We start from the raw sequence: 72,089 nt of genomic DNA on the forward strand, positions 1-72,089 counted from the left end.
CAATTATTTTTATGGTTTTAATATGTTTTATTAAGATAGGTATAACTTATATTTAACTGTTGAAATTGAATAGCTTTTAGGGCACGTTTTCAAAAACAGTAATTGATTTCAAAATAACACGACAATAAGTAAAGCTTCCGCAATGAAACTATTTTCCAAAATTAATCACTTTTCCTAAAAAGGACTTAATCAAATTGGATTCCTGGAAATATGCATGACGTTAAGGTGTGGCAATGGTGGTGTGCATGTCTAGGATTAGATCCGAAGGAAGCTTGGTACTTAAGCAGTCTGATGGACTCACCTCCTCTTTTTCGGTTTCCTACCTGGTGATCAGCTTCCATTCACTTTAACCTGCATTGAAATTATCTTTTAAAACACTAAGTAAGTTTTTCTAGAACAACAACCTGAAATGTTTCGAACGCTTCGATGTGGCATGTCGGATCCGGCTATAACGTCTTTACCTGGTTTGGGGTGTTACAGGTTCTGTCGTTTAGAGATTCTTGTTTTGTCCGAATATCCCACTGATGTAGTGGAGCATTCTTGTTGACTCTTCAATTTCTTTGTGGGAAAGGAGTGCGTTCTTCCGTTAGATCTCTTACTCGAAGCTCTAGCTTCCCTCTTTGCTCGCTTTCTTTCATTATTCAGTTCCTCAGCCTTCTTGCTCGATTGACTAACATAGCGAACTCCCTTATTTCAAGAATCCCGATTAACAATTTGACTTCTTCATTCAGACCTTCTTCGAAGCAATTGCACATTTCTGCCTCCAATTGGATCCACTCACTTGCATACTGACTTAGTCTCACAAACTCTCTTTCGTATTCTGACACGATTCTGTTTCCTTGTTTGAGTTCCAAGAACTCCTTCCGCTTCTGGTCCAAGAACCTTTGGCTGATATACTTCCTCCTAAATTCAGAATTCCTATGTGATACTCTCTCTCGGTGCTACCGAGGATACGGTCTTCCACCTAAATTCAGAATTCCTAAATTCAAATAATCCCTAAACCATTCATCCATTATCTCAAAGAAGGCGGCTCTATTTAGGGACACACGACCAAGACACATGCCCGTGTGCTAGGCTGTGTCCTCCACATGACTGAGACACATGGCCGTGTCTCTACCCGTGTGTTTACTACCATGCATTTTAACCTAAAGATTTTAGGTGCAGGGGACACACGGCCATACCACACGCCCATGGGGCTGGCCGTGAATCATACACGGCCTAGACACACGCCCGTATGTGTGTCCGTATGGACCTTTTTGGAGGCTACAAATCTAAGCCAATGTTCACCCTCTATAACCACTCATATTCTCGAACCTCAATGATGTTTAAGATGGCCTAAATATGTCCGAATACTACCATATATGGTCTATAGCATGTTAACCTCATCTCATCGGTTATGTACATGCTAATTTATCCTCTTTGTACTTAAGATTTCCATCTCATTCAAAAACACATTTAGACTTGGGTCATTGTTACAACTCATTGCCAATTATTACCTAACCATCCCAAGTGATTTGGCCACATTTCATATGTCTATTTATAATATACCAAATTTAATCATCATAAGAACATTTAACCACAAACAAGCACAATTAATAGGTCATAACCTACATCACAATGAGCCATGTCTTATGGCCATATACAAAAAGAATAAGTTTAATATTTAAGCCTTTACATAGGCCAACCAATGACACATATCACAAAATAACCAGGACCTATACATGCCACTGAAACAAAATAAAGTACCTATACACCAAAGCAAAACATGTTGTTAGTGTTGGCAATGCTTCAATCGTCTTCCAATCTTCATGAGTCTACGAGATCTGTAAAATAGGGAAATGAGAGGGTGTAAGCACTAACATGCTTAGTAAGTCTGAATAACGGGAAAGTAAACTTACTCGTTATTTAGCATGCAATCATATAAGACATTCAGGCCACACATTCATAGTAAAATTTCCTGTCACATATTGATAAACCAACACGATGCGTGATATTCGTGACAGGTTTTAAATATTTATAATGAATCATTTTTGAAACTAACTATTATCATGATGAAGGCAAGTGTACCTATCGAGCAGTAGTATAGCTTTAGCAAGATCGGATTGTCAAACCTAAAGAAACTAAAAGTACTAGTAATAACTGTCTTTTCATTATCTAGCTTAAGAATAATGGGGTTTGTTTTAACTAACTAATTAACTAAACTAAGAATTCACAGAAAATAGAATTGGGGAATTACTTTTGGAAAAACTCGATTGATTAAGACAATACCTAAGGAAAAATCCACCTAGACTTCACTTGTTATTTGACTCTGAATCGAATGATTTATTCATTTGACTTGATCTGTAGAAATCCCTAAGTTATATTATTATCCCTCTCGAGACTAACAACGTCTAACCCTAGCTTGAATAATTGAAATCTCTTTCTAATTAACTCCCTAGGGTTGCATTAACTCGATCTATCAATCCCCTTATTAGGTTTCACCCTAATCCGATAAAATCTTGTCACCCTATCTCTAGACGCGCAATCAACTCCAATTAATTATGACAAATGTACTCTTATACAGGGTCTATTCCTCCTCTGAATAAGAGCTTAACTTGAATCAATATCCTGAAATATTAAAACAAGAATTAAGAACATATAATTTAGAAGAAGTCAAATATTTATCATACAATTTAGATAATAATAATAAGATCTGTCTTAGGTTTCATTCCCCTCAGGTATTTAGGGGTTTTAGTTCATAACTAAAAAGGTAAACATCTCAGAAGAATAATGAATACAAAACATAAAGAAAAACCCAAAACTCTTGAAGGGAAATTGAAGGAAGATCTTCAGTCTTAATGATCAATCGACTTTCTTTGAGTAATTCCCTACTTCTTTTTCTACATCCCCCATTTTTCTCCTCCTCTAGGGTGTATTTATAGGCTTTCGAATGCCTAAGAACCCTCAAAATTAGCCTTTTTCGAATTGGACTAAACTTGGGCTCGGCAGGGACACGCTTGTGTGCGATTACTTCAGGCCGTGGTCAAGCCTGTTAAATAGGCACAGACTTGTCTCCACCTGTGTGAGTTGTGCTTCGACTCTGCCAAATTAACACGGTCGTGTGGTCTACCTGTGTGAGGAGGTCCAGGCCATGTTGATTTCGTACGTTGTCCCATTTCTCTGTTTTTGGCCCGTTTCTCGTTTCTTTCACTCTCCTATGCTCATCTAAGTATAAAATATGAAATTAAGGCATTAGGATCATCGAATTCACCAATTTTAAGGAAAAATCATCCATAAAATGTGCTAAGCATGGGATACAAATATGTATAAATTACGGTTTAACAAATACCCCCACACTTAAGCATTTGCTTGTCCTCAAGCAAAATCTTCAACTCATAATCAAAATAAATTCTTCTCAACTTATAATTTCTATCGATAATATCTCAAAATAATCCACAAGTAATCATACATTGAAAATTAAACTGAAAGAACATCAAAGTTTCAAACATTTCAAGTTGAGCATTTTACCATGAAAACTTGGGTGTCTCCCCTCATCCAAGTAATTACCTTTGATTCAAAATATCATAGAGTTTCACATCCTCACTAAAGATTCACTCAAATCACTCGAGGTGTTTAAGGACAATAAATGAACCACTCAATAGTCAATAATGAAAAGTCATTACCATAGGCTTGCATGAAAATCAAATCTCCACCACTATAAATTGAGATGAAACATCAATCAAAAGGAATTTAGAGGGTTGTAACGTGGCTTTGGTTAGAGGGTGTGGTCACAAGCTGAAAGAAAGGGTTAGAATCGAGATTGAATTGAAAAATTGCCTAACTAAAAAAATGACTAGTCATCAATTGCGTACAACAGAGCTTTTTCTTAGAATATGGAATTTAACTTCTTTAGTTCAGAAGATCACTACTACTAATATGTATACATGTTTTTTTTAAGAACAAGTCAAATTACAAAATAGAATAAAACATAGCTAAACAACTATTCCAGCTCAAATCTCGACAAAAATAGGGATCAAATCAAATTAATTTAGGGGATTTCAACAATAATGAGTTATGGGTTAATATTGAGGGTAAATTAATGAATGGGTTGTTAGGCTCAAGGGAGTTCACTAAGGGTTAATTGTGAAGGTGGGCTTTTATGGAGTGAGTGGGTTAAACCTAAGTGCCTTTATCATTTTGACATATCAAATCAAATGGTGTGGTCTTGACATGCATAATCAAGCAAGTTCTAGAATAACAATTCAATACTGATGCACTCATAATGAAAGTGAGCATGAAAGAAATAATAAATGCTCTAAAGGCTCAAAATCTCACAACAATTATGGCTTTTTGATGTTTAAACTTGTGAATTCCAACTTAAGGTAATACCTAAACTTGGAGAAACAACCTAAAAGTTTTTAATTATTCAAAAATCAATTTATCATGCTAGATTCCCCAATGTCTTGAAGTTTAAACAATCAATGCATAAATGCCTATGTTTTAAATCAAGATATATCAATAAACATTATAGACTAATTGAAATTAATTCTAATAATGATATGAGAAGATCGCATGAAAATAAAACAAAATTCAGGGATTTTTCTGATATAAAAGACCCCCCACACTTAAGATGTACATTACCTTCAATGTACAAAGATAGATATAATGAAAAAGATAGATTCATAATCATTAGATAGGAAGAGAAGTGAAACTTCCTGAATGATGAATGGATTTCCTTGAATTGGAGTTTTAGAGAATAATCAGCGTGAGGGTGGAAGAGGATACTCCGGTGGTGGTAGAGGTTCATTAGTCCATAAGTCCTGCGCCAAAAGAATATTATATCTGGTGGTAGCTATGGTCGTGGTCGAGCAGGGCATGGCAGTCGTGGAGAACCTTTCCTGATGGAGTTTTTTAGTTCCTATGCGAGGATGAGCTTTGGAGCTCTTTCTGACTGTGATCAAATCAGGAACTCTTTAAGAGGTATACTGAAGCATAATTACTCATAATGAAATAGCCGAAGAATAAAAATTGTAAAAACTCAGGATGAAATAGTATTAAAAGGAAATAAAAATAAAATAAAAAATATAATTTCAAAATATAGAGATAAAAATAAAATAAAATAAATAATAGGTGTTTCTAGAGAAATTGGGCACACGGCCGTGGGGCACCCCCGTGTGCTCTAAGCTTAGCCCGTGCGTTTTGTACTTTTTGAAATTAGGTGCATTAGAGTACACGGCCATGTTGCATGGCTGTGTCGATCTCCGTTCGCTTCTCCCACGCCCATGTATGAAGGTCCACGCCCGTCTTGTTTTGGAAGGTTTGCCCACAATTGCTTTGCACGGGCGTGTCGTATGCCCGTGTTAAATTGACAGGTTCAGCCATGGTTTCGAGGCTTAGGCGTGTCACACGCCAAACCTTTGCCCTGTTTCCACACGGTCCTAAGCACGCCCGTGTGCTTGGCCATGTTTGTGTGGTAAACATGTATTCAAGAGCTCTATTAGTAAGTTTGGTACTAAAATTTAAAGAAGTTAATACAGTTAGTGCTCGGGTTGCCTCTCGAGAAGTGCTTATTTATAGTCTAAGCTCTACTTACCTTTCCATTGAATGGTCATGGTGGTTCAAGGAGTTTATACTCCTCATTCCTGCTGTGAATCTCATCAAAATAAGGTTTTAGGCGGGTATTGTTTACCTTAAAAGTGCCAAACTTGGGATGAATTACCTCGACTGTGCCGAATGGGAAAATGCTAAGTACCGTAAGAGGGATTTCTTCATTCGGTTTTTCAGTGACAATGTGAGGATTTGCGGCATCTAATAAAACTTTATCTCCAACCTTAAGTTGATTTGGAAAGGTATTGAGCTTGTTCTGGCGTAGTTTTGGTTTATCGTGTCTTCTCGGTTGATGTATCTGCCATTCATCTACCTCCTCGATTTGTAGCCTTTGTTCTTCATGAATCGGTCATCTACCATTGCTTGAAAATGGCTCATGTACTTCCTTCAAACTCATTTCCTGCAAAGTAGATTGCACCATATTGTCAGTTTTAGTAGAATGGTTTAGACAATCACCTTCAATTTTTGATGTGTTGCTGGAATTGCGAGCTTGAAGGGTGATTGTTTCTTCTCCCACACGAAGTGTGAGCTCACCTGTGCCAACATCAATAATCGTTCTAGCAGTTGCTAAAAAGGGTCTTCCTAAAATCAAAGGAGTGTTGCTATCCTCCTCTATGTCTAGAACAACGAAGTCAATGGGAAATATAAATTTATTGATTTTAACTAGCACATCTTCAATAATACCCCTAGGAAATCTTATAGTTTTATTTGCTAATTGAATGCTCATCCTAGTCTGTTTGGGTTTCCCAAGACCTAGTTGTTTAAACACTTTGTAACGCATGACGTTAATACTAGCCCCTAAATCAGCTAATGCATTATTAACATCTAAACTACCAATTAAGCAAGGAATTGTAAAACTTCCTGGATCTTTCAATTTTTTAGGTAGTTTATTCTATAGAATAGCTAAGCAAACTGCGTTTAGCTTCACATGCAAAGCTTCATCCAACTTTCGCTTATTTGCTAAAAGCTCCTTTAAAAATTTCACTGCGTTTGGCATCTACGGTAGAGCTTCAATAAACGGTAAGTTAATATGTAATTTTTTAAGAGTTTAAGGAATTTACCAAATTATTCGTCTGACCGGTCTTTCCTTGTCGCATTGGGGTACGGCACACGAGGTTTGTATTATGTACTTACCGGCTTTGGGTCATTTTGGCCGACCTTATCTTTACCTTTGCTTATCTCAGTTTCTTGCCTTGGTTCTGGTTTAGGTGTGAGTTTCTTGCCTTGGTTCTGGTTCAGGTGTGACTAACCCTTTCTCATCTTAGCTAGTAATCGCGTTGAGCTACTCCCTTGGGTTAGATTCTGTGTTGCTTGGCAAGCTACCTTGTGGTCATTCAGAAATCAACTTGGCAAGCTGTCCAATCTGAGTTTCGAGCCCTTGGATCGATGCTTGTTGATTCTTAAGTGCTGTCTCAGTATTCTTAAAATGTGTCTCTGACACCAAGATGAATTTGGTTAGCATCTCCTCAAGGTTCGGCTTTTTCTCCTGCTAGTATGGTGGTTTCTGATTTCCTAGGCTTCCCCATGAAAAATTTGGGTGATTCCTCCAACCTGCATTGTAAGTATTGCTGTAAGGATTGTTTTGAGATCGAGGATTATTACCCATGTAATTTAATTGCTCGTTCTCCATGTTGTGGCCATAAGGTGGGTATTCTGAATTGCTTGATGCACCTCAATTTACTTCGCACCGCATTACTGGGTGAACTTGTGAAGAATTAAGAAAACCATCAATTTTCTTATTCAAGATTTCTACCTGATTAGAGAGCATGGTGACCTAATCGACATTATAAACACCGGCTATTTTTGTTGGCTTTGTCCCCATGACTTGCCACTGATAGTTATTCAGTGACATCTCCTCAATAAATTCGTAAGCTGCCTCAGGTGTCTTATTATTGATAGTTCCTCTAGCAGCTGCATCAATCATCTGTCGAGTCGAAAGATTTAGGCAATTATGGAACGTTTGAACCTGTAGCCAAAGTGGTAACCCATGGTGAGGGCACCTTATTAAAAGGTCCTTGTATCTCTCCAATGCATCGTAGAGTGTTTCTAAATCCATCTACACAAAAGAAGAGATATCATTACGTAATTTGGCTGTTTTACCCGGTGGGAAATATTTTAATAAAATTTTTTCGGTCATTTGTTCCCAAATAGTAATTGACCCTTGTGGTAACGAGTTCAACCACTGTTTAGCTTTGTTCCTCAATGAAAAGGAAAACAACCGAAGGTGAATCACATCATCAGAAACGCCATTAATTTTAAAAGTATCGTAAAATTCTAGGAAATTTACCAAGTGAGCATTGGGATCCTCGTCCTGCAAACCATCAAACTGAACAAACTATTGTATCATTCGAATTGTGTTAGGTTTCAGTTCAAAACTTTTTGCAGCAATAGCAGGTCTAACTATACTTGACTCAGTTCCTATTAAATTAGGTTTAGCATAATCATACATAGTGCACGGAGCAGGATTTTTATTAACAACAATTGCAAGAGGTAGCGGACTTTCTTGTTTTCAGCCATCTCTTCGGTTGTGGTTTGAATATTGTCCTCTTTCCCATTCTCTGTGTATCTTAGGCTTCACCTTATTTCTCTTTTGTTTCTGCGAATTGTACGATCGATCTCACTGTCAAAAAGTAATGGTCCTGATGGGTTTCTTCTAGTCATAAACTATAAGAACCTACCAGAAAAAGGGAAAAAGAAGAATTAGTAATAAAAATTAGAATAAAATTTAAATTGCAGTAAAAGTAAATGGCTAAACTAAGAATTCACAGAAAATAGAATTAGGGAATTACTTTTGGAAAAACTCGATTGATTAAGACAATACCTAAGGAAAAATCCACCTAGACTTCACTTGTTATTTGACTCTGAATCAGACGATTTATTCATTTGAGCTGATCCGTAGAAATCCCTAAGTTATATTATTATCCCTCTTGAGACTAAAAACGTCTAACCCTAGGTTGAATAATTGAAATCTCTTTCTAATTAACTCCCTAAGGTTGCATTAAATCGATCTATGAATCCCCTTATTAGGTTTCACCCTAATCTGGCAAAATATTGTCACCCTATCATTAGGCGCACAATCAACTCCGCTTAATTATGAAAAATGTACTCTTAGACAGGGACTATTCCTCTTCTGAATAAGAGCTTAACTTGAATCAATATCCTGGAATATCCAGACAAGAATTAAGAACACATAATTAAGAACAAGTCAAATATTTATCATACAATTAAGATAATAATAACAAGATCTATCTTAGGTTTCATTCCCCTTAGGTATTTAGGTGTTTTAGTTCATAACTAAAAAGGTAAACATCTCAGAAGAATAATGAATACAAAACATAAAGAAAAACCCAAAACTCCTGAAGGGAAATTGAAGGGAGATCTTAAGTCTTGATGATGAATTCAGCTTCTGAGATGGATCAATCGGCTTTCTTTGAGCAGTTCCCTACTTCCTTCTCTACGTCCCCCTTTTCCTCCTCCTCTAGGGTATATTTATAGGCTTTAGAATACCTAAGAACCCTCAAAATTGGCCTTTTCTGAATTGGACTAAAATTGGGCTCGACAAGGACACGCCCGTGTGCGATTACTTCATGTAACACCCCAAACCCGGCCCAGACATTATGGCCAGATCCGACGTGTCATATTGAAGTTTTTAAGAAAACCCATGCCTCTTTCAACGTCATTCTTAGTGTTTTAAGAGATAGTCTTTGCTAAGTTAATAAAGTGAATGGAAGCTGTGCACCAAGTAGGTATCCGAAACAGAGGAGGTAAGCCTAGAAGGCTGCTTAAGTACCAATCTCTTGATTGGATCCAATCTTAGACATGCCCACAACCATTGCCACTTTGGTGCTAGGTTAGGTTTTGAGAAAAACGAGTTGGAATTCATTTAAGTAGTTATTTTTGATAAACCGATTAATTGTATCGTTGCGTTATTTTGAAAATAATTATCATTTTGGAAACGCGCCTTAGGTCTAACTCATATTGTTATCAAAAAAATATAGGGTATAAGATAAAATAATCCCAAAAAAAAATTAAAATGGCCTTATTACAACCCAAAACCAAATAATAATATTAATAAGATAAAACTTATAAAGAAATAAATCAGCTACTTATTGCAATTAAAAGAAACAGAAACAGTAGTGTGGCCATCTCTGAGTCCCTCGCAGCTCTAAACCATCTAAGCTTAGGGATTACCTGCACAGTTAGAAACGGGGTGAGTTTATGAAAACTTAGTGTGTAATCCCAATAACAAACAAACAGTAAATAACACGGTATCAGTACAATCTGGGCCAAAGCCCTATTTTGTCTTGACATATACTAGGCCGAAGCCTTTCCATAAATCATATCACTGGGCCGAAGCCTTTTCATAAATCATATCACTGGGCCGAAGCCTTTACTGTAAACGGTATGGCTCTTAGGCCCATTTCAATATCACATGTAATTTCAATGGATGTATGCAAGCCCATCTCAATATCACATGTGATGTCAATGAATGTATGCAAGCCCATTTGGGGAGACTACTCGACCCACCATCTGTTACTCTCCACCCGTACCAACCAAGTTCTCCATGTGGGGAATAACTCAACCCACCCAACCAAACTCTCCACTGGCAGCATAGCTGCTTTATCATATAACTGGAGGCCTAGCCTCTTTTAATAACTGGGGCAAAGCCCTTTCTGATAAATTAGGGCAAAGCCCTTTTCGGTAAACTGGGGCAGAGCCTTTTTAGCACTTCCTCCATCAATACAACCCATATCCCATGCAATATGTCATGTATGCAGAATGTCATGCCCATATTTGAATCAAACAATCACAGTCAAGTCATTCATATCACCAACATATATTCACAATCAAATCCGTCAACCACACAGTCCAAGTCAGTCACTTGCCCACAAGGGCAAAACAGTCATTTTTCATATTATAAGGGTATTTTCATAAATTTACCAAAAATTAGGGTTTTTCATGTTCATTACAATTGTCAATATTTCCGAGTGTTTAAACAATGATCTTTAACCCACTTTATCAAATTCGGGCTTTTGGGCCCAAAACCCCTAATGGGCCCTACGAATGCTGATTTAGCCCACTAAGCCTGCTTAATCCAAATTTTACAACAGTACTAACAGTGTTAACATGCAACTTTTCCAGATTCCATTTTCTATCAGTTTTACCTAAATGGGCCCGAAAGCCTATTGGGCCCGATTCCAACCCATTGAGGCCCAACTTACCATCGTGCACAAAATTGCGCTCTTACCTGCTCCATCGATCCAAACACTGATCATATCATATCTATCGCATCTTTAAGGAAAGGCAAAATCACAAGTTCCCGAAATGCCAAAATTTTAGCATTTCGGCTTTTTGGCGAATATTAATCTAAGCTACTGCGAGGGTTATTACACACCTGTTATGGGTTGAAGTTGAAACGTTTCCAGAATCAATCACCTACGATAAACACCACCTATCACTCAAACTTAACTAATCCAATATCAATATATGTAAATCCTAATCATATCAGTCATACGGAACATAAGGGCATATTCGTCATTTTACCATACAGGGGTATTACAGTCACTTTACCCTACAGGGGCTTTACAATCTTTCTACCTATTAGGGGTATTTTAGTCATTTCATCCTACAAGGGTGTTTTGGTAAATCTACAAACCAAGGGTATTTTAGTAATTTTGTAAACCAATGGTATTTCTATAATTTTTAGAAAGTCAAGGGTATTTCTATAATTGTGTAAATTAGGGGTATTTTGGTAATTTTACAAATTGAGGGTATTTTGGTAATTTCATAAACCGGTAGTATTTTGGTAATTTTACAAACTAGGGGTATTTTGGTAATTCTACCCTATAGGGGTATTTCAGTAATTTCACAATCGAGGGTAAAATGGTAATTTTGTAAATCGAGGGTAAAACAGTAATTTTGTAAATCAAGGGTAAAACAGTGATTCTATAAATCGAGGGTACTTTGGTAATTTTACAAGTCGAGGGCATTTCTGTAATTGGTAAACTAAAGTATTCTAAACAGGGATAACAATACGAAGGGCCCTAAGCCCATTCTTGGCCCAAATGGGCCCACACGCTCGTGTGGCCCTTTTAGTCCAAATCTAGCCACAAATATGAGATTCACCTAGCCTAGTCCAATATTTACTACACAATCAAACAACTTATCCAATTGGGCTCGTAGGCCCATTAGGCCCACATGGCCCCTTTCGGCCCATCGCGGCCCGAAGTAGCCATCCTACAGCTAGAGTAGCAAGAAAATACACACCTGATAGGAGACTGGAGTTAATCCACGCTCTGAGCACTCTTAGCCAACGCCCAACCCAAACTAGCATGCCATACAGCAAAAGGGATTAGCCAAGAAAGGTACCTTTACTCTCCTCATGGTTCCCTCTATTTACAGCCAGCTTCGCAACCACTCTTATGTTAGCTTCTCGATGTGGGATCCCTCCAACATCAGAGTTTAAATTCAACACCAACTTTTGCCGCCCCCTGTTAGCAAAATAAATGCTCCTTACTTGCCATGGGATTCGAACCCATGCCTCCCCTCAGATGCTCCACACGCTACTTGACACTAAGCCACAAGGCTTTTTGTGTCATATTTTATCCCCAATTAATTATAAGGTCTAAAGGCCAAAGTCCAGGTTCCCTTAAAAAAAACCAAAATAAATTGCAAGAGCCAAGGCTTGAACCCAGGCTCCCATACAACCTTAATGACGCCACAACCACTAGACTACAAGCTTCATTGTGTCATTTATTTAACACAATAATTCAAAAACCCTCACCCAAGCATCCAGGTTTTTTTTTCACTTAATACCAAATTTTTTGATAAAGCCCAAGTTTGAACCAAGATTTCTCTAACACTTCTCAGGGCCATTAACCACCAAAGCAGACATTTAATTGTGTCATTTCATTGCACAATTAAATACCTATACACAACCTCCTTACGGACTCGCACTCAAGGCCTAATACTTCTAGGCCCAAATTCGGGGTGTTACACTTCAAGCCGTGGTCAAGCCTGTCAAATAGGCACGGACGGGTGGTCCACCCGTGTGAGCCATGCTTCTATTCTACCAAATTGACACGGCCGTGTGGTTTGCCCGTGTAACACCCCTCGCCTATGCCCGACGCTAGGACAGGGTTCGAGGTGTTACCTGACTTAAACTCAATCAATCACACAAAAACAGTGCCATAAAATTTCAATCAACTTAAAACTTTCCTTTTCACATGCTATTTGTCCCATATATGGCCTTACGAGGCCCAAAACATACATCCGGGGTGGTTTGGGACCCAACCGAGAACTCATGAAAAACTTAGAAAATCTCTTGCATCAAGGCTTCACACACCCGTGAAGGTATAGAGCACTCACCCGTGTGCTAGGGACACACCCGTGCCCCAAACTCGTGTCTAAAAACCTGGACATTCTGCCAAAACCACATGTCTGTGTCCTATGATTGTGTCCTTCACACAGCTAAGACACATGGCCGTGTCTATTACCCGTGTACTACTACCATGCATACTGACTTGAAAAACTTAGGTGCAGGGGACACACGGTTGGACAACACGCCCATAGGGGCTGTGACAGCCCTAATTTGACCACAGTTGGAAAGTGGTTTCGAGACCACAAAACCGAGTCATAAAAATAATTAGATGTTATATTCTGTGCTTATTATATGTGAAAGTGCATGTGTGAAAATTTCATGCTTTAATATTGTCATTTGTGAGTGAAATTATTAAATAGGACTTGTGTGAAAATTTTTGAAAATATGATAGGTTATTTTTGTAATGGCCAAATAATTTATGGTGTAAATAAGTGGATTTGCATGTCAAATTTCCCACTTTAGTTGAAGTGGCCAGCCATGATGATGATGATAAGCAAAATATGTATTATATATTAATATTATAATGGTAATGGTTTAATTTATGAAATAAAAAATTAGTTAAAATAAGAAATGATAATAGAAAAACAAAAGAAAAACAAAATGTATAGTTCATCTTCTTCCTTAGCTTACCCGAACCCTAAAGAAGAATAGGGGAGATAGCATTCGGTCACTTTGAGCTTGGATTAAGGTATGAAATTCATGTTAGTTTTTGAAATTATAGCATATATTAAGCTAGTTACTAAGTCCCTTACTTAGCCCATGTCAAAATTTTGAATTGTGTAGTGATTTGAGTATTCGGCTATGGAAGATTTCTGAAGGGGATGATTGTTTTCTTTATGTTTTAATGAATAATTGCAAATGGGTGATGTTTGAGATAGTTTAATGTTCATATAGGTAGTTTGGATGTTATGAAAAAATCGGCTTGTGTATTGGTGAGTTGCCGAATGTGAACTTAGGTGATATTTGAGTATTGTTTGTGTTTTAAAATGATGGAATGGAGTGGATGCTTTGATTGTGATATGCAAAAAAAATTATAAGTTGGATTTAAGGTTGTTAAATTGCCATTGTCATTGCCGAAAATGTGTTTAGTTAAAGAAAAGTTTGGTGTTGGATGTTTTAAATGGTTTAGATGGTTATAAATTAAGTTTGAGATAGGTAATATATGTTTTGGGAAAGGTTAATGTTTTTAGGTTGAGTTTGTGTGGCTGGTTCGGTTATAATATGCATGGATAAAAATATAAGTGTATTTGGTTGTTGAATTTAGTCAATCTGTTGTAAGAGATTTGATATCTAAAGTTATTTTGTTGTATCCGAATTCGATAAATAAAAAAATGTTTTAATATGTTTATATCATGGTAAGAGTTATGTTTTGATTTTATTATAATCTGTAATTCGGCACTTGTTCCATGATATAATATTTGGAGTTGTATGTATATTAATTAATGAAATTCGGATATGCAAGGTAATGAGTTAGTGAAATGTTCCATGCTAGTTTTAGTCTATTATTTAGGAAGAAATGCAATTGTTGATTGTAGCCTTGAAATCTATGTTAAGAACGCAATATGTATTTAATTTATAATACTATGTTCCAACATGTCATATATGTATATTAGGTTGTATGTGTGATTGTTTATCAAATTATATTATCGCCATATGAGTTTTGTGCTTGTGCATGAGAGTTATTATACAATGAATATTCAGCTATAAGATTTAAGGGTTAAATCGTAGGAACTTTGATGATATACATATTCAAATTATTCGGTCATTAGGGTTATAGGTACTTTAGTTATGTGGGTTATATGTTAAGGTAAATTGATTAATGTGATTAAAAATGTGTATGACCATTTTATATTTGAGCAAAGTAACTATATGGCCTATTAAGTTTCTTGTCATATTCGGCCATAAGCTAGCATGATGGGACTTTAATAAGTTAAATTTTGTTTGAATTAGCTCAAGAGCATAGAGAACCAAGGTTGGACAAGGGAAAAGAGAAAGTAGTTGAATAGTCGATCCGAGACTGTTCGAATATATTCGAGGTAAGTTTTAAGTAGTTAAATATATATATTTTGATAATGACATGACATATTATAAGAATTAAGTATTACTTGTCATATATGTATATGGCTGAATGGCAATTGTAATGGAAGTAAAATGTGATATACTTTTATGATTAAAAGATGTATGTTCGAATGATGCTTGTATCCAACTTGGTGTGATATGTTATATGAAACTTATTGATTTGAATATTGCATTGTACTATTCGGGCCTTTGAGCCTAGCAGGCTATATGCCGGTGAGATATTATTCAAGCTTCGAACTTAGCAGGCGAAATGTCGGTGAATGAATTCGGCTTTTTAAACCTAGCAGGCTAAATGCCGGTGATTTGATAAAGGTCTAAAACTAAGATACCTGGTGTTAGAACGAGAAAATGAATACATTCAACATGTTAAGTTGGCCAGGTACTTATTTTGTATTTATATGTGAGTATGATTTGAATTGAATCATAAGTGTATAATGTGATACATATGTGAATAAATGTTATAGCTATATCTATGATCATGATACATTCGGCCAAGGTGTGAAAATATGTGAAAATATTCGATTTATTTATTTATGCTATATGAATTCAGATTAAGTGAAATGAGAATGTAATTGTGCATCATGTGCTTGTGTATATTCGACCAAATGGTAATATATTTAGAAAATGATCTCTTGAGAAATTGGATAATTGATCTATAATTGAGTTTATTTGTTGCATTACTTAAAACTTACTAAGCTTATGAAAGCTTACTCTGTTTGTTATGTTTCCCTGTTTTATAGATTGTTGACTACAATCACCTGCTCGAGGAGGGGATCGTCAGGAATTCGTCACACTATCTATCATTTTGGTACTACTATATTTTGAGCTAGTATGGCATGTATAGAATAGACTTAAGTGAATGATATTTTGAGATGTCCTTGTATATAAACCATGTAAATATGGCAACTTTTGAATGTCGATATAAGTTTGAATTTCTATCTTTGATTGTGTTTGGCTATAAATATAATTGCTAATGAAATTATGTAAATGTGTATGTACTAATGTTGAGGTTTGGATTAGTAACTCTTCATAACCCACTCCGGCGACGGATACGGGTTATAGGGGTATTACATTTTATTGGTATCAGAGCTACGGTTTAGTCGATTCTAGGACTAACATAGCGTATGTAAGTCTAGCTATACATGCCATAAAGTGTTAATATGATAGTGTGATGATTTCTGACAATTGAAACATGTTTTTCGTATAGTAATGAATTCCGATCCTGATCGAGCAGTAGCTGATGATGTAGAGAGCGTAGCGCCTGCTCCCGCGCTAGGGACAGCGCAGTTGGACTCTCAACCGAATGCTAGTAATCAGAATGATGAGGCTAAACAAGCCTTCTATGCTATGATGAACGATTGGTTTACTCAGTATATTCGGACTAATCCGGCTATTTCACATCCTCCACGCCCGACTAATACAACCCCTGCGCTTGTGGTACCTCCAGTAGTTGACCCGTTGAGGTTGAGCAAGGCCCGGTTGATAGGATTTGAAAACTCGGGGCTGCCAAGTTCAAGGCTACTGACAGTGATGATGCCGAGCAAGCTGAGTTTTGGCTCGATAATACCACTTGTGTGTTTGATGAATTATCGTGCAGACCCGATGAATGCTTAAAATGTGCTATATCCCTATTTCGTGATTCTGCCTACTATTGGTGGAATACTTTGATTTTAGTGGTGCCGAGAGAACGGGTTACTTGGGAATTGTTTCAAACTGAGTTTCGCAAGAAATATATCAGTCAAAGATTCATTGATTAGAAACAGAAGGAATTTCTCGAGCTCAAACAGGGTTCTATGATAGTTACCGATTATGAGTGAAAGTTTGTCAGACTTAGTAGATATGCTTGGGAATGTGTTTCGTCTAAGGCTATAATGTGTAAATGCTTCGAGGACGGGTTGAATGAAGACATCAAATTGCTAGTGGGTATTCTAGAAATCAAAGAGTTTGTAGTGCTTGTCGAGCGAACTTGTAAAGCCGAAGAGCTGAGTTCCATAAAAGATCTTCGGGAAAATCCTTTCCTCAGTCATCAAAGAAATTTAGAGATGACTTAGGCAGATCTAAGAATACTTCGGGTTTTTCCGGATAAGATCGTGATCGACCCCCAGTGAGTACGCGGGGCACCTCTGTTGCCAATGTCGGCAATGATCGTCAAGATAGATTTGAGTGCAAGCATTGTGGTAAATGGCATTCAGGAAGCTGTAGATTTCATGATCGCTATTGTTTCAAGTGTAAATCAGCTGATCACCTTATCAGAGACTGTCCGAAATCAGCTGAACAGAATACTGATCCGAGTGGGAGACCTAGTAATACTGCAACACGAGGTAGACCACCTAGACATGCGGGAAATGCTAGTGGAAATCAAAGAGGAACCAAAGATACTGCTGTACGTTCTGAGGCTCGTGCACCTTCTAGAGCCTATGCTATACGCGCACGCGAGGATGCTTCTTTTCCAGATGTTATTACTAGTACTTTCACTCTTTTTGATACTGATGTTATTGGTTTGATTGATCCCAGTTCTACTTATTCGTATGTGTGTGAAACTTTGGCATCTAGTAAGACTCTACCTGTTGAGTCTACTGAGTTTGTGATACGAGTGTCTAATCCTTTGGGTCGTTACGTGCTAGTTGACAAAGTGAGTAAGAAATGGCCCCTAGTGATCCGAGCTTCTTGCTTCCCGACTAATTTAATGTTATTACTGTTTAACGAGTTTGATGTCATTCTCGGTATGGATTGGTTAACTGTTCATGATGCAGTAGTGAATTGCAAGAAAAAGACAATTGATTTGATGCGTTCAAATAATGAGATAATTCGAGTTGAGTCTACCGATTTGAATGGATCACCGGCAGTGATATCCCCGATGTTTGCTCAGAAATATGTGAAGAAGGGGTGGGAAGCATATCTTGCGTACGTACTGGATAGTAAAGAATTAGAAAAGAAACTTGAGACTGTGCCCGTGGTTTGTGAATAGCCGGATGTGTTCCCCGAAGAATTACCTGGATTACCACCTGTTCGGGAAGTAGAGTTTGGTATTGAATTAGTACCAGGAACTACACCTATTTCGATTGCTCCGTATCGTATGACACCAACTGAATTAAAAGAATTGAAATCTCAGTTGCAAGAGTTGACAGATAGAGGTTTTGCTCGATCGAGTTTTTCTCCTTGGGGTGTGCTAGTGCTGTTCGTGAAAAAGAAAGACGGAACCATGAGATTGTGCATTGACTATCGACAGTTTAATTGAGTAACGATAAAGACTAAATATCTGTTACCACGAATAGATGATTTATTTGATCAGCTGAAAGGAGCCTCAGTATTTTCAAAGATAGACTTGATATCGGGTTATTATCAATTGCGAGTTAGAGACTCTAACATGCCTAAAACTACTTTCAGAACGAGGCATGGACATTTTGAGTTCCTAGTGATGCCGTTTGGGCTTACTAATGCCCCTGCTGTTTTCATGGATTTAATGAATCGGATTTTCAGACAGTATTTGGATTAGTTTGTAGTTGTGTTTATAGATGACATTTTGATCTATTCACCCGATAAAAATGAACATGCTAAGCACTTGAAATTAGTATTGCAGATTTTACGAAACAAGAAATTATATGCGAAGTTTAGTAAATGTGAGTTCTGGTTGAGTGAAGTCAGCTTTTTAAGGCATATTGTATCCGCATCGGGCATCCGTGTTGATCCGAGTAAAATTTCAGCTATACTTGATTGGAAGCCTCCGAGAAATGTTTCAGAAGTTCGAAGCTTTTTGGGACTTGTCGGTTACTACAGATGGTTTGTGAAATGTTTCTTGATGATAGCAACACCGATGACAAAGCTGCTTCAGAAAGATATCAAATTTGAGTTGTCAGAAAAGTGTCAGAAAAGTTTTGATCAATTGAAAACTCTTTTGACTTAAGCTCTAGTGTTAGTTCAGCCAGAATCCGGTAACGAATTTGTGATCTACAGTGATGCGTCTCTGAATGGTTTAGGCTGTGTGTTGATGCAAGAGGGTAGAGTTGTAGCGTACGCTTCGAGACAATTGAAGCCACATGAGAAAAACTATCCGACTCATGATCTCGAGTTAGCTGCTATTATTTTTGCTCTGAAAATTTGGCGCCACTATTTGTTCGAGGAAAAATGCCATGTGTATTCCGATCACAAAAGTCTCAAGTACTTGATGACTCAAAGAGATTTGAATTTGAGACAAAGACGTTGGCTAGAATTATTAAAAGATTACGAGCTTGTCATTGATTACCATCCGGGAAACGCTAACGTGGTTACTGATGCTTTAAGCCGTAAATCATTGTTTGTGTTGCGAGCAATGAATGTGCACCTGTCTATGTCCGCTAATGATATGTTAATAGCGGAGTTAAAAGTAAAACCGTTATTGATGCAACAAATCCGTGAAGCTCAAAAAGTTGATGATAAATTAGTTCCAAAGCGAGCATTATGTGTTTCGAAAGAGGATTCATAGTTTTTAATTGATAGCAATGATTGTTTGAGGTTCAGAAATTGATTATGTGTTCCGAGAAATTCAGAGCTTATTCCAACGATTTGGAACAAGGCTCATAACAGCCGAATGTCAGTTCACCCAGGTAGTACGAAAATGTACAACGATCTGAAATGTCAGTATTGGTGGCATGGTATGAAGCGAGACATTTTTGACTTTGTTTCGAAGTGTTTGATATGTCAACAAGTGAAAGCGGAACATCAAGTACCTTCGGGATTACTTTAGCCGATCATGATACCCGAGTGGAAGTGCGATCGAATCACAATGGATTTTGTATCTGGGTTGCCATTGTCTCCGAGCAAGAAAGATGCGATCTGGGTAGTGGTTGATAGATTGACAAATTCGGCTCATTTTATTCCCGTACGTACGGATTATTCACTTTAAGCTAGCCGAAGTGTATGTTTCTCAGATTGTAAGGTTACACGGAGCACCTACTTCTATTGTGTCGGATAGAGATCTGAGATTCACATCGCAGTTTTGGAAGAAATTGCAAGAAGCATTGGGTACTAAGTTGCATTTTAGCACCACTTTTCATCCCTAGACCGATGGTCAATCCGAGCGAATTATTCAGATACTCGAGGATATGTTGAGATGTTGCATCCTTGAGTTTAGTAATTTGTGGGATCGATACTTGCCTTTGGTTGAATTCGCATATAATAATAGTTTTCAATCGAGCATCAAAATGGCACCTTACGAGGCTTTGTACGGTCGTAAATGTCGTACACCTTTGTTTTGGACTGAACTCAGTGAGAATAAGATTTACGGAGTTGACTTGATTAAAGAGGCCAAACAGAAAGTGAAAGTGATCTGAGAAAGTCTGAAAGCAGCATCAGATCGTCATAAATCGTATGCACACTTGAAGCGGAAAGATATGGAGTATCAAGTCGGAGATAAAGTTTTTCTTAAAGTTTCACCGTGGAAAAAGGTACTTAGATTTGGCCGTAAAGGCAAATTGATCCCGAGATTTTTCAGACCATACAAGATTTTAGAACGGATTGGGTCGGTGCTTATAGACTACTTTTGCCACCTGAACTTCAAAAGATCCACGATGTTTTTCATGTTTCGATGCTCTATCGGTACAGATCCGATCTTTCTCATGTAATTAATCCATCATAAATTGAAATTCAGTCTAATTTGAGTTATGAAGAAGAACCAGTTCGTATTTTGGCTCGTGAAGTAAAACAACTACGAAATAAGAAAATCTCATTAGTAAAAGTACTGTGGCTCAAACATGGGGTTGAAGAAGTGACTTGGGAGCCAGAGGACTCAATGAAAGAACGTTATCCTAACCTTTTAGCTGGTAAGATTTTCGGGGACGAAAATTCCTTAGGGGGAGTTGTGACAGCCCTAATTTGACGCCAGTCGAAAAGTGGTTTTGGGACCACAAAACTGAGTCATAAAAATAATTAGATGTTATATTCTGTGCTTATTATATGTGAAAGTGCATGTGTGAAAATTTCATGCTTTAATATTGTCATTTGTGAGTGAAATTATTAAATAGGACTTGTGTGAAAATTTTTGAAAATATGATAGGTTATTTTTGTAATGGCCAAATAATTTATGGTGTAAATAAGTGGATTTGCATGTCAAATTTCCCACTTTAGTTGAAGTGGCCAGCCATGATGATGATGATAAGCAAAATATGTATTATATATTAATATTATAATGGTAATGGTTTAATTTATGAAATAAAAAAATTAGTTAAAATAAGAAATGATAATAGAAAAACAAAAGAAAAACAAAATGTATATTTCATCTTCTTCCTTAGCTTACCCGAACCCTAAAGAAGAATAGGGGAGATAGCATTCGGTCACTTTGAGCTTGGATTAAGGTATGAAATTCATATTAGTGTTTGAAATTATAGCATATATTAAGCTAGTTACTAAGTCCCTTACTTAGCCCATGTCAAAATTTTGAATTGTGTAGTGATTTGAGTATTCGGCTATGGAAGATTTTTGAAAGGGATGATTGTTGTCATTATGTTTTAATGAATAATTGCAAATGGGTGATGTTTGAGATAGTTTAATGTTCATATAGGTAGTTTGGATGTTATGAAAAAATCGGCTTGTGTATTGGTGAGTTGCCGAATGTGAACTTAGGTGATATTTGAGTATTGTTTGTGTTTTAAAATGATGGAATGGAGTGGATGCTTTGATTGTGATATGCAAAAAAAAAATATAAGTTGCATTTAAGGTTGTTAAATTTCCATTGTCATTGCCGAAAATGTGTTTAGTTAAAGAAAAGTTTGGTGTTGGATGTTTTAAATGGTTTAGATGGTTATAAATTAAGTTTGAGATAGGTAATATATGTTTTGGGAAAGGTTAATGTTTTTAGGTTGAGTTTGTGTGGCTGGTTCGGTTATAATATGCATGGATAAAAATATAAGTGTATTTGGTTGTTGAATTTAGTCAATCTGTTGTAAGAGATTTGATATCTAAAGTTATTTTGTTGTATCCGAATTCGATAAATAAAAAAATGTTTTAATATGTTTATATCATGGTAAGAGTTATGTTTTGATTTTATTATAATCTGTAATTCGGCACTTGTTCCATGATATAATATTTGGAGTTGTATGTATATTAATTAATGAAATTCGGATATGCAAGGTAATGAGTTAGTGAAATGTTCCATGCTAGTTTTAGTCTATTATTTAGGAAGAAATGCAATTGTTGATTGTAGCCTTGAAATCTATGTTAAGAACGCAATATGTATTTAATTTATAATACTATGTTCCAACATGTCATATATGTATATTAGGTTGTATGTGTGATTGTTTATCAAATTATATTATCGCCATATGAGTTTTGTGCTTGTGCATGAGAGTTATTATACAATGAATATTCAGCTATAAGATTTAAGGGTTAAATCGTAGGAACTTTGATGATATACATATTCAAATTATTCGGTCATTAGGGTTATAGGTACTTTAGTTATGTGGGTTATATGTTAAGGTAAATTGATTAATGTGATTAAAAATGTGTATGACCATTTTATATTTGAGCAAAGTAGCTATATGGCCTATTAAGTTTCTTGTCATATTCGGCCATAAGCTAGCATGATGGGACTTTAATAAGTTAAATTTTGTTTGAATTAGCTCAAGAGCATAGAGAACCAAAGTTGGACAGGGGAAAAGAGAAAGTAGTTGAATAGTCGATCCGAGACTGTTCGAATATATTCGAGGTAAGTTTTAAGTAGTTAAATATATATATTTTGATAATGACATGACATATTATAAGAATTAAGTATTACTTGTCATATATGTATATGGCTGAATGGCAATTGTAATGGAAGTAAAATGTGATATACTTTTATGATTAAAAGATGTATGTTCGAATGATGCTTGTATCCAATTTGGTGTGATATGTTATATGAAACTTATTGATTTGAATATTGCATTGTACTATTCGGGCCTTTGAGCCTAGTAGGCTATAATGTCGGTGAGATATTATTCAAGCTTCGAGCTTAGCAGGCGAAATGTCGGTGAATGAATTCGGCTTTTTAAACCTAGCAGGCTAAATGCCGGTGATTTGATAAAGGTCTAAAACTAAGATACCTGGTGTTAGAACGAGAAAATGAATACATTCAACATGTTAAGTTGGCCAGGTACTTATTTTGTATTTATATGTGAGTATGATTTGAATTGAATCATAAGTGTATAATGTGATACATATGTGAATAAATGTTATACCTATATCTATGATCATGATACATTCGGCCAAGGTGTGAAAATATGTGAAAATATTCGATTTATTTATTTATGCTATATGAATTTAGATTAAGTGAAATGAGAATGTAATTGTGCATCATGTGCTTGTGTATATTCGACCAAATGGTAATATATTTAGAAAATGATCTCTTGAGAAATTGGATAATTGATCTATAATTGAGTTTATTTGTTCCATTACTTAAAACTTACTAAGCTTATGAAAGTTTACTCCGTTTGTTATGTTTCCCTGTTTTATAGATTGTTGATTACAGTCACCTGCTCGAGGAGGGGATCGTCAGGAATTCGTCACACTATCTATCATTTTGGTACTACTATATTTTGAGCTAGTATGGCATGTATAGAATAGACTTAAGTGACTGATATTTTGAGATGTCCTTGTATATAAACCATGTAAATATGGCAACTTTTGAATGTCGATATAAGTTTGAATTTCTATCTTTGATTGTGTTTGGCTATAAATATAATTGCTAATGAAATTATGTAAATGTGTATGTACTAATGTTGAGGTTTGGATTAGTAACTCTTCATAACCCACTCCGGCGACGGATACGGGTTATAGGGGTGTTACATTTTATTGGTATCAGAGCTACGGTTTAGTCGATTCTAGGACTAACATAGCGTATGTGAGTCTAGCTATACATGCCATAAAGTGTTAATATGATAGTGTGATGATTTCTGACAATTGAAACATGTTTTTCGTATAGTAATGAATTCCGATCCCGATCGAGCAGTAGCTGATGATGTAGAGAGCGTGGCGCCTGCTCCCGCGCTAGGGACAACCCTGTTGGACTCTCAACCGAATGCTAGTAATCAGAATGATGAGGCTAAACAAGCCTTCTATGCTATGATGAACGATTGGTTTACTCAGTATATTCGGACTAATCCGGCTGTTTCACATCCTCCACGCCCGACTAATACAACCCCTGCGCTTGTGGTACCTCCAGTAGTTGACCCGTTGAGGTTGAGCAAGGCCCGGTTGATAGGATTTTAAAACTCGGGGCTGCCAAGTTCAAGGCTACTGACAGTGATGATGCCGAGCAAGCTGAGTTTTGGCTCGATAATACCACTTGTGTGTTTGATGAATTATCGTGCACACCCGATGAATGCTTAAAATGTGCTATATCCTTATTTCGTGATTCTGCCTACTATTGGTAGAATACTTTGATTTTAGTGGTGCCGAGAGAACGGGTTACTTGGGAATTGTTTCAAACTGAGTTTCGCAAGAAATATATCAGTCAAAGATTCATTGATTACAAATAGAAGGAATTTCTCGAGCTCAAACAGGGTTCTATGATAGTTACCGATTATGAGTGAAAGTTTGTCAGACTTAGTAGATATGCTTGGGAATGTGTTTCGTCTGAGGCTATAATGTGTAAATGCTTCGAGGACGGGTTGAATGAAGACATCAAATTGCTGGTGGGTATTCTGGAAATCAAAGAGTTTGTAGTGCTTGTCTAGCGAGCTTGTAAAGCCGAAGAGCTGAGTTCCATAAAAGATCTTCGGGAAAATCCTTTCCTCAGTCATCAAAGAAATTTAGAGATGACTTAGGCAGATCTAAGAATACTTCGGGTTTTTCCGGATAAGATCGTGATCGACCCTTAGTGAGTACGCGGGCCACCTCTGTTGCCAATGTCGGCAATGATCGTCAAGATAGATCTGAGTGCAAGCATTGTGGTAAATGGCATTCAGGAAGCTGTAGATTTCATGATCGCTATTGTTTCAAGTGTAAATCAGCTGATCACCTTATCAGAGACTGTCCGAAATCAGCTGAACAGAATACTGATCCGAGTGGGAGACCTAGTAATACTGCAACACGAGGTAGACCACCTAGACATGCGGGAAATGCTAGTGGAAATCAAAGAGGGACCAAAGATACTGCTATACGTTCTGAGGCTCGTGCACCTTCCAGAGCCTATGCTATACGCGCACGCGAGGATGCTTCTTCTCCAGATGTTATTACTAGTACTTTCACTCTTTTTGATACTGATGTTATTGGTTTGATTGATCACAGTTCTACTCATTCGTATGTGTGTGAAACTTTGGCCTCTAGTAAGACTCTACCTGTTGAGTCTACTGAGTTTGTGATACGAGTGTCTAATCCTTTGGCCCGTTACGTGCTAGTTGCAAAGTGTGTAAGAAATGTCCCCTAATGATCCGAGCTTCTTGCTTCCCGACTAATTTAATGTTATTACTGTTTAACGAGTTTGATGTCATTCTCGGTATGGATTGGTTAACTGTTCATGATGCAGTAGTGAATTGCAAGCAAAAGACAATTGATTTGATGCGTTCAAATAATGAGATAATTCGAGTTGAGTCTACCGATTTGAATGGATCACCGGCAGTGATATCCCCGATGTTTGCTCAGAAATATGTGAAGAAGGGGTGGGAAGCATATCTTGCGTACGTACTGGATAGTAAAGAATTAGAAAAGAAACTTGAGACTGTGCCCGTGGTTTGTGAATATCCGGATGTGTTCCCCGAGGAATTACCTGGATTACCACCTGCTCGGGAAGTAGAGTTTGGTACTGAATTAGTACCAGGAACTACACCTATTTCGATAGCTCCGTATCGTATGACACCAACTGAATTAAAAGAATTGAAATCTCAGTTGCAAGAGTTGACAGATAGAGGTTTTCCTCAATCGAGTTTTTCTCCTTGGGGTGTACCAGTGCTATTTGTGAAAAAGAAAGACGGAACCATGAGATTGTGCATTGACTATCGACAGTTTAATAGAGTAATGATACAGAATAAATATCTGTTACCATGAATAGATGATTTATTTGATCAACTGAAAGGAGCCTCAGTATTTTCAAAGATAGACTTGATATCGGGTTATTATCAATTGCGAGTTAGAGACTCTAACATGCCTAAAACTACTTTCAGAACGAGGCATGGACATTTTGAGTTCCTAGTGATACCGTTTGGGCTTACTAATGCCCCTGCTGTTTTCATGGATTTAATGAATCGAATTTTCAGACAGTATTTGGATTAGTTTGTAGTTGTGTTTATAGATGACATTTTGATCTACTCACGCGATAAAAATGAACATGCTGACCACTTGAAATTAGTTTTGCAGATTTTGCGAAACAAGCAATTATATGCGAAGTTTAGTAAATGTGAGTTCTGGTTGAGGGAAGTCAGCTTTTTAAGGCATATTGTATCCGCATCGGGCATCCGAGTTGATTCGAGTAAAATTTCAGCTATACTTGATTGGAAGCCTCCGAGAAATGTTTCAGAAGTTCGAAGCTTTTTGGGACTTGCCGGTTACGACAGATGGTTTGTGAAATGTTTCTTGATGATAGCAACACCGATGACAAAGCTGCTTCAGAAAGATATCAAATTTGAGTTGTCAGAAAAGTGTCAGAAAAGTTTTGATCAATTGAAAACTCTTTTGACTTAAGCTCTAGTGTTAGTTCAGCCAAAATCCGGTAATGAATTTGTGATCTACAGTGATGCGTCTCTGAATGGTTTAGGCTGTGTGTTGATGCAAGAGGGTAGAGTTGTAGCGTACGCTTCGAGACAATTGAAGCCACATGAGAAAAACTATCCGACTCATGATCTCGAGTTAGCTGCTATTATTTTCGCTCTGAAATTTTGGCGCCACTATTTGTTCGAGGAAAAATGCCATGTGTATTCCGATCACAAAAGTCTCAAGTACTTGATGACTCAGAGAGATTTGAATTTGAGACAAAGACGTTGGCTAGAATTATTGAAAGATTATGAGCTTGTCATTGATTACCATCCGGGAAACGCTAACGTGGTTGCTGATGCTTTAAGCCGTAAATCATTGTTTGTGTTGCGAGCAATGAATGTGCACCTGTCTATGTCCGCTAATGATATGTTAATAGCGGAGTTAAAAGTAAAACCGTTATTGATGCAACAAATCCGTGAAGCTCAAAAAGTTGATGATAAATTAGTTCCAAAGCGAGCATTATGTGTTTCGAAAGAGGATTCATAGTTTTTAATTGATAGCAATGATTGTTTGAGGTTCAGAAATTGATTATGTGTTCCGAGAAATTCAGAGCTTATTCCAATGATTTGGAACAAGGCTCATAACAGCCGAATGTCAGTTCACCCAGGTAGTACGAAAATGTACAACGATCTGAAATGTCAGTATTGGTGGCATGGTATGAAACGAGACATTTCTGACTTTGTTTCGAAGTGTTTGATATGTCAACAAGTGAAAGCGGAACATCAAGTACCTTCGGGATTACTTTAGCCGATCATGATACCCGAGTGGAAGTGCGATCGAATCACAATGGATTTTGTATCTGGGTTGCCATTGTCTCCGAGCAAGAAAGATGTGATCTGGGTAGTGGTTGATAGATTGACAAATTCGGCTCATTGTATTCCCGTACGTACGGATTATTCACTTTAAGCTAGTCGAACTGTATGTTTCTCAGATTGTAAGGTTACATGGAGCACCTACTTCTATTGTGTCGGATAGAGATCCAAGATTCACATCGCAGTTTTGGAAGAAATTGCAAGAAGCATTGGGTACTAAGTTGCATTTTAGCACCACTTTTCATCCCCAGACCGATGGTCAATCCGAGCGAATTATTCAGATACTCGAGGATATGTTGAGATGTTGCATCCTTGAGTTTAGTAATTTGTGGGATCGATACTTGCCTTTGGTTGAATTCGCATATAATAATAGTTTTCAATCGAGCATCAAAATGGCACCTTACGAGGCTTTGTACGGTCGTAAATGTCGTACACCTTTTTTTTTGGACTGAACTCAGTGAGAATAAGATTTACGGAGTTGACTTGATTAAAGAGGCCAAACAGAAAGTGAAAGTGATCTGAGAAAGTCTGAAAGTAGCATCAGATCGTCAGAAATCGTATGCACACTTGAAGCGGAAAGATATGGAGTATCAAGTCGGAGATAAAGTTTTTCTTAAAGTTTCACCGTGGAAAAAGGTACTTAGATTTGGCCGTAAAGGCAAATTGATCCCGAGATTTATCAGACCATACAAGATTTTAGAACGGATTGGGTCGGTTGCTTATAGACTACTTTTGCCACCTGAACTTCAAAAGATCCACGATGTTTTTCATGTTTCGATGCTCTATCAGTACAGATCCGATCTTTCTCATGTAATTAATCCATCATAAATTGAAATTCAATCTGATTTGAGTTATGAAGAAGAACCAGTTCGTATTTTGGCTCGTGAAGTAAAACAACTACGAAATAAAAAAATCTCATTAGTAAAAGTACTGTGGCTCAAACATGGGGTTGAAGAAGTGACTTGGGAGCCAGAGGACTCAATGAAAGAACGTTATCCTAACCTTTTAGCTGGTAAGATTTTCGGGGACGAAAATTCCTTAGGGGGAGTTGTGACAGCCCTAATTTGACCCCAGTCGGAAAGTGGTTTCGGGACTACAAAACTGAGTCATAAAAATAATTAGATGTTATATTCTGTGCTTATTATATGTGAAAGTGCATGTGTGAAAATTTCATGCTTTAATATTGTCATTTGTGAGTGAAATTATTATATAGGACTTGTGTGAAAATTTTTGAAAATATGATAGGTTATTTTTGTAATGGCCAAATAATTTATGGTGTAAATAAGTGGATTTGCATGTCAAATTTCCCACTTTAGTTGAAGTGGCCGGCCATGATGATGATGATAAGCAAAATATGTATTATATATTAATATTATAATGGTAATGGTTTAATTTATGAAATAAAAAAATTAGTTAAAATAAGAAATGATAATAGAAAAACAAAAGAAAAACAAAATGTTTATTTCATCTTCTTCCTTAGCTTACCCGAACCCTAAAGAGGAATAGGGGAGATAGCATTCGGTCACTTTGAGCTTGGATTAAGGTATGAAATTCATGTTAGTTTTTGAAATTATAGCATATATTAAGCTAGTTACTAAGTCCCTTACTTAGCCCATGTCAAAATTTTGAATTGTGTAGTGATTTGAGTATTCGGCTATGGAAGATTTTTGAAGGGGATGATTGTTGTCTTTATGTTTTAATGAATAATTGCAAATGGGTGATGTTTGAGATAGTTTAATGTTCATATAGGTAGTTTGGATGTTATGAAAAAATCAGCTTGTGTATTGGTGAGTTGCCGAATGTGAACTTAGGTGATATTTGAGTATTGTTTGTGTTTTAAAATGATGGAATGGAGTGGATGCTTTGATTGTGATATGCAAAAAAAAAAAATTATAAGTTGGATTTAAGGTTGTTAAATTGCCATTGTCATTGCCGAAAATGTGTTTAGTTAAAGAAAAGTTTGGTGTTGGATGTTTTAAATGGTTTAGATGGTTATAAATTAAGGTTGAGATAGGTAATATTTGTTTTGGGAAAGGTTAATGTTTTTAGGTTGAGTTTGTGTGGCTGGTTCGGTTATAATATGCATGGATAAAAATATAAGTGTATTTGGTTGTTGATTTAGTCAATGTGTTGTAAGAGATTTGATATCTAAGGTTATTTTGTTGTATCCGAATTGGATAAATAAAAAAATGTTTTAATATGTTTATATCATGGTAAGAGTTATGTTTTGATTTTATTATAATTTGTAATTCGGCTTTTGTTCCATGATATAATATTTGGAGTTGTATGTATATTAATGAATGAAATTCAGATATGCAAGGTAATGAGTTAGTGAAATGTTCCATGATGGTTTTAGTCTATTATTTAAGAATAAATGCAATTGTTGATTGTAGCCTTGAAATCTATGTTAAGATCGCAATATGTATTTAATTTATAATAGCATGTTCGAACATGTCATATATGTATATTAGGTTGTATGTGTGATTGTTTATCAAATTATATTATCGCCATATGAGTTTTGTGCTTGTGCATGAGAGTTATTATACAATGAATATTCAGCTATAAGATTTAAGGGTTAAATCGTAGGAACTTTAATGACATACATATTCAAATTATTCGGTCATTAGGGTTATATGTACTTTAGTTATGTGGGTTATATGTTAAGGTAAATTGCTTAATGTGATTAAAAATGTGTATGACCATTTTATATTTGAGCAAAGTAACTATATGGCCTATTAAGTTTCTTGTCATATTTGGCCATAAGCTAGCATGATGGGACTTTAATAAGTTAAATTTTGTTTGAATTAGCTCAAGAGCATTGAGAACCAAGGTTGGACAGGGGAAAAGAGAAAGTAGTTGAATAGTCAATCCGAGACTATTCGAATATGTCCGAGGTAAGTTTTAAGTAGTTAAATATATATATTTTGATAATGACATGACATATTATAAGAATTAAGTATTACTTGTCATATATGTATATGGCTGAATGGCAATTGTAATGGAAGTAAAATGTGATATACTTTTATGATTAAATGATGTATGTTCGAATGATGCTTGTATCCAATTTGGTGTCATTATATTATATGAAACTTATTGATTTGAATATCGTACAGTACTATTCGGGCCTTTGAGCCTAGCAGGCTATAATGCCGGTGAAATACCACTCGGGCCATTGAGCCTAGCAGGCTATAATGCCGGTGAGATATTATTTGGGCTTCGAGCCTAGCCGGTGAAATGCTGGTGAATGAATTCAGGTTTTTAAACCTAGCAGGCTAAATGCCGGTGATTTGATAAAAGTCTAAAACTAAGATACCTCGTGTTAGAACGGCAAAATGAATACATTCAACACGTTAAGTTGGCCAGGTACATATGTTGTATTTATATGTGAGTATGATTTGAATTGAATCATAAGTGTATAATGTGATACATATGTGAATAAATGTTATACCTATATCTATGATCATGATACATTCGGTCAAGGTGTGAAAATATGTGAAAATATTCAATTTATTGATTTATGCTATATGAATTCAGATTAAGTGAAATGAGAATGTAATTGTGCATCATGTGCTTGTGTATATTCGGCCAAATGGTAATATATTTAGAAAATGATCTCTTGAGAAATTGGATAATTGATCTATAATTGAGTTTATTTGTTGCATTACTTAAAACTTACTAAGCTTATGAAAGCTTACTCCGTTTGTTATGTTTCCTTGTTTTATAGATTGTTGATTACAGTCACCTGCTCGAGGAGGGGATCGTCAGGAATTCGTCACACTATCTATCATTTTGGTACTACTATATTTTGAGATAGTATGGCATGTATAGAATAGACTTAAGTGAATGATATTTTGAGATGTCCTTGTATATAAGCCATGTGAATATGGCAACTTTTGAATGTCGATATAAGTTTGAATTTCTATCTTTGATTGGGTTTGGCTATAAATATAATTGCTAATGAAATTATGTAAATGTGTATGTACTAATGTTGAGTTTCGGATTAGTAACTCTTCATAACCCACTCCGGCGACGGATACAGGTTATAGGGGTGTTACAGGGGCAGACTGTATGTCACACACGGTCTAGACACACGCCCGTGTGTCTACTTGTGTGGACAATTACAAGGCTAATTTCCAAGCCATTTGTCACCCTCACAACATGTGCACACATACTTATCCAATAACATACAACATGGCATAATTGAGCTCTTAAACATCTACAAACATGTTATGCTCAAGTCATTTTCTTATGCAATAAAAACCATAGAATTTGCTCACATCATTATCACATACTAGTCATAACTATCATTACATCACAAACCTCATTTCCATCACTAAGCATACATAATCATTTCCACAAACCATTCATAAGGCATTATTAACTATTTATCAATCACCTAATCTTGCATCAGTTACTAACTCATCAATGAATCTCATTTCAATCTCTAAGCATACATGCTATAAGCCACATCACAAGAGATAGTATCATACATATATATGAATAAACATTTAGGCCCACAACATCATTAGCCAACACAGGCCAATTCACATGGCTACAACACTTTATCAATACAAGCCAACACCTTTGGCTAAATCATAATATCACATACTCAACATTAAAACCCTATACATGCCATAGACTCGAAACACTAGGATTTACTTACACCAATAGCGTGAACTCGACAGTGTGATAATATCTCTGATGGCCTCCAACCCGAGCAAACCTGGCAACCCTAGAGAATATGGGAAAGAAGGAGGGGTAAGCTTTACGCTTAGTAAGTTCATATGAAAACAATTAGCAGCTCATTTACATGTTTTATCAATGTTTACAACATATACTCAAGTTCACGACAAGTTGTCTTCCTGAGCAACAGTCACTAAATTATTTATATCTGGAGCTACGAAACTCCAAACTATGTTCTGTTAATTTTAATTGAAACTAGACTCATGTACCTTTCTACCATAAATGTTTCAGAATTTTTGGTTTAGCAAATTAGTACATTTTATTCCTAAAAGTTACCCCTAATTCACTATCTGATAGTTCAGACCTTTATGCATTAAAGTTCAATTATCTCATAGCACAGGACTCAAATAATGTTATCATCTATTTCTATGGAAACTAAACTCATTAAGGATTCTAATCATATAAATCATAACTCATAAATATTTTTCTAAAATTTATAATGATTTTCTAAAATCAGAACAGGGAATCTCGAAGTCATTCTGACTCTATCCCATGCAACTTTGAATATCTCATTATAGGAAATTCTTTTGCTTACACTGTTTATTTTATAAGAACCTAGACTAAATAAGATTTATTCTCATATTTTATTTAGCTTCTAACTCATTTTCCACTTTTTTTAGTGTATTTTCACAGTTACGCTACTGCAGTAACTCAAATCTGTCAAGGCTAAGTTACTCGTAAGCTTAGTGTACCTACTTGTACAACTTGTAACATAACTCAAGTACATACCTGTACTTACTCGTATTAAAGTATATAATCATACCTTCTTTAACATGCCCTCCTTAGGGATTTCATCACATCATCCATTTCGTTACACGTTGAATACTCGGGATGCTAAAGGATGTTCGGAATTATCATATGCCGAATAGAATGCCCAAGGCCATGTCCCTCACATGGTCTTACATGGATCCACATATCGTTGCCATATCCCGGATATGGTCTTATACGATGTTTCATGTTAGTTCTAATGCTATGTCCCGGACATGGTCTTATACTAGCACACATATCATCACATTTTCATTAAATCCTCACAAGTCAATTCCAATAGAGGCATACATCCACATTTTGTACAATATCAAGTATTAAGCACATCATAATGAAATTGAGCATTAATTTCATACAAACTTCTAATATTTTAGGCCATACACTTAATGCCATAACAATAAAGAATTTTAATTCAAGCATGATATTGCATTATTGTTACCATACGAACTTACCTCGATACCACAAAGGAGAAAAGGACGTAATCATCCCTTAATCGATTTCTTTCCGTTCTAAGTCCAAATCTCGATTTTCAACATCTAAAACATCACATTTAGCTTATTAAAACAACGTAGTAATCAAATTAGTCCATTGACACACTTTGGCAAAATTTACAATTTTGCCCCTCTCTTTTGCCAAAATTACCAAATTGCCCCTAGGCTCGAAAAATGATTTTTATTCAATTTATTTACTCCTTAAGCCTAGATAAACCATTTTCATAACTATGGAAACTCACAAAAATCATTATTACACACACTAACACATTATCTTACAACTTGGCAAACTAGCCCTTTTTAAGGTGTTTTCATGCAATTTCTTTCACAAAAGTTGTTTATTAGACAACTAGGACTCATAATCTTCCATAAAAACACAGAAAATAACACATTTACTCTCATGGCAAAACCCTAGACTCTTCATCATTTTGTAAACTAGACCCCTCATATGAAAGCTCATGCTTTAGGGGTTCCAAAAATGTAAAAATCATCAAGAAACAACCAAAGATCACTTACTTGTTAGGGCTTAAAGTGGCTGAAAATTTAAAATTTGAAACCCCCATTCTTTGCTTCCATTTTCATGAGGAAGAAGAATAAATGAAAGAGAAATGACATTTTATTTCTTTTTCCTTATTTTATTACAAATTAGTCAATTAAAACACCTAAAAGCCACAAATTTTGGCTTTTTGACCAATTGGTCTCCCCTTGGCCAGCCACACACTTAAAAAGGGTCTAATTTCCCTTTAAATGCCTCCAATTTTAGTTTTCTAGTCTATTAACACATTTAGGCATTAACACACAACTTTTACCTTTTACGCGATTTAGTCCTTTTTCGAAATTGGACTAGAAATCGCTAAAATTAACTTACCAAAATTTAAATGCACTTATAAAATTATATTATAACACATAAAATAATACTAAAATAATTTTCTCTGGCCTCGGAATAGTGGTTCCAAAACCACTGTTTCGACTAGGCCCAAAATCGGGCTATTACAGCCCGTGTGAGGAGGTTCGGGCCGTGTTGATTTCGTACGTTGGCCCATTTTCTCTGTTTTTGGCCCAATTCTTATTCCTTTCACTCTCCTATGCTCACCTAAGTATAAAATATGAAATTAAGGCATTAGGAGCATCGAATTCACCAATTTTAAGGAAAAATGATCCATAAAATGTGCTAAGCATGGGATTGAAATATGTATAAATTATGGTTTATCACATATACTCAACCATCAAGTTAGTCTCATGCCAGTACAAAAGTAACATCCTTCATAGATGAGTTCATCAATTCAAACATGTCTATTCTCATTTAATGTTTTAATCCTGTTGAATTTCTTGGAATCTCGATGGATATCTCGTTTACCATCAAATCATGCAAGTAATCCTTTAAATACGCACTCCCGTGAACCTCACTTTTATGGTAGGATTACTAGTCCAAGCTAAATCCCCCACAACGTAACTCACAGAGTAATGTTGGGATTACCAGTCCAGGTTAAATCAGGTTTGAATTACCAGTCCAGGCTAAATTCAAATCCTATTCAAATTACCCATCCGGGCTAAATCCATCAAGCACACATATTCTTCGGGATGCTAGATCACTATAGGATCACCCGTCTGGGCTAGATCCTTTATACCATTATTTCATTTTCGAGTAATCCATCAGACATTTCTTTTTATTCGACCGGGACATTTCATTATAACATTAATAATTCCTGAGTTGCCATACAATAATATTACTATTATAATTCATGTATGTACATACGACTTTAATGTATTTAAAGTTAGTTTACATTCGAGTTACACAAACTTAACTGGTAACTACTTAGGTTTCGTACTTTAGTTATTCCGAAACCTTTCGTTTTCTACAATCGATCTCCAAAATCAGTTCCTCGAGGTCTATATCAGTAAAAATAAATTATTAATACCCCCGGGCAAGATAACCATTTTACCCCTAACATTTCAAAATTTTACAACTTAGTCCGTAAGCTCGTAAAATGAAATATATGCAATTCCTTGGTTACCCAAGCCTAGCCGAATGTATTATAAACTCATACTAGCCAACATTTTCCTCTATTTCACATTTCTACCATATATTTTGTACCTTTTGCAAAAAGGTCCTTTTAAGGGTTTTTCATGAAAATCTCTTAGGAAAAGATGTTTAACACACATCCAACTTTCATATTCCCCCATAAATCATTAAAGAACAAACATGTCACACATGGGTCATTTTGCATACATGAACCCTAGTTTAAAATATGGGTAGAAATGGAGAGAACATGTTACAAGGATCTTAAAAATACAAAGAACATTAAAAACGGGGCTAGGAGTCACTTACTATTAAGCTTGGAAAGTGAAGAAACCGTAGCTATTGTGTCCCTTGGAATTTCGACAGCAAGAGGGAGAAGAATGGCTGATTTTTTCCTTCATTTTCCCTTTTTATTGATTTTATTACCAAATGACCAAAATGTCTTTCCTTACTAAACTTCCAACATTTTCCATACATGCCCATTTTTGTCCAAAAACTTAAAAATTAGGCAAATTACTCTTTAAGGACCTCTAATTAATATTCCAAAGCAATTTCACACAAATTGCTTCTAGAATCCATGTTTTACAACTTATTCAATTTGGTCCCTAATTTCCAATTGGACACGTTACACATAGAATTCCTCCATGAAACTTTAACACATGCTTACTTGCATATTCTAGGCCTCATAATAATCATAAAACAAATATTTTGTCATCAAATTTGTGGTCTCGAAACCACTGTTCTAACTAGGCCCAATTTTGGGTCAGAAATCTAACAAAATACAAATAGAACAAAATAATGATAGAATGCACACTTTAAGATCAGCAATTAGCTCAAACAAGTCGTCACTATGCATGAATTCAGCTAATCCTGAATCATGCATCCAACAAAAACTCAAACCTAAGAAAAAAGAAACAAAAGTTAATGAATGACACATATAACGTCAAATTAATAATAAAATATGCAATTAACAAGTCAACATTAATGCCACATATAACATCAAATTGCACAACTTAATATACTCAATACATTAGCATAAATAACATCACATTGAACAATGAATTTAACACATTCGAATAGATCAATTTTAAGCTCACTAATGGTTAATTTAGCATGTGAACAGCATATAAATGTTTTGCATTTATAGCATGGTTTAATCAACTTCAAGCCGGAAATTAAATGCTGCAAATTTCCAGCATTCAAAATCATATATGGACAGCATTCAACTTCAAGCAGGAAACAATAATTAAAACTACCATTTTTTTCAGACACCTATTTTTTTTCTTAATTTAGGTTCTCTTATTTAGTAAATCATAATAAATAGCATAAAACAACAAAAAAGTAACTCACAGACCACATCAATAAATTTCAAACACATATATTCTAGGATTCAATTATTCAAGATTTGCAAGAAAATGTTGTTAAATCAAAGGGAAATAAACAATCGAAAAAAAATAAAACACATAATAGGCAATAAACTATCAAAAAAATGACAACATCCAAAGATTTAAAAAAGACAAATATAAAAAGTGTTTCATAAGGCTGAACACCGAAAAGTATAACAAAAACACTAAAAAAAAGAAAAAAGAAGCATAAATCTGATGGATTATAGAATGATTTATGCTTTGTGGATAAGTGATCTTCAAAACCAAACCAAAAATAATTTTAATTGATTAAAAAATATATGCACTTAAATAGATTTGATTGTTTTTATTTTTATTAATAAAGTCAATATTATCTGGTTTATTTCATATTTATTGTTATTTAAAAAAATTATATAATATTTATAAATATTAAATATAAAATATTAATCAATAATATAAAATACTTTTTAATAAGCCTTGCAAATACAATCTACCACTAAACAATTTCAAAATGAACAAGTAAAAAAAGTATTCCATAAATTAAACAATAAGATCATCCCATACTATCCATAATTCGAAAAATTTAAAAATATGCCTTAAATCCTTCTACTATTAAAAAATTTAGAATTTAGTCCATATATTTTTCCATATTCAAAATTTAAGTCCAACTATTAACGTTGTTTTAAAATCTAAAAAATAGATAAACTAAATTCTTGAAAATAAAATTATAGGGAGTAAATTTCAAAATTTAAAAGCGTACATGGACTTATGACATATTTTAATCTTCTACAAATCCAAAATAAAGAATAAAATATTTAACTTTAAATCTAAAACTATATTGTAAAATTCATTTTTTTATCTACCGATATACCATACTTCAGTCGGTAAAGGCGAAATCAATCGGTAAGCACTCATATAATTAGTACCAACTGTATTTTATACCGGAATAACATTGACTACATTAAAAAATTTTGAATAACATTGACTACATTAAAAAGTTGCTGAAATCCAGACTCAATCTTAAGTCACACAAATAATAGTGGCTAGTTGATTAATAAATTTGACTATTATGTAGGATGGACCCAAATAATTAAGGAGATTAAAAAATTATCACTTATGTTGTTTAATTAATAAGCATAAATTTAATATGCAAAAGGAAATGAAGACATAAAGTAAGAAATGCAGTTCCCTTTTCATGAATGTCAAGACAATGAGAGAACAGTGCAGGAGATAATAAACCTGGTTGGCGTAACTGATACCCATGTTTGCCCAAGCACACACATAGTTTGGCTTCAAATCTAGTGCCTAAAGATCTAGACATAGACCAAAAGACTAAATTCAATAATGCTGAAAATATGGCCACCACAGGCAAAGGGAAGTTTATCATTGAATAATTTTAAATGGACAATCTCAGTAACAGAGGCTAAACAAATCAAACTGCATATGCAAGATCTGAATTCATTAAAAAAGGCATTTTGGAAGAGATGATCAAGGGTATATCTAAATTGAGGAAGTGCATAATCAAATCATCTAAATCAACCAATAGCTTCAACAAATCAAATAATTAATTACATGGAGCTGAACAGAAGAGCTAGTTTGTCTTCTAAGGTCCAACTAGGTGCAACATGTTATTTGGAGCATCTTTTTAGCAGCCTAAGGTTACAAAGATGGAGCAAGTAAATAATTCAACCCTATAAGAGAGCTGTATAACACACCAATGCATCACTTTACCATTGAAAGATAAGAAAGAAGAGAAATAGAGGAAAAGATGATGCAACCCATATGAGTTTGGCACACAGAAGATTGACATGTTGGGTTATCACATGTATAGCAAAAAACACTTTGATTAACACCAGAATATAACAATAACATTTCCAAAATGTAATGTTAGGGATAAGCTTCTAGTAATCTTAAGGAAAATTATATCTTGTCACCGTATGTAAAACTCTAAGTCCAAAATATAATCACTGCAGTCATGGAAATCATATGCAAAAAGACACTCTTGTAATCACAGCTTTCACAACGTAAGCAAACTATCTCACAATAACATTAGAGGAAGCGGCTTACATTCAAACCAAGATTGCAATATCAAGGCATTGTTCCAAAAGAAAAAAACTAACCAAAAAAAAAGAATTATACCCTAGTGTACTTGCATATGCATAATACAAAGAATTAGCAAGCTCCAGTGGCGCAAGAGTAGCATACTTTAGGTGATGACGTAACCATCTATACAGATACTTTAAAGCAGCAGTCTGTTCCAATTCTGAACTTTTCAAACAGTATTATCTGTTTGACACTCCAAAATTTTAATCTCATCTTACTAAGAAATGTTTGCATAAATAACATATATTTCTGGAAGTCTGCGCTATTTTGTCCCGAGCAATAATCTGAACCTTTATCAACGCAATAATATGTAGGAAAATGTTAAGTAGAGACACGAGAAGAAAAATTAGGAACCCATGTATGCTTTTTTATCCATACGCATGCGTGTGAAATGTGCATAACAGTCTAAGTTGAAGCTGTCCAACATAAATAAAAATCGAAAAAGAAAAACCCAGAGAAGCATAAACACTGTGAACTTACAGTCCCAGTAGCCCAAATCCAAGCCCTGAAAGTGAGAAGTGGAGGCTTAAGCTTAAGTTCCGTCATGAGAGTGAAAGCTTGTTCCCACTCGTATTTAGCTTTTGTGACAGCTTTCTGAGTAGCCCAGATGGCATAATCCACCTAAGAACAAGATAAATAGCAAGGTTAGAAAAAGGAAAAAGAAAAAAATAAATACAAGTGAAGCAAATGTGAGAAAGCAAAAGCAAAAGCAAAAGAGGTAAAATAAGAGACAGAACTTGCAAGGCTTGCATTTCAAGTTCATCGAAAGCGGTGAGTATGGAATAACTACGAGGCAAGTGCAGAAAATAAGGGTACCATGGAGAAGCCTTTCCTTTATTGATTTCATATAACAAACAAATAGTGAATACATGAAAATAGGCAAATTACTTTAGTCCAGTCGTTGTGTTTGGTTGAAACGCAGATTAAAACATATATCGAATACTGAAACACAAAAGCAAACCTTGGTAGAAGAGTGAGAATGATGGGATTTGAGTGTAAGAGACAAAGTTTCATCTCTTTAAAGAAGAGAGTCAGTTGTGATTAAGGCAGATTTTGGAACTTTAAGAAGCAACTCTCCTTTACTAATCGGCCGGAGAGCAGCCACACCTCTTCCTCTGGCGCCGGGGAAGCAAGAGACATCTAGACAATGGAGACGCTGCTGTTGGAAAGTTTCTTTATTGAAAAGGGCAACGGAGGGGTGAGATTAGGGGTGTTTTGAGGATAATAATTTTAGGGGAAAAAGTCAGGGGTTTTAGTGTAACATCCTGATTTTCGGGTTTTTCGCGATTCTCGATATTTTAGTAAAGTTTTTAAAAATTTTGTATGTGGTTGTGAAATTCATAATTTGAGTATGTAAATGGGTTTATGGAAGGCCCATGTGTTGGCCAAAACCCGGTAGAATTTTTGAATTTAGGACTTAAGAGTTAGGGGTACTGGCTAGATGACCTTATGTAAAGTTGTGGATAAAATGTATCACAAAAAGAGCTTTGGTAAAGTGGCAAGGGTGACGCCACTAAGCTCCTAAAAAGGTGGCATGTGGAGCATAGAGGAAGACCTGGGTTCGATTCCCTGTGTTGGCAAATAAGGTTATTTATTTTTATGTGCAGGAAGGGTAGGCGTTGGAACCCAAGTGGATTCTGTTGGAGGAGTTTGAATTAATCAAGTGCATGGATTAAGGAGTGATAAGGGGAGAGATTTTGGGGATGATGGAGAGATAAGGGGGAGCGTATCTAGGAGAGATTTTAGGAGATTTGAAATGGGGGAAGTGGTGGCCGGTCAAGGGGAAGGTTTAGAGAAAATTCGGCTATTGGGGTTTTAGGGTGGCATTTTTCTCTTTTTTCCTTCTTTTCACTTGTGCCGATTGTTCTTATGTAAATCCCTCTCATTTCTCTTCCATTATTTCTTCCACAAACTATTTTCCTCTCATTCTTCCTCTCTTTCATTCATAGTAAAAGCTGAACCTATCATTCTTTTCATTGCTAACCGAATAGCAACAAGCCAAATCCCGAAGGAGTCAAGGGTAGTCGATTTATCTATAAAGGTATACACTTGTTCTTTTTCTTTTTAGCCGATTCTTGTTATTTCAAAAGCCTTTCAACTCTTTTGTCAACACCCTTTTTTTGGTCCATAACCACTTTTTCTTCAGTGACCCAAAAGCCGAAAGCACAGCACCCTTGGGTGACTTGGTGGCCGATTCTTAGGATCCTTGTGGTGCGATTTCTGCTAGTGCTTTGGAGCTGGGACTGCGTTGAATCGGAGTTAGCACGGGATTGGAAATAGTTCGGTAGGTGAACCTTGGTAAGTGCTCGTGGCCTTAATCAATTCGGTATTATGGAGGTTAAGAAAAGCTGAAACCCCTATAGGTTAAGGAGGTGGCTGAATGTGGGTATAGGCCTTATTGGGTTCTTCTTTTAATCTTTTTATGGTTTGTATAGTGGAGGAGCTGCAAGGCGTAGTGTCGACTTGGATTAGCTGGGATCATCGGAGTGACTAGATCTAGTCATCAACTTCGGCAAAGGAGAAATCGTATAAGAGATCTCGTCTAGGAATATCACAAAACAGGTGTGTAACGAACCCTTTTTCATAGCTTGAAACGATAAATGCCGAAAAGCCGAAATGCCGAAATTCTGGCATTTCGAGGACTTGTGAGCAAGCGAACGCTCATTGGTTAGTTAGATTCGCTAGGTTGATGATCGGGAACGTTGGAAAAGGTAAGGGCATGATTTTTGGCATTACGGTAAGTTGGGCCTCGAGGGGCTGAAGTGGGGCCCAATGGGCTTTCGGGCCCATTTGGGTAAAATTGGTAGAAAATGAAAACCTGTTAAATTGCGCATTAAGACTGGTAACACCATTATGGAAAATAGGCTAAATGGGCCTAGATGACTAAATCGACTATGTAGGGCCATTAGGGGTTTCTGGCCCAATAACTCGGTATCGCGAAAAATGGGCCAGAATCGCTGTTTAAAACATATGAATGGTTAGTAACTAATAATGAAAATGGAAAACCCTAATATTTGGTAAAATTATGAAATTACCCTTATATTATGAAAATGACTGTTTTGCCCCTAGGTAAAAATGACCGTTATACCCCTAGGGTTTACTTATAATTTGATACATGGGATTTTGATATACATGATTGATATGATACGCACATAATATGTATGATATGCACATGATGTATTCATAAATGCGTTGGGTTGGGTTTTTATATGGATGGAGGAAGTGCAAAAGGGCTTATGCCCCAGTTTATTGAAAAGGGCTTATGCCCCAGTTTACCGAAAAGGGCTTATGCCCCAGTTTATCGAAAAGGGCTTATGCCCCAGTTTACCGAAAGGGCTTTTGACCCAGTTATTGAAAGAGGCTAGGCCTCCAGTTATATGATAAAGCAGCTAAGCTGCCAGTGGTGTGTTGGTTGGATGGGTTGAGTCATTCCCCACATGGTGTGTTGGTTGGTACGGGTGGAGAGTAGCGGATGGTGGGTCGAGTAGTCTCCCCAAATGGGTTTGCATTCACTCTTTCACCGACATTACATGTGATATTGAAATGGGCCTATGGGCCATACCGTTTACAGTAAAGGCTTCGGGCCAGTAATATGAAATATGAAAAGGCTTCGGCCCAGTATATGTTGAGATTGGATGTGGGCTTAGGCCCAGCAGGCTGATATTGCTTTGGGCTCTGAAAGGGGCTTGTTACACATTGAGTTTCCAAACTCACCCCTTTTCCTTAACCTTGCAGGTGAGCCTTGATTTGGGGACTTGGAGCCGGAAGGGATTCAGAGTGGCCACAGTGATTGCTTTTGGGCTTTGAAACAAGTGACTGGTTTTCTTTAAGTTATCTTATTTACTATTTTATTTTCTTTGGGTTGTAATAAGGCCTTTCAATCTTTATTTTCTTTTATTTTCTGGGATTATTTTATTTTTAATAACTCTAAACTGGTTGATATTAAATGGGCTAGACTTAGGACGCGTTTTCAAAACGACACTTATTTTCCGAACAACACAACGTTACGATTATCTGATTTCTCAAAGATATCCACTTAAATAAATTTCAAATCGATATAACCAAGTGTGCCAATGGTTGTGGGCATGTCTAGGATTGGATCCATTCGAAGAGCTTGGTACTTAAGCAGCCTTCATGGCTCACCTCCTCTGTTACGGATTCCTACCTGGTGCCCAGCTTCCATTCAATTTGTTAGCTTAACAAAAGTCAGTTTTTAACGCACTAAAATAAAACAGGGGTTTTTAACTTCAATGTGGCACGTCAGATTCGGCCATAACGTCTGGGCTGGGTTTGGGGTGTTACATTTAGTGTCGGGCATGAGAAAAAGAAAAAAATTTAGAAAGGAAAAAGATCCCGTTTAAGTTAACCAATTATATTTTTGCGGCGTTTTTTAAAAAAACACCACTAACCCCTTAAATCTCCAATTAAATTTTATTAAAACACATCATATTTATAAATATTTAACATAAATTTACTTAAACCTAATGATATTGTTTTAATTTTTTTATAAATATATACATGTTATTTTCATTTGATATTTATTAATTTTTTAAATATAAACTAGTTTAAATATTTTTAATTATTTTTTTTCTATTAGACATTGAATTATATGTAAGTTGTGGATTTAGTCATTTTACTTTAATTTTGTTATTTTTAGTCACTAGAATTTTGAAATTTTGAAATTGTAGTATTAATTAAATGGTAGCTATTAAATTCATTAAGTTTTGCTATTTCTAAAATCTAATGTAACAAACATATTACTCACAAAAAGCCAGTTATGGATTTAACGATTGTCATTTGTGTCAAAATTACAATTTCAAAATTCGAAAAGTATAGGGACCAAGAATGATCTAATTGGATAACATAAACTCAACCTACAACTTTACGCACAATACCAAGAATAATAGTAGAATTTAACCAAACATATATAATTGCTATCATTTAAGTGATCATGACTAAAATTTTAAAATTTGAAAAGTACAAAAGCTAAAATTGATCGATTTGAAAAATACAGGGACTAAAACTAATCAAATTAAAATATAAGTACTAAATTTTAAGTTTAAATTTCACTTAAATAAATTAAGTGTAGAGGAATTAATTTGAATTGAATTATTTTTAATATATCAAAATATTTTTAGATTAAATCTTAAACCATTTAATATATATATAAAGTTTATCTATTATCTCTTAAATAATTTAAACTATAATCAAATTAATATTATCTCTTTTACAATTATATAAGAAATCGTTTAATATATAAATTAAAAAATACTAATTAATCTAAACCCTAAACCTCTTAACCCCTATCCCATAAACAATAAACACTAAACTCTAAACCCTAAACCCTTAACCCCTAACCCCAAACCCTTACACCTTAAACTCCAACCCTAAATACTAAACACTAAACCATAATCTCTAAACCCATAATTCATCTTAAACCTTCAAATACTAATTAACTCTTAAACTTTAAACCCTAAAACCATATATCTTAAACCATAAACCTTAAACTATAATGATAATTAATTCAATATTTTAAATTCAATACTATCATTTTTTACGATTATATGAGAAAATATTTAATATATTGTATAACCATAATTTTTAATAATTATTATTTTAGGGGTTATAGATTAGTGCTTATGATTTTTTTTGGGTTTAGGGTTTTAGGGGTTATATGACTTTTAACGGTGTTTTAGCAAAAGCGCCGCTAATGCTCTGGTATTTAGCAGCGTTTTACCGAAAGCGCCGCTAATGCTCTGGTTTTTAGCGGCGTTTTACCGAAAGCGCGTTTTTAGTGGCGTTTTACCGAAAACGCCGCTATTGCTATATTTTTAGCGGTGTTTTAGCAAAAAATGCCGCTATTGCTTTGTTTTTAGAAAAACGCCACTATTGCTCTATTTTTTACAATTTTTGCGGTGTTTTTTGCTAAAACGCCGCTAAAAACGCCTCTAAAGCCCTATTTTCCTGTAGTGAACATTACAAAACTCATGATATCAACAATGGCATTTCACGAAATCTTTAACAGAAACAGAAATTCAGACATGGGCTTTGAAGAACACGAAGCAACGATCACAGAAACATAGAAATTATCAAAAACAGACGAAAATTCATACCTTAATCAAGGTGAACAAGAGCAGAACCCTAGGAAGCCCTTTTTCTTTCTTTTTCCTTTGATTTTCGGTAAAAACAATGTGTTTATGGCCATTTTCATGTTTTGTTTTATGTATATTAACTTAATATACCTTTTTTACTATTTTACCTTCGTCTTTAAACATTAATAAACTATTTGCTAATGTCTAACAAGGTCATTTAATACATTACATGGTCAAATAACTACATAAGGACTCTTTTGTCCAAAACCATTTCAAAAACATACATTAAACATGTAGCATGCTAATTTCACCTTTTATGCGATTAAATTCTTTTTTTTTCATAATTAAGCATAGAAACAGGCAAATTAAATCACAGAAATTTCACAAATACAAATTCATATATTACAGACACATAAAATAATATTAAAATATTTTTCGGACTCGAATTTATGGTTTCGAAACCACTATTCTGACTAGGGTCTAAACCGGACTGTTACACCCACCTTCTCATTTCTTTGACTTACTCTTTGGATTACTCGAGAACCTTTTCCTTTTTGAACTTACCATTGCCATGTCTTGACATGGTCTTATGTGGTATCCTTTCCTTATGAACTCACCAATGCCATGCCTTGGCATGGTCTTACATGGGACCTTTGCCTTATAGTAACTCATCAATGCCATGTCTTGACATGGTCTTACATGATTTCCTTGCCTTATAGAACTTATCAATGCCATGCCTTGGCATGTTCTTACATGATATCCTTATCTTACCAAATGCCATGTTCCAAACATGGTCTTACATGGTATCCTTGTCTTACCAAATTCCATGTTCCAAACATGGTCTTACATGGTATCCTTGTCTTAGTGCCAATGCTACTTCTTGATGTGGTCTTACATGGAGTCCTTAATCAATGTCGCTGCCATGTCTTGACATGGTCTTACATGGGATCCTTGCCTTATCAATGCCATGTCTTGACATGGTCTTACATGGTATCCTTAACCGTCAATTCCTCCTTAAATGCCATGTTATGAACATGGAATTTTCCGTCAATTCTTCCTTAATTGCCATGGTACAACCATGGACTTTGAGATATCAATGCCTTGTCAAGTCATAGCTGAAACATACTTGCTCAAATTCTCAAGGTTAGTCGCATAACTCAATAATAACAATACTAATAACAATAATTGCATAATAATAAAATGCTACTCAACTTACATTCTCAATCTCATCATATCATCAACTTAACTTATTCTCATCAAACTATGCTAGTCAATACTTTCTTGTTATCATACAAAGCCATAATACAAAATATGGTCTTACATATAAATTATACAAGTTCTCTTTCCAATATCGAATTATTATCAAACATTAATCATTCAATCTGAAACTCAATATTAAAGTATTTATGGCCAAAATATCAACTTATCATTCAAATATGCATAATTAATTGCTTATTAAACATATGAACTTACCTTGACACCAAAACAACCATTTTACCAACTTTCTCGATTTTCAGTTTTTCTCCAGTTTTAAGTCCAAATCTCACTTTTCTAGGATCTAAAACATCATATTTCACTTATTTAATTAATTTACTATTCAAAACATTCCCTAACTCAAACTTTGGCAAAATTACAATTTTTCCCCTAAACCTTTGTAGAATTACGATTTTGCCCTTAGGCTCAGAAATTAAAATTTATCCATTTTTCTTATGTTTTATGACAAGCTGAACATTTTTCCCTTCTCTGGAAACATAAAATTCCCACTTTATCATGTACTTATGAACATTAGGTATTTTTACCGATTATGTCGTTTTACTTGTTTTCACTTAAAATCGCTTAGCAAATCACTTAAAATCGCTTAGCAAAAGTTGTTTAACATAATTTTAAGCTTCATATTCTACCATAAAACATCAAAATAAAAACATTTAACCTATGGGTATATTTCCAAATATGAACCCTAGCATGATTCATTGCTAGAATAACCTAAATTAAGTTACGGGGACTCCAAAAACGTAAAGAACATTAAAAACGAGGCTAGAACGGACTTACTATTGAGCTTGGAAAGCTTGGAAACCCTAACCATGGCTTCCCCCATGCTATATTCGGCCTCCATGAAGAAGATGGACCAATTTTGGCTTTATTTTCCCTTTTTAATTCTTTTAATTACTAAATGACCAAAATGCCCTTGAAGGCTTTTCTTTCAAATTTGTCCTATTCTTGCCCATTTTTGTCCAAACATAAATATAATGGTCTAATTACTAAACAAGGATCTCCACTTTAAGAACCCATTTCAATTAAATCCCCTTTATTATCTAGAACACACATTTTGGTAATTTTACAATTTAGTCCTAATTATAAAATTAGGCACTTATACATAAAATTTCTTCACGAATTTTTTTACACAATTATTCAATCAATGAATAAACCTTAAAACTTAATAGGGATAAATTTTTTTGACCTCAAATTCATGGTTTCACAGCCACTATTCCGTTTAGGCCCTATTTCGGGATGTTACATTTCTCCCCCATTTAGGGATTTTCGTCCCCAAAAATCTTACCTACAAATGGATTCGAAATCGATTTCTAGCAACACTTTCAAATTCTCATTCAGCCTTGGCATACCCAACATTTTACTTCTTAAACTAAGACTCTGAACTGAAATACCTACTGATGAGTAAATGACCTTATTTTATCATTACCCTCATACTCTCTGATGAAACGCAACTAACTCTTCTTTTCATACCAAAATGGAAATTCTCTGCCACTAAGATACTTTCAAAAAACAAATACTTGTTTCTCTTGTGAGTGTCAATATTCTTACCTTTTGATTCTATATACAATTTTTTATAATCTGTCTCTAATTTTTGTAATTAATTTTCACTTTCCTCTAATCCTTTCTGCTCAATTTAATTCTACGAATTTCTCTTCCTCAATTCAACTATCAGTGCAAAGGTGACATGCAGTAACATTTAGCAATCTCATGGTCAAAACTTACTATAGCTTTCTTCTGAAGTCACGGTGCAACCCTAGATTTCCAACCATAACAACTAAAATTTACACTCTGAATGAATTGACAACCTTAAAATGAATAACTCAAATAATCCTTCAGTAGAAAAACTCATTCGTACTGAGAAGAATACACACTTCTTCAAGCAATCAACCATAGCTCATTTAACCTTTCGGTGATAATGCTAATTCTGTTACACAATTCTTCAAATACCCTCACATTTTTACACAAACATCAATACTAACTAAAATAGCTTCTGAAATACTTGAAAATCAACTTTAACTCTCTAAAATTTCAGGTATCGGATTCAAAGTCTGGTACATAACATTTCACACTCTTACTAGTATAACTAAATCAAGTTATCATCCATCTCTGTACTTCTCAAATAATCAAATAATTATCACTGTGCTAGGCATCATAATTGTTGCTAAATCTCTTGATTTCTCATTAACACATTTCTAGAAACCATAAACTCTTTATTCAAACCAAGCTGAATCATAATGGATACTTTAATTGTCAATATCTTCAAATGTTTATACTTTATTAGCAGGAATTCAAGCTAAAGTAAACTTCATACAATGAGAATTTTGACAATCAGACAACTTGGATTTGCAAAAATATACCATTGATGCAACCATTTTGATATGTGTATACAACTCTGTACCATAACCTCTAGAATATGTACTATTTACTCGGGTCATTTATCTATTTATACATGAAAAACTAGTATTTACCTCTGAAGCCATGAATAATTCAAACATACATATAACTCAATCAACTGCTCAACTGAATCAGTCTCAACTAAAAGACATTAACTTTTCAAAAACTGTTCTTCTCTATGCTGTCATGATATCTCAAACATACATTCTGTCGTGATTTCTTCAAAGAGCTAATCACAAATCATTATTACTGCATAACTCGAAAGAACATAGCATTCGGTCTTTAAATCACTGATATATATATCAAGATTATGCAAAAAATGAAAATCAATACACATGTCTGAACTGAACTACACTGAGGCCACAATATTCATACTACTCAAAAATTATAATGCCATAATAAGACTGACTTCTCAATTACTTCAGAAATAATGTCCCGGCTGAAAATAAAACATCCTGATCATCTGAGAGATTTAAACACAAATTTCAATAACAACCAATGCAAAAGCAGAATCTTTATACCTCTGATAACTATACCTCTATGCTTTCATTATCAGGCCCGCACTCGTAATCATCATAAACATACTCATAATAAGAAGAAACCATTTTTATCAATAGAGCATTTTCTACTAATGTCTCATGGTTGATACTTTGAACAGTAATTTATTAATAAAATCGAGATAATAAAATCTCAGAACATAGAGCTACGCAGAATTCCTAGTAACCACATCTCATGTAGAACAGCTAAGGTTTCAATAGCATCTCAGAAAATTTCCAAAAGGAAAGGATAATACTCACAAGCACTGGGAACAACTATGACAAAAGCCATAAAATTTTCCTTTACTTTCATTAAGCAATAGTTAACAATACAGATCACTAACATCGTATAGATCTTACTGTCAACCTTCCATCTGCACGCTGAAGTAGAAAGCTAGAATAGATAGAGTAATATCAATCACAGCTCAAACAAACTATAATGCTTTCATCTGTCTGTAAATTTAGCTAACATTCTCATACTGCACGAATTGCATCTATGATCTTACATATATATATATATCTCTGAAAGTAAATGTACAAATATAATAGTCGGAAAGATTTTTCTATAATTTCTCAACTATAAACTCTACATTCAACTATTAATACAGCTCAATTATTATTCCTCTGTCTAATTCTGTCATTACTAAATTCACATTATCCCATTCACAGTTGGAATTTATTCGGAAGAAAATCTAGCAATCATATACCTTACACATCATACTTGAATGAGTGTATTAGCTGAGCCTGACCTTTCTTTTACTATGACATTTCAGTTATCCAGATGATTTTATTATTAACCTGGCATCCTTTCTGCAACTGTGTTCATTTGCTAAATCATTCTCGACTCTAATTACATCGTCAATAAATCTGTCACTGAACTCTTTAGTTTTCCACTTTAGCCTATTCAATCTGAATTTCATGAAATCTCATTCTGAATTACCTTACTAATAAGGGGGTGAGGTTGTAACACCTCTAACTTGCCTCTTACATACTCATGCATATAACTTAACACTCATCATATTAAAATATTATCACAATTATACAATTTGCTTCAAGCAACTTAACATGCACGTTCATAATACAATGACTTCATGATCATCTTATGCAAATTAGTGCACTTATACATGCATTCATAAATCTCGAGTAAAATTACTCATAGCATTCACTTAACTTCTCTAGTTATACATATAGCATCATACAAATGCCAATTTAACATGAACATTTATCTCAATATAAACTTTCATTTCATCTTATCTCATCTTTCATATTTCCCGAACAATTCTTATTCACAATTTATTCATTATCACATAAACATCATGAACCATTATTCTTACATTTATGAGCCTCAACTCATCATAAACATACTGTCTGTACTATCAAACTTAGCTCGATTTGAGTGTGCATCTGTCTGACAAAACATTTTATATCTGGGTCGGGAGTCATCACACTATCATAGTTTAATATGGCATGTATAGCTAGAAACTTACTCATGCTGAATATTTTGAGAATCAATTAAATTTTTGCTCTGATACCAATAAATGTAACACCCCTTACACGAGATTGTCGCTGAAGTCGAGCACGAGGCGTTACTTGACTTAACTTACTAATTTGGGGCATAAAATTTTCTTTTAAAATTAATTTATTTGCATTCATTCAATATGTCCCTAAAAAGGGCCCTCGAGACTCTAAAACATGTAATTCAAACAGTTCAGGACCAAACCGGGAACATTAAAAATTTTCTGAATACTTAGACAAATCAAAACAATTTATTTCATTATTCCTTGTAAAACTGCCCACCTGCATCATTGTCACTAAATAAATCATAACTCGAGTCAAAAAACTCAAAATTTGAATTTGTGAGTTTTCCTTGAAACTAAACTCATATATCTTCTTGCTAGTTTTTTCCAGAATTTTTGGTCTAGAAAATAAGTACAAATTATTAGTTAAAGTTTCCCCTGTTGCACTGTTTGACTACTCTGACCTCTACTCACTACAAATCAATTTTCTCCCTGTACAGAATTCAAATAACCATGTTGTTTGTTTCTCTTGAAAGTATATTCACTAAGGAGTCTAGAAATATAAATATAACTCCTAATTATATTTGTACAATTTTTAGTGAATTTATAAAGTCATAATAGGGGATTCAGAAATCACTCTGACCCTATCTCACTAAAATTCAAATATTTCTTAATATACACTTCTTTTGTTTACTCTGTTTCTGTTATATGAAAATAGACTAAATAATATTTAATTATTTATCTCATTTATCACATAATTCTTTTTATACAATTCTTGGTGATTTTTCAAGTTCACATCACTGCTGCTGTTCAATACTGTTTTAATGCTAATTTCACTTTTTCATGATTTCTTTATATTAACTACCATTTAGGCATACATAACACCGAAACATGTTCTTCATGAGCCATTTCAATAGCTAATCAATATCAAATATTTACATACCATTCTTTAGCCATATCATAAGGACATACACACAAAATGGCTAAGTCCCTATACATGCCATAAACTAGAACGTTTGTAAACGAGGATACCCATTTGGTAACTTGATAGTCGATAGTGTGAAGTGATCTCCGATGACCTCGAACCCAAGCTTTCTTTTAAGTACTCTGAAACATGGGAAACTGAAAGAAGTAAGCTTATAAAGCTTAGTAAGTTCACATGTAAAATAATAAGCATTAGCAATCAATTTAGCTTACTACTACGCTGTCATAATTTGCTTAAATAATGTTAAGTTCTTACTTTCCCATCTTACACATCGGTAACCTTAGCAAAGGCTCAGAATACAAAAGGAACCTTACTTAATAGCTTGCTTACATACCTGCAACATCTCACTTAACACATGAGTACTCTTTCATAATATAGGCATATTGCCAATCATGTCATAAAATGTCACAAGAATAACTCAAAACTCATCACTTATTTAATACTTGATAATCTCAATTACTTACAATCTCAATATTAAAAAAGCCTTAAATGCATACATGTACTCTTTCTTCATGTTCTAACCTTGTCGTTTCTTTGACTTACTCTTTGGATTACTTGGGAACCTTTTCCTTTTTCAACTTACCATTGCCATGTCTTGACATGGTCTTACGTGGTATCCTTGCCTTATGAACTCACCAATGCCATGCCTTGGCATGGCCTTACATGGGACCTTTACCTTATAGTAACTCATCAATTCCATGTCTTGACATGGTCTTACATGATTTTCTTGCCTTATAGAACTTATCAATGCCATGCCTTGGCATGGTCTTACATGATATCCTTATCTTACCAAATGCCATGTTCCAAACATGGTCTTACATGGTATCCTTGTCTTACGAAATTCCATGTTCCAAACATGGTCTTACATGGTATCCTTATGTTAGTGCCAATGTTACATCTTGATATGGTCTTACATGGAGTCCTTAATCAATGTCGATGCCATGTCTTGACATGGTCTTACACGGGATCCTTGCCTTATCAATGCCATGTCTTGACATGGTCTTACATGGTATCCTTAACCGTCAATTCCTCCTTAAATTCCATGTTATGAACATGGAATTTTCAGTCAATTCTTCCTTAATTACCATCGAACAACCATGGACTTTGAGATATCAATGCCCTGTCAAGTCATAGTTGAAACATACTTGCTCAAATTCTTAAGGTTAGTCGCATAACTCAATAATAACAATACTAATAACAATAATTGCATAATAATAAAATATTACTCAACTTACATACTTACATTCTCAATATCATCATATCATCAACTTAACTTATTCTCATCAATCTATACTAGTCAATACTTTCTTGTTATCATACAAAGCCATAATACAAAATATTGTCTTACATATAAATTATACAAATTCTCTTTCCAATATCGAATTATTATCGAACATTAATCATTATATCTGAAACTCAATACTAAAGTATTTATGCCAAAAATATCAATTTATCATTCAAATATGCATAATTAAATGCTTATTAAACATATGAACTTACCTCAATACCAAAACAACTATTTTACCAACTTTCTCGATTTTCAGTTTTTCTCCCGTTTTAGGTCCAAATCTCACTTTCTGGGATCTAAAACATCATATTTCACTCATTTAATTAATTTACTATTCAAAAAATTCCTTAACTCAAACTTTGGAAAAATTACAATTTTTCCCCTAAACCTTTGTAGAATTACAATTTTACCCCTAGGCTCAGATATTAAAATTTATCCATTTTTATTATGTTTTATGACACACTGAACATTTTTCCCTTCTCTGGCAGCATTAAATTCCCACTTTATCATGTACTTATGAACATTAGGTATTTTTACCGGTTATGTTGTTTTACTCGTTTTCACTTAAAATCGCTTAGCAAAAGTTGTTTAACATAATTTCAAGCTTCATAATCTACCATAAAACATCAAAATAAAAACATTTAACCTATGGTTATTTTTCCAAATATGAACCCTAGCATGAATTATTGCTACAATAAGCTAAATCAAGTTACAAGAGACTCCAAAACGTAAAGAACATTAAAAACGAGGCTAGAACGGACTTACTATTGAGCTTGGAAATCGTGGAAACCCTAACCATGGCTTCCCCCATGCTATATTCGGCCTCCATGAAGAAGATGGACCAATTTTGGCTTTATTTTCCTTTTTTAATTCTTTTAATTACTAAATGACCGAAATGCCCTTAAAGGCTTTTCTTTCAAATTTGTCCTATTCTTGCCCATTTTTGTCCAAAATTAAATATAATGGTCTAATTATAAATGAGGACCTCCACTTTAAGAACCCATTTCAATTAAATCCCCTTTACTATTAAGAACACAGATTTTGCTAATTTTACAATTTAGACCTAATTATCAAATTAAGGACTTATACATAAAATTTCTTCATGAATTTTTTACAAAATTATTCAATCAATGAATAAACCTTTAAACTTAATCGAAATAAATTTTTTTGACCTCGAATTCGTGGTTTTGCAACAACTATTCTGTTTAGGCCCTATTTCTGGATGTTACAGAGTTGGATACTCCGTCAGTTGTGATTACCTCAATGATGGCTCAAAGGTATATGAGAAAAGGGTATGGAGCATGCCTTACTTTCGTGTTGAATACTAAAGAATTTGAGTTGAAGTGGGATCGGTACCGATAGTATGCGAGTATCTGGATGTGTTTCCAGAAGAGCTACCCGGATTACCTCCCGTTAGAGAAGTAGAGTTTGGTATTGAACTGGTGCCTGGGACAACTCCTATTTCTATTGCTCCGTATAGGATAGCACCAACCGAGCTAAAAGAATTAAAAACACAGTTGCAAGAATTGACGGATAAAGGTTTTACAAGACCGAGTTTCTCACATTAGAGTGCTCTGGTATTATTTGTAAAGAAGAAAGATGGCTCTATGAGGCTATGTATAGACTACCAACAACTCAACAAGGTAACTATCAAGAAAAAGTATCCCTTGCCTAGGATTAACGACTTGTTCGATCAGTTGAGGACAACCATCGTATTTTCAAAAATAGATTTGAGATCCAGCCACTACTAGTTATGAGTTAAGGAGGCAAATGTGCCTAAGACTGCCTTCAGGACGAGGTATGGCACTACGAGTTCCTCGTCATGCGTTTTGGTCTAACAAATGCCCCAGCTATGTTTATGGATTTAATGAATCGTGTATTATGATTGTATTTGGACGAGTTTGTAGTAGTATTCATGGATGATATTTTGATCTATTCTCGGAATGAGTCCGAACATGCTGAACATTTAAGGATTGTTTTACAGGCTTTACAGGATAGGCAACTCTATGCTAAGTTTAGCAAGAGCGAGTTTTGGCTTCAAGAAGTCAGATTTCTTGGTCATATTGTGTCAGGTGATGGCATCCGAGTTGATCCGAATAAAATTTCTGCTATTGTCGAGTGGAAGCTGCCAAGGAACGTAATAAAGCTTAGAAGCTTTTTGGGCTTAGCTGATTATTACTGACGCTTTGTGAAAGGATTTTTGATGATTGCAACTCCCTCGAAGAGGTTACTACAAAAGGATGTTAAGTTTGAATGGTCAGAAAAATGTCAGCAGATTTTTGATAAATTGGAGACATTATTGACAGAAGCTCCAGTTTTAGTACAACCTGAATCGGGAAAACAATTTGTAATTTACAGTGATGCGTCCTTAAATAGACTTGGTTGTGTGCTTATGCAAGAAGGAAAAGTAATAGCATATGCTTCGAGGCAACTAAAGTCGCACAAGAAAAATTATCCAACACATGACTTGGAGCTAGCTGCCATTGCCTTAAAGATTTGGAGGCACCATTTGTATGGCAATACTTGCCGTATGTTCACAGATCACAAGAGTTTGAAATATTTGATGTCATAAAAAGAATTGAATTTGAGGCAACGAAGATGGTTAGAGCTAATTAAAGATTATGAACTGATCATTGACTACCACCTGGGAAAGGCAAATGTGGTTGCAGATGCACTAAGTAGAAAATCATTGTTTGCTTTGAGAGCCTTGAACACGCAGTTGGCCTTGTTAGATGATGGTTCGATTTTGGTAGAGTTAAAAGCCAAGCCAAAGTTTCTACAAGAAATTTGTGCAGCTCAGATCAATGATAGCGATTTACAAACCAAGAGAACTCAATATGGGACAGGCACCGAATTACAGTTCTAGATTGGTCCTGATGGTTGTTTGATGTTCAGAGACAAGATTTGTGTACCGAGAGATGATGAGCTTATTCATAGAATTTTGCAAGAAGCATGTGATAGCCGTTTGTCTATTCATTCGGGAAGTACCAAGATGTACAACGATTTGAAGAAAATGTATTAGTGGAATGGCACGAAAAGAGATATCTCCTAATTTGTATTGAAATGCTTGATATGTCAACAAGTCAAGGCTGAAACCAAGTAATTTCAGGTTTATTACAGCCTGTGATGGTTCCCGAATGGAAATGGGACAAGAATACTATGGATTTTGTGACAGGATTGCCGTTAACACCGAAGAAGAAAGATGCCATTTGGGTTATAGTTGATAGACTAACGAACCCGGCTCATTTTATTCCTGTGCGGACAGATTTCTCTCTTGACAGATTGGCTGACTTGTACTTATCCGAGATTGTGAGATTACACGGGGTACCATTATCAATTATTTCGGACAGGGACCCTAGGTTCACTTCGATATTTTAGAAGAAGCTGCAAGAAGCCTTGGGTACAAAGTTGAGTTTTAGTACGACATTCCACCCACAGACAGATAGTCAGTATGAATGGATGATTCAGACTCTCGAGGACATGTTAAGGTGTTGTGTCCTTGAACTTCAAGGCAGTTGGGAAAAATATTTACCATTGGTGGAATTTGCCTACAACAACAATTTCCAGACGAGTTTAAAAATGGCACCTTACGAGGCATTGTATGGCTGAAAGTGTTGGACACCATTGTACTAGATAGAACTCAAGGAACACCAGGTTCACGGTGTTGATTTGATGAAGGAAACTGAAAAGAAGGTTAAAGTGATCTGCAATTGTTTGAAAGCGGCATCGGATAGGCAAAAGTCATATGCCAATTTGAAAAGGAAAGAGAAAAGTCATATGCTGATTTAAAAAGGAAAGAGATTGAGTTTCAAGTCGGAGATAAAGTATTCTTAAAAGTGTCTCCTTACAGAAAGGTTTTGAGATTTGGCCGGAAAGGTAAATTGAGCCCATGGTTTTTGGACCATACGAGATTACTAAATGAGTTTGATTTTTAGACTACCGGTTAGCCTTGCCATCTGAAATGGAAAAGATTCATGATGTATTCCATGTGTCCATGTTACAGAGATATAGGTCAAACCTTTCACATGTGATTTTGCTGACGAAAGTTGAGATTAGACCGGACATGACCCATGGTGAAGAACCGGTCAAAATTTTGGCTCGAGAAGTCAAACAATTAAGGAACAAGAATAAAGCCTTGGTAAAAGTTCTATGGCAGAGACACGGAGTGGAAGAAGCCACATGGGAATCTGAAGAAACCATGAGAAGTCAGTATCCGAACCTGTTTACTGGTAAGACTTTCGAGGACGAAAATCCCTAAAGGGGCGAAATGTAACATCCCAAAATTGGGCCTAGTCAGAACAGTGGTTTCGGGACCACAAATCTGATGACAAAATATTTATTTTGTGATTATTATGAGGCCTAGAATATGCAAGTAAGCATGTGTTAAAGTTTCATGGAGGAATTCTATGTGTAAGGTGTCTAATTGGAAATTAGGGATCAAATTGAATAAATTGTAAAACTTGGATTCTAGAAGCAATTTGTGTAAATTTTTGGTCATCTTGCCCGGGGGTGAATTTTTGGTCCGAAATAAATAGCATAAGGTATTAATAATTTGTTTTTAGTGATATAGACCCCGAGGAATCGATTTCGGAGATCGATCGTGGAAAACGAAAAGTTTCAGAATAATTGAAATACGAAACCTAAGCAGTTACCAAGAAAGTTCGTGTAACTCAAATGTAAACTATCTTTAAATACATATGTACATATATGAATTATAACAGTAATATTTATTGTATGACAACTCAGGACTTATTAATGTTATGATGAAATGTCCCAATCGAATAAAAAGAGATGTCTGATGGATTACTCGAAAATTAAATAATGGTATAAAGGATCTAGCCTGGACGGGTGATCCTATAGTGATCTAGCATCCCGAAGAATATGTGTGCTTGACGGATTTAGCCTGGACGGGTAATTCGAATAGGATCTGAATTTAGCCTAGACTGATAATTCAGACCTGAACTCCTAGGAGTATATGTCATTGTAGGGGATTTAGCCTGGATTGCTAATCCCGACATTACTCTGTGAGTTACGTTGTGGGGGATTTTGCCTAGACTGGTAATCCCGCCATAAAAGTGAGGTTCATGGGAGTGCGTATTTAAAGGATCACTGGCATGATTTTATGGTAAACAAGATATTCATCGAGATTCCAAGAAATTTGACGGGATTAAAACGTTAAATGGGAATAGACATGTTTGAATTGATGAACTCATCCATGAAAGATGTTACTTTGTACTGGCATGAGACTAGCTTGATGGTTGAGTATATGTGACAAGAAATTTTACTATGAATGTTTGGCCTGAATGTCTTATATGATTGCATGCTAAATAACTGGTAAGTTTACTTTCTTGTTATCCGGACTTACTAAGCATGTTAATGCTTATCCCCTCTCCTTTCCCTGTTTTACAGAGCTCGTGGACTTGTGAAGATTGGAAGACAATTGGTGCATTGTCAAAACTATCAACTTGTTTTGCTTTGGTATATAGATACTTTATTTTGTTTCAATGGCATCTATAGGTCCTGGTTATTTTGGAAGACATATGAAATGTGGCCAAATCACTTGAGATGGTTAGGTCGTAATTGGCAATGAGTTATAACAATGAGCCAAGTCTAAATGTGTTTTTGAATAAGATGAAAATCCTAAATACAAAGAGGATAAATTAGCATGTACATAACTGATGAGATGAAGTTAACATGTAATAAACCATTTATGGTATTCGAACATATTTATGCCATCTTAAAAATCATTAAGGTTTGCGAATATGAGTGGTTATATAGGGTGACCGTTGGCTTAGATTTGTAGCCTCCAAAAATGTCCACATGAATAGACACACGGGCGTGTGTCTAGGCCGTGTGTGACACACGGTCAGCCCCATGGGCATGTGGTATGGCCTTGTGTCCCCTGCACCTAAAATCTTTAGGTCAGAATGCATGGTACTAAACACACGGGTAGAGACAAAAAAATGTGTCTCAGCCGTGTGGAGGACACGGCCTATCACACAGGCATGTGTCTTGGCCGTGTGTCCTTAAATGCTAGATGACATCATAAATAGAATGCTCGAGTTTTTGGGCACGGGCGTGTCTAGGCCGTGTAAAGTACATAGGCCAAGGACACAGGCGTGTGCTCGACCATGTGAAAAGCCCTTATATGTGATATTCGCGACAGGTTTTAAAAATTTATAATTAATTGTTCCTAAAACTAACAATTATCACGATGAAGGCAAGTGTACCTATCGAATAGTAGTATAGCTTTGGCAAGACCAGATTGTCGAACCCAAAGGAACCAAGAGTACTAGTAATTACTTTCCTTTTATTATTGATCGCGTGATTTCGTGATAGGTTTTAAATATTTATAATTAATTGTTCTTGAAACTAACTATTATCGCGATGTAGGCAATTGTATCTATCGAACAATAGTATAGTTTTAGCAAGACTGGATTGTCGAACCCAAGGGAAATAAAAGTACTAGTAATGACTGTCTTTTTATTATCTAGCCTAAGAATAAAGAGGTTTTTGTTTCAACTAACTAATTATCTAAGCTAAGAATTCACAGAGAATGGAATTGGAGAATTGCTTTTGGGAAAATCGATTGAATTAAGACAATAACTAAGGAAAAATCCACCTAGACTATACTTGTTATTCTGGCTCTGAATCAGACGATTTTTTCATTTAACTTGTTCCGTAGAGATCCCTAAGTTATGTTATTATCCCTATTCAAGACTAATAACGTCTAATCCCTAGATTGAATAGTTGAGACTTTTCTCTAATTAACGCCCTAGGGTTGCATTAACTCGATCTATGGATCCCCTTATTAGGTTTCACCCTAATCTGGCAAAATCTTGTCACCCTATGTCTAGGCGCGCAAACAACTCCGCTTAATTATGACAAATGTACTCTTAGACAGGGTCTATTCCTCCTCTAAATAAGAGCGTATCTTGAATCATTATCCTAGGATATCAAAACAAGAATTAAGAACACATAATTAAGAACAAGTTAAATATTTATCATACAATTCAGAAAATAATAACAACATTTGTCTTAGGTTTCATTCCCCTTAGGTATTTAGGGGATTTAGTTCATAACTAAAAAGGAAAACATCTCAGAAGAATAACGAATATAAAACATAAAGAAAACCCAAAACTCATGAAGGAAAATTGAGGAGAGATCTTCAGTCTTCATGGTGAATCCGGCTTCTGAGATGGATCAATTGGCTTCCTTGGAGTAATTCCTTACTCCCTATTTTGTGCCTCCCTTTTCTTCCTCCTCTAGGGTGTATTTATAGGCTTTGGAATGCCTAAGAGCCCTCAAAATTAGCCTTTTCCGAATTGGACTCAACTTGGGCTCAACAGGGACACGCCCGTGTAACACACCCGTGTGTGATTACTTCAGGCCGTGCTCGAGCCTACCAAATTGACACAGTCGTATGGTCTGCCCGTGTGAGGAGGTTCAGGCCGTTTTGATTTCGTACTTTGGCCCATTTTATCTAGTTTTGGCCCGTTTATCGCTCCTTTCGCTCTCCTATGCTCTCCTAAGTATAAAACATGAAATTAAAGCATTAGAAGCATCGAATTCACCAATTCTAATAGGAAATCATCCATAAAATACGTTAAACATGGGGTAAAAATATGTATAAATTACGTTTTATCAAATACCCCCACACTTAAGCATTTGCTTGTCCTCAAGCAAAATTCTCAACTCATAATCAAAATAAATTCTTCTCAACTTATAATTTCTATCGATAATATCTCAAAATAATTCATAGGTAATCATACATTGAGAGTTCAACTAAAAGAACATAAAAGTTTCGAACATTCCAAGTTGAGCATTTTCTCTTGAAAACATAGGTGTCTCTCCTCATTTAAGTAATTACCTTTGATTCGAAATATCACAGAGTTTTACATCCTCACTAAAGATTCATGATCGCATGATTCGTAACAAGTAATAAACATTTATAATGAAGATCAAACCTAGACTAACTATTATCATGATGAAAAGGGAAGTGTAGGCAATTGTATCTATCGAACAGTACTATAGTTTTAGCAAGACCGGATTGTCGAACCCAAGGGAAATAAAAGTACTAGTAATGACTATCTTTTTATTATCTAGCCTAAGAATAAAGAGGTTTTTGTTTTACCTAACTAATTATCTAAGCTAAGAATTCACAGAGAATGGAATTGGAGAATTGCTTTTGGGAAAATCGATTGAATTAAGACAATAACTAAGGAAAAATCCACCTAGACTGTACTTGTTATTCTGGCTCCGAATAAGATGATTTATTCATTCAACTTGTTCCGTAGAGATCCCTAAGTTATGTTATTATCCCTATTCAAGACTAATAACATCTAATCCCTAGATTGAATAACTGAGACTTTTCTCTAATTAACACTCTAGGGTTGCATTAACTCGATCTATGGATCCCCTTATTAGGTTTCACCCTAATCCGACAAAATCTTGTCACCCTATTTCTAGGCGCACAATCAACTCTGCTTAGTTATGACAAAAGTACTCTTAGACAGGGTCTATTCCTCCTCTGAATAAGAGCATGTCTTGAATCAGTATCCTGGGATATCAAAACAAGAATTAAGAACACATAATTAAGAACAAGTTAAATATTTATCATACAATTCAGAAAATAATAGCAAGATTCGTCTTAGGTTTCATTCCCCTTAGGTATTTAAGGGATTTAGTTCATAACTAAATAAGAAAACATCTCAGAAGAATAAATAGTACAAAACATAAAGAAAACCTAAAACTCCTGAAGGGGAATCGAGGAGAGATCTTCAGTCTTAATAATGAATCCGGCTTCTTAGATGGATCAATCGGCTTCCTTGGGGTAATCCCTTTTTCTCCTCCTCTAGGGCATATTTATAGGCTTTGGAATGCCTAAAAACCCTCAAAATTGGCCTTTTCCGAATTGGACTTAACTTGGGCTCGGTAGGGACATGCCCGTGTGAGTCGTGCTCCAATTCTGCCAGATTGACACGGCCGTGTGATATGCCTGTGTAAGGAGGTCCAGGCTGTGTTGGTTTCATACTTTGGTCCATTTTCTCCATTTTTGGTCGGTTTCTCGTTCCTTTCGCTCTCCTATGCTCTCCTAAGTATAAAACATGAAATTAAAGAATTAAAAGCATCGAATTCATAAATTCTAATGAGAAATCATCCATAAAATGTATTAAACATGGGGTAAAAATGTGTATAATTTATGGTTTATCAAATACCCCCACACTTAAGCATTTGCTTGTCTTCAAGCAAAATTCTCAACTCATAATCAAAATAAATCCTTCTCAACTTATAATTTCTATCAATAATATCTCAAATTAATCCGTAGGTAATCATACATTGAGAATTTAACTAAAAGAACTTAAAAGTTTTAATCATTCCAAGTTGAGCATTTTATTCTGAAAACATAGGTGTCTTCCCTTATCTAAGTAATTACCTTTAATTCAGAATATCATAGAGTTTTACATCCTCACTAAAGATTCACTCAAATCACTCAATGTGTTTTAAGGACAATAAAGGAAGCACTCAATAGTCAATAATGGAAAGTAATTACCATAAGCTTGCATGAAAATCAAATCTCCACCACTTTAATTTAAGATGATACATCAATCAAAAGGTCTTTAGAGGGTTGTAATGAGGCTTGGTTAGGGGGTGTGGTCACAAGCTGAAAGAAAGGGTTAGAATTGAGATTGAATTGAAAAGTTTCCTAACTAGAAAAAGAGTTAATCTTCACTTGCGTACAACAGAGCTTCTCTCAGAATATGAAATTACAGATATGCATACATAGTTGTGTTTGTTTTTTTTAAGAACATGTTAAATAATATAGACTAAATATCAAGAACAAAACATAGCTAGGCAATCTATTCAACTCAAATCTCGACAAAAATAGGGATTAATTTAGGGGGTTTCAACAATAATGGGTTAAAGGTTAATATTAAGGGTAATACAAGAAATGGTTTGTTAGGCTCAAGGGGGTTTACTAGGGGTTAATCGTGGAGGTAGGCTTTTCATGGCATGAGTGGGATAATCCCAAGTGCCTTAATCATTTTGATATATCAAATCAAATTGTGTGGTCTCGATATGCATAATCAAGCAAGTGCTAGAATAACAGTTCAATATTGACGCACTCAAAGTAATAATAAAAGTGAGCATGAAAGGACGAATAGATGCTCAAAAGGCTCAAAAATCTCACAAAAATTATGGCTTTTTGATGTTTAGACTCGTGAATTCCAATTCAAAGTAACAACTAGACTTGGGGAAATAGCCTAAGATTTTGAATTTTTAAAAATGAACTTATCATGCTTGATTCTCTATTGTCTTAAAGTTTAAATAATCAATGCATAAATCCCTATTTTTTAATTCAAGATATATTAATCAAAATCATAAATTAATTAAAATTTATCCTAAATATGATATGGGAGTTTTTTCAAGAGAACAAGATGATTATTCAGGGATTTTTCTGATAATGAAATAAATACCCCCCACACTTAAGATGTACATTGCCCTCAATGTACAAAGATAGATATTAGAGTATAAAAATAAGATAGGGAGAAAAGTGAAACTTCCTATATGATGAATTCCTCGAACTAGAGTTTTGGAGAGTGATCGGTTCGAGAGTCGAGGAGGATACTCTGGCGGTCGTAGAGGTTCATTAGGCCATAAGTCCTGTGCCAAAAAAATATTATATCTAATGGTAGCTATGGTAATGGTCGAGCAGTACATGGCAGTCGTGGAGAACCTTTCCCGGTGGAGTCTTAGCTCCTATGTGAGGATGAGCTTAAGAGCTCTATATAACTGTGATAAAATCAGAACTTTTTAGGGGATAGTAGGAAGAATAAGTACTCGAAAAGAAATAACCAAAATTTATAATAAAATTTTAAATCTGCGAAAAAATAAAAATAAAAAAGAAAAATAAAAAGTAGTTTGAATAAAAATTAAAAACATAAAATAATAAAATAAATATTTCTAAACATCTTCATCACTGGATGGTTTGCCATGTGGACCCATAAAAGATGACGCTCGCTTCCTCTTCTTCGAGGCTGGTATAGTAGTTTCCTTTCCTCTTGAAGATGACATTGAAGGTGCTAACGGAGAGAGATTGAGCTTTAAAAATGAAATTGGAGGTTGTGCACGGGCGTGGCAAGGGGTACAGCCGTGTGGAAAGAAAATGGAGGGAAAAGAGATGGGAAAGTGAGGATTAATGCAGGGGAAGTGGATTTTAGGATGGTTTGGGGGTTGGGGAAATGAGAATGTGGGGAATGGTGCCCGAAATGGGGATTAGGGAGTGGAGAAGGGGAGATTTCGGTTAGGGTTTTGAAAGGAAGAAGAAAATGAATAGTGATTTGCCTATATAGGGGAGGTGCACACGGCCTAGGACCACACCCGTGTACTCTGAAGGTGATCCCGTGTTTTTCAAATTTCACAATTTAGGTCGTGCCCGGCTACTATCCCACACCCGTGTGGCTTGGGCATGTGTGGTACACAGCCATGTCGCATGGTCATGCCTAGCTTTGTTCGCTTCTCCCACGCCCGTGTGTTAGGGTACCACGCCCGTGTATTATTGTCCACGGCTTAACGGCACGGGCGTGTCTCATGCCCGTGTCGAAGAAATAGAATCGAGCCTTGCCCTTGGCACACTCGTGTTTTTCCATTCCCACGCCCGTGTTCACCTATCAAGTTCGCCCACGGCCATGTCGTGGGGATTTATCGCATCCCGTGTTTTCAGGAAATCATGCCCTGCTTCCACACGGCTGTATCACACGGCCGTGTTTCTTCCCCTGCTTGGCCACGGCCTTAGGCACGCCCGTGTGTGCTGAGAAACTTTGCAATTCAAACATAAAGTTAATGATTTAAAGTGTTAGAATTTGAAAATAAAGAAATCAAAATATGTTAGTGCTCGGGTTGCCTCCCGAGAAGCGCTTATTTATAGTCTAAGCTAGACTTACCTCTCCGGTGAATGGTCAGGGTGGTTCGAAGAGTTTATACTCCACATTCCTGCTATCAATCTTATTAAAATAGGGTTTTAATCGGGTGTTGTTTACCATAAAAGTGCCGAACTTGGGGTAACTCACCTCCACCGTACCGAATGGAAAAATACTGAGTACCGTAAGAGGGATTTCCTCATTCAGTATGGTAGTGACAATGTGGGGATTCGAGGCATCTAGGAAGACTTTATCACCAACCTTAAGTTGATTTGGAAGGGTATCGGCCTTGTTTTGATGTAGTTTCGGTTTATTGTACTCGCCATTCGTCTAGCTCTTCTATCCGTAGCCTTCGTTCTTCATGAATGTGTCCTTTATTATTTCTGGAACATGGCTCGTGAACTTCTTTGAAGCTTAATTTCTACAAAGTCATATTGTCAATTTTAGCATATTGGTGTGGACTATTACCTCCAATGTTCGATGTGATGCCAGAATTACGAGCTTGAAGGGTGATTGTTTCGTCTCCCACACGAAGTGTAAGCTCACCTGTGCCAACATCAATAATTGTTTTAGCAGTGGCTAAAAAGGGCCTCCCTAAAATCAAAGGGATGTTATTATCGTCCTCTATGTCTAGAACAACGAAATCAACGGGGAATATGAACTTATCTACTTTCATAAGTACATCTTCAATAATACCCCTAGGAAATCTTATAGTTTTATTTGCCAATTGAATGCTCATCCTAGTTTGTTTAGGTTTCCCAAGACCTAGTTGTTTAAACATTTGGTAAGGCATTACGTTAATACTAGCCCCTAAATCAGCTAATGCATGACATATATCTAAACTACCAATTAAGATAAGAACTGTAAAACTCCCTGGATCTTACAATTTGTGGGGTAGCTTATTCTGTAGAATAGCTGAGCAGACTGCGTTTAGCTCTACATGCGATGCTTCATCCAACTTCCGCTTATTTACTAAAATCTCTTTTAAAAATTTCATTGCATTTGATATCTGCTAAAAAGCTTCAATAAATAGTAAGTTAATATGTAATTTTTTTCAAAAGTTTAAGGAATTTGCCGAATTGTTAATCTGAGCAGTCTTTCCTTGTCGCGTTAGGGTATGGCGCACGAGGTTTATATTCGACAGTCACTGGTTTGTTTGTATTTTGACCTACCTCATCTCTCCCTTTGCTTACCACAGTTTTTTGCCTCGGTTCTGGTTCAGGCTGAACGATTCCTTCGTCATCTTGAGTATTAGTTGCGTTGAGTTGTTCCCTTGGGTTAGGTTCGGTATTACTTGGCAAACTACCTTGTGGTCGTTCGGAGACCAGTTTGGAAAGCTGGCCTATCTGAGTTTTGAGTCCTTGGATCGATGCTTGTTGATTTTTGAGTGCTGCCTCGGTATTTTGGAAATGAGTTTCTGACATTGATATGAACTTTGAGAGCATCTCTTCAAGATTTGGCTTCTTTTCCTGTTGGTAGGGTGGTTGTTGAAAACCTTGTGGATTTTGTGGCTTTTGATTCCCTTGACCACCCCAGGAGAAATTTGGGTGGTTCTTCCAACCTGCATTATAAGTATTACTGTATGGGTTATTTTGGGATCTAAAGTTATTGTTACCCATATAGTTGACTTGTTTCTCTTTGGTTGTGGGATTGAAGGATTGATATTCTGTATGCACACCTCCTCCACTTGAGTCACACCTCATTATTGGATGTACCTGCGTAGAAACAACTAAACCGTCAATCTTTTTATTGAGAAGTTTTACCTGATTTGATAGCATAGTAACTGAGTCGACGTTATAAACGCCGACTATTTTTGTTGGCTTAGTCCTCATGACTTGCCACTGATAGTTATTTAGTGACATTTCTTCAATGAATTCATAAGCCTTTTCAGGTGTTTTGTTGTTGATGGTTCTGCCAGCAGCTGCGTCAACCATTTGCCCAGTCGAGGGATTCAGACCATTATGGAATGTTTGTACTTGCAGCCAAAGCAGTAACCCATGGTGAGGACTGTAACACCCCTGTCCCGTAACCGTCGCCAGAATAGGTAAGGGGCATTACCGGACTTGTAACTCATGTCAGAACAGTAAAATTTTGAACTTTTTCTTGAAATAAAGATCGTTCATTTAAATAAGTACTAAGCACAGCCAGAGGTAAAATTTAAACTTCACTAAGTAAACATTCAAAAGATGCCATTTTCGCATGGCTTATATACATTAACCAAAAATATTCTTCCGCCACTAGTCTATTCTATACATGCCATAAAATAATTCTAAACATAACAGTAACAAGATGTGGATAGTGATAGTGTGACTAGTTGCTGACGATCCCCGAGCCTGTAGCTTCGCAATGAGATCTATAAAACGGAGGAAACAGAGTAAACGGAGTAAGCATTACAATGCTTAGTAAGTTTTAAGCAGTGTCAATAGATAACAATCAAATTATAACATAGTTGTTCGTATTTTTATTTCACTCTTCCTTCGGGCATACCATCCCTTTACCGAATATGCACATCTCATCATATACAATAGGCAGATAAACTTTCACATAAAAGTGAGCTCATGTGACATAGATATATCGTATGATTTCACATAACCTCTCACACTGATCCGATGTCACATAATCATAGGAATAGTCTCATAGATTGCTCTCGTAGGCATCACATAACTACCTTATGATTTAGTTCAAATCGAGCTCACATATAAACTTGGAGTACATACCTGTTTAACCTTTCGCATTGAATATATTTATAAGCAATTCTTATTACGAAGTCTTATAGCTTTAACCTCTACTCGGATTATCGGCGAGACCTTTAGCTCAGACGAAATCTCCACACGAAGTTATCGGGTCTTACCCGGACAAAATCTCCGCACGTAGTCATCGGGTCTTACCCGGACATAATCTCCACACGTAGTCATCGGGTCTCACCCGGAATATATTTCCAAGTTTCATGTACATTTAATCACATGTTACAACATTCACATCGACTGTCATATTTGTAATTCATTTGCCTCATCAAATATCTAATAATACACACCTTTCACATTTGGTCGTTCGGCCACAATATACGCACATCGCCTACACATTTCACACTAGCCATTCGGCTTTACCACATATACATATCTCATATATATATTTCACATTGACCATTCGGCTTTACCACATATATGCATGTTCATATTCACCACATTGGCCATTCGGCCTTATCACACATATGCATGCTCACATTCATCACATTGGCCATTCGGCCTTATCACATATATGCATGTTCACATTCATCACATAGGCCATTCGGCCTTATCACATATATGCATGTTCATATTCACCACATTGGCCATTCGGCCTTATCACACATATGCATGCTCACATTCATCACATTGGCCATTCGGCCTTATCACATATATACACATTCACATTCATCACATAAAATCCTAAATCAAAATATAAATTTTCATGTATTCACATCACAATTATCCAAATATACTTCACATACCACATATACTATCATGTATACACTTTGTCTTGGCCGAATCTACATCAATCATTTTCCAATGAATAATTCAATTTCACGCCATACTATCATTTCATATTCGAATACTCATAAACTTACAATTTCACAAATTTTAATATCGAAGATCCGTCTTACACTCATATATCATTTTACAATATCACGATTTAGAATTCACGTATGGGTTTAATCAATAGCTTATGAGCAACTAAAACAAGTTTTATCCATGTTTACAACAAAATCACATATTCACTACGAGCTGTTTTCCTGAGCAATAGTCACTAAATTATTTATAACTGGAGCTAAAAAACTCCAAATCACTTGCCGTTAATTTTACCTGAATATAAACTTGTATATATTCCATCCATAAAATTTCCAGAATTTTAGGTTTGGCCAATCAGTACCAGATTTTTCTTAAAGTTTCCCCTGTTTCACTGTTTGACTAATCTGACCACTCTTCACTACAAATCAAATTTTTCATTGTACAGAATTCATAATGTGTTCTATTTGATTTCATTTGAAACTAGACTCATTAAGGAGTCTAAGCATATAAATATTATCTTATAACCATTTTTTTACAAATTATAATGATTTTCGAAAAACAGAACAGGGGATTTTGGAGTCATTCTGACACTGTCCCACACAACTTTAAATATCTCTTTATAGGAAATTTCTTTGCTTCCACGGTCTCTTTTATAAGAAACTAGACTAACTAATCTTTGATTACATATTTTATTCAGCCTATAATTCCACACCAACAATTTATAGTGATTTTCTAAAATCACGTTACTGCTGCTGTCCAAAGCAAATTATTACAATTTGCTCTTAAATTTCCAAGTTCAAACACTTATGAACTTACCATTTGAGTTTAAGGCATATCATGGCCACATCATATCTTATTAAATCAACTCATTATGTCCTATTATGATTGCATTTACTCAACGTTTAATCACTTAAAACTTACCTCGGAAGTGGTCGACGATTAGATGTCCACGGCTATTCGTTTACTTTCTCTTTTCCCCTATCCGACTTTGATCCTCTTTGCTCTTAAGCTTAAGTAAAACAATAGATTTGCTTAAGTACTTAACTAATATTATTCACTTAACAATCACATTTGGCAATCACATATCATTTAATCTTTGATTAACCAATTTAACACATACCAAAATCCAATCATACATCTAACCTTTATCTCAATACCAAACCGAGTTATAAGATCATACATTATACTAAGCATATCATTAAACATACCTATTCAATTTAGCTAATTTCATAGCCGATTAATCACCTTACCCCACATTACTCAATGCCGAATATTAACCCAACATCACAAGCATAATCACCATGAAACTTACCTTAATACACATTTTATCCCATTGCCGAATACATATATATATCATCAAATAAATATTTATTCACATAACAACAATTCATTCACATCTCTATAAATGATCATAATCGGACATTATAAACAAATCAACTAGTTTAGCATTCAAATTCTTCTAACCATTCCTCAATCATTTACTCAATGAACAACAATCCAAGCACATCAAAGCATAGTCGAATGTATCGTTCTTCTTAAATTCAAAAATAAATACATGGGCTAACTTCAAAATCTATTTAACAAATCAACTTTATAAACACATATTCGGCTAGGAAGAAAGATTGATAATTTAACAACCTTAGCTTAACATATAATTTGTTGTGACACATCTTTAAGCATTCTTTTATTCCATCAACTCAAAACACATTCATCACTCTCAATAACTAAATTCATATTCGGCAATGGCCTCCAATATAGTGACCGATTCTTCTCAACTAGCACCTATTGTACACACATGATCATTTGTTTGATTCAAGCACCTATCCACCAAAAATTCATCCAAATTAACAAGAACAACAACCACATTCTTTGTTATCTACCATGACCGAAACCCATATTCATTCACCAAATATCAAAAATTTATCATCAATTTGACATATAAGGACATAACCAAATGTTTCTTGCAACACAAACTCAAAAATTAACACATGGTTCATGTTATGAGCACCAAAACAAACTCAACTTCACAAAAATTCCAAAAGAATCACATGATATCATACCTTAATTCCCCACACAAGATGGCCGAATGCCTTAGGTGTGCTTTCTTCCATTTCTTGGTTAGTTTCGGCTTGAGAGAGGTAGGAGAAGAAGATGAACATTTTTTTCTTTTCTTCTGTTTTCTTCCTTCAATTCACGGCAATGGATGGGGGCATGGATGAGACAACTTTGTTTTCATCACCCCTCTCTTTTCATTACTTTACTACTAACCTCTTATTTTATTCTTTCTAACATAACACACTAACACAACATGTTTCCAACATGTTTCACCCCATAGCATGGCCGGCTACTAGCTCTAATTTTAGGTAATTTGACATGCAAACCCATCATTTTCATAACATGCATTAATACGCCACTTTACATTTGCCTAGCACATTTCTAAATTTTCTCATATAAGTCCTATTTAATAAAATTCACTTACAATTAACAAAATTCAAACATGAAATTTTCACACATGCATATATACATATAATAAGCATCAACTATGACGGTTAATTATTTTTATGACTCGATTTTGTGGTCCCGAAACCACTTTTCGACTAGGGTCAAATTAGGGGCGTCACAAGGACACCTTCTCAGTAAGTCCTTGTATCTCTCCCATGCATCGTAAAGTGTTTCTAAATCCATCTACACAAAAAAAGAGATATTATTACGTAATTTAGCCGTTTTAGCTGGCGGAAAGTATTTTAGTAAAAAATTTTCGGTCATTTGTTCCCAAGTAGTAATTGACCCTCGTGGTAACGAGTTCAACCACTGTTTAGCTTTGTTCCTTAAAGAAAAAGGAAATAACCGAAGAAGAATGGCATCATCAGAAACGCCATTGATTTTAAATGTATCACAAAATTCTAGGAAGTTTGCTAAGTGAGCGTTGGGATCTTCATCCTGCAAACCATCAAACTGAACAAACTGTTGTATCATTTGAATTGTGTTAGGTTTCAGTTCAAAAGTATTTGCACTACAGCCGGTCTAACTATGCTAGATTCAGTTCCTATTAGAGAAGGTTGAGCATAATTATACATAATACATGGAGCAGGATTTTGATTAACCGCAATTGCAGAAGGTAGCTGATTGCCTTGGTTTTCAGCCATCTCTTCGGTTTGGGGTTGAGTATTGTCTTCTTGCTCGTTCTCCGCGTATCTTAAGTTGCGCCTTATTTCTCTTTGATTTTTGCGAACTAAACGATCGATTTCTTCGTCAAAAAGTAATGGTCCCGACGGGTTTCTTCTAGTCATAAACTATAAAAACTAGCCAAGAGAAAGAGAAATTAAATTAATAAATAATAATAATAAAATTAAATTAAATTACAAGAAAAATAAATGGTTAAAGTAATAAAAATTTAGCGTTCCTAATATTTTAGGTCCCCGACAACGGCGCCAAAAAACTTGATCGCGTGATTCGTAACAAGTAATAAATATTTATAATGAAGATCAAACCTAG

General features: G+C 35.4%; 1 long non-coding RNA gene and 1 other non-coding gene across 2 annotated transcripts; one reads left to right on the plus strand and one right to left on the minus strand.

Annotated features, from left to right (window-relative positions):
- The first annotated feature begins 7,568 nt into the window (after positions 1–7,568).
- On the plus strand, positions 7,569–7,675 carry LOC121231076 (small nucleolar RNA R71). The gene has a single exon (XR_005929145.1). It is a non-coding gene; the product is annotated as a small nucleolar RNA R71 (small nucleolar RNA).
- Positions 7,676–36,343: 28,668 nt separating this feature from the next.
- LOC121230417 (uncharacterized) lies at positions 36,344–39,651 on the minus strand. Its single transcript, XR_005928406.1, has 3 exons — positions 39,522–39,651; positions 38,178–38,243; positions 36,344–36,474 (listed from the first exon to the last, which is right to left on the minus strand). It is a non-coding gene; the product is annotated as an uncharacterized lncRNA (long non-coding RNA).
- Positions 39,652–72,089: the final 32,438 nt, after the last annotated feature.

Source organism: Gossypium hirsutum, chromosome A06 (assembly GCF_007990345.1).
Source record: "Gossypium hirsutum isolate 1008001.06 chromosome A06, Gossypium_hirsutum_v2.1, whole genome shotgun sequence".
Classification (NCBI taxonomy): Eukaryota; Viridiplantae; Streptophyta; class Magnoliopsida; order Malvales; family Malvaceae; genus Gossypium; species Gossypium hirsutum.